Source organism: Accipiter gentilis, chromosome Z (assembly GCF_929443795.1).
Source record: "Accipiter gentilis chromosome Z, bAccGen1.1, whole genome shotgun sequence".
Taxonomy (NCBI): Eukaryota; Metazoa; Chordata; class Aves; order Accipitriformes; family Accipitridae; genus Astur; species Astur gentilis.
In genome coordinates, this window is record NC_064919.1 from 68,610,557 (window position 1) to 68,661,502 (window position 50,946).

General features: G+C 39.1%; 1 protein-coding gene across 3 annotated transcripts; it reads right to left on the minus strand.

Annotated features, from left to right (window-relative positions):
* Positions 1-12,555: 12,555 nt before the first annotated feature.
* Positions 12,556-50,392, minus strand: IL31RA (interleukin 31 receptor A). 3 transcript variants are annotated; one of them, XM_049796209.1, is made up of 16 exons: positions 49,943-50,392; positions 40,174-40,253; positions 37,813-38,109; positions 36,284-36,404; positions 33,941-34,122; positions 32,365-32,516; positions 29,253-29,418; positions 28,560-28,642; positions 27,777-27,984; positions 26,190-26,372; positions 23,746-23,847; positions 22,251-22,397; positions 19,533-19,673; positions 18,080-18,173; positions 16,465-16,543; positions 12,556-15,635 (listed from the first exon to the last, which is right to left on the minus strand). In XM_049796209.1, exons 2-16 carry the CDS (start codon positions 40,223-40,225, stop codon positions 15,036-15,038), a joined length of 2,607 nt encoding a protein of 868 aa, XP_049652166.1. In that variant the 5' UTR covers positions 40,226-40,253; positions 49,943-50,392; the 3' UTR covers positions 12,556-15,035. The 3 variants fall into 3 exon arrangements, with proteins under 3 accessions (XP_049652166.1, XP_049652164.1, XP_049652165.1); XM_049796207.1 differs by having other exon boundaries at positions 27,768-27,984; XM_049796208.1 differs by lacking the exon at positions 49,943-50,392 and adding an exon at positions 44,350-44,599 and having other exon boundaries at positions 27,768-27,984.
* Between the last annotated feature and the right edge of the window lie 554 nt (positions 50,393-50,946).

The following is a 50,946-nucleotide window of genomic DNA, read 5'->3' on the forward strand; positions in this document are numbered from 1 at the left end:
AAATAGCCCTCCCACCCCCTACAAATAGCTAGGAAATTCCCATCTCGGCCAGGGAGGCTCAGAGCACAAATGACCCAACCAGGAGGTACAGGACAAAATTCAGCGTCAGTAATCTGACTCCAGGCTCACCTGCAAAATAGAAACACACTGTGCACTGGTGTGCTATGCGTCACACTGGCTTTCCCTTTTACGCTAACATGTAATTCACACTGCCGGCTCAGGCGCTGAGCTGGGTCGGAGACCGGGGACAGCTCTGCAGGAGCCATCCACCCATACCCACCAGCGCTCAGCCAGTCCTCTGCGACTGCTGGCACTGCCTGTTAGCCTGGGCATGCAGCAGGTTCTGGGCACCAAAATCCCAAATAAAGCTCCTCAGAAAATGTTCTTCAGGGCTGGGAGTGCCTGGGGCACTCATTACCTCCAGGATGCAGCCAAGCAACAGACATACACCAACAAAGCTAACTGGGACCAGTGAGGGAGCATCCTGGGTCTGCGGGCAGGATGCCCGTGCATCATGTGGGGACCCAGAGTGCTACAGATCTGCTGCTCTCAGCAGCATAGCATGGCCCCGCTCCTGGCCTTCCAGGTGCGTTTCTGGGAGGTCCTGGGCAGCCCAGCCTAGCCCCAGCATGCCAGGGCCCGTTCAGCCCACCAGGGCCATGCCAGGAGATGGCAGCAGCATTTGTCACCTTTAACAGCCAGAGAGGCTGACTGCTCCAGCCCCAGCTCCTACCCGCTGCCAAAGTACTTACGTATTTTTTTAGTATTCCTTTTCCGACAGTTTAGCAAGTCCCCTTGGCTTCTCTCCCACTTCTCCCTTTTTCAGCAAAAGCTCTGATGCTTGTTTCGTGCTTCCATCAACCACAATCCTGAGTGGGACATTAAATCCAGACCCATAGGCAGGCTCAGTGCCCACCTGCTGCCAGGCAGGTCAGCATCCCAGTGCCCTCTGGCACACGTTCCTGTCGGTCAGGGCCACATAATAGCCGGTCCACACGAAACAGGCCCGAATTACAGGCTCCTTGTCCCTACGGGCTGACTAACATGCTGGGATTTGCTAATAGGAAGCCAGTTCTCATGCATTGCTACAGCCTGAATCACTGCACTGCACCATCCAGATAAGTAATCACCACTGACACGCATTTGTTACCAATGTACACGCCCATGCAGTTTAGGAACAAACACGGGGTTCTTGAAGACCATTTCTGGACCAGAACTGTGGCAGCAAAACTCTTCCTGCTTGAACGGATGCAGCTTTTTCCCCTGTTTTCAGAAGATTCAGCATCAGAGAAAGAGCATGCGTGCCTGCGTGTGCACCGAAGAGCCACGGGGACCACCACCCCACTGTGCACACAGCCTCTCTCCACCACCACTGCAGGACTCGGTTATGGATGAGGCAAGGGTGCTATTTTGGTATCAAGACAAATTTTCCTAGATGGGGGTACTGTAATAACCTTTAAAACATACTCTGACTGCCATTTATGGTGGATTACGTGAAGTTTACACTGTGTTGAGTCAGAGACACCTGAAGACACTCCCTCCTTCCTGCCCCATCTTCCTCTCCCAGACATTTGTCTAGACAAGTGCTTGCTGATAGCCCCAGAACAAAAGGAGATGCCCCCAGAGCCTGATCAGGGCACAGCTCTTTCAGCAAGTCCCTATTATGCTCCATTTGCTGCATGCATTTTTACTCACCTGTTTGCTGGGTATCTTCCTTCTTTAAGTGAAACTTTCAACATTCCTGTCTGTCTGTGTCAGAGAGCCTTTTCATTTTACTTCATTTTACTTTCATTTTACTTATTAATTAATTTAATTAATGCCATTTAGATAGATAATGCATAGATACACATCTGTAAATGAAAGCAAACTGAATCATTACGTAAATATGAAAAATGAAGAATTCATATCAGCCTTTAAAATTAGCCTGAATGCAATGCAGGAAAAAGGTCAGACTGTGAGAGTGCAACATGTGGAGTAATTTAAATAAAAATGTCAACATAGAAACAACAAAAATAAACAAACACTGCCAGAGCACAAACTCCTTTAAAGGCAGTGAAACTGAGACTCATCCACAAAAGCTGGAGTGAATAGAGATATCTCACGCAACATAAGTTTCTCTCTGGACAGAAACACGAGTTAGCCAGCTCCATCATTAAGGAAAAAATCAGTCCTTACAAGAGCAAACCTCAGTGGTGGAAGCAGAAAAACCACAAGCTGGAGAAAGTGCATCCAAGAATTTATCTGAGGACATGGCGACAAAAAACACTCACCACAAAGCAAGCAGGGGCATGTGAGGGATTTTCCCCACAGGCCTGCTCTTCTATCCCATATTACATGCAGCATTGCCAGCTCACTTTCACTGAGATGTGAGGTACCTTGCTCCTCAGGATTAGGAAACCTGGGCCACATCTACATACTAGCAGACCTAGTAGTAAATCCAAGGCTTAGCTAAATTTGCAGCAACTCGTTCAGTAGTTTTGCATTCAGACAGGCACACAAACCGATGGCACTGGGAAATTATATGTCGCTAGGGACATGGGGCTGGGGAATTTGAGATCAAGCATCTCCTCTCCCTACTACCCCACTATATCAGGAGACGTAGTGATGTCAGCTATAGAAAGTCCTGTTGTAGATTAGAAAATCCTGTTTTAAATTAAGTTAGTTAATCATTTTTAACTTCAAACAATTTTAATAATACCCAGAGAAGTAGCCAAGATCATTCTGATCATTCTATTCTTCCTGGTTGATGATGCATCCCTCTTGGCAGGAAAACCAACCATCGACCCGACACAGAGCAACTTAGCAGTCAAAGTGAGGAGATGATACCTCCCCAAATGACCACCCGAGACATCCCTGCATGCAGAGCAGGCATTTGACGTGTCATGGTTATATAACTCTATGCATATTCATTAGATAGTTTGAATATGTACTAGATAGGAGTAGTTTAGTAAATTATATGCAATTGTGAGTGTATTAAAGAGGCACACCTGATGAATCTGGTGAGCTTGATTTGTGGAAAGTCCACTGAGCACCCAGGCCTGAATAAAAAGTAGTATCCCTCCTGAGTGTGTGAGATCAGTCTATTGCACACCAGGTAATGAATCTGCTTTTAGGACAACAGTACTGCACAGCTTAGATCCAGGATCATCCTTTACTTTATAAAGACAGTACTTACAGAGAGAGAACCAGCCCTGTGTGCTGGAAGAAAGGTGAAAATTAGCACAATCTGAACTCCTGTGTGTCCATTTTCACCCAAAGTGATTCAACCCTCTCCTGCTTCCTTCCTCTCGCAGGTTAGACAGCATGAAATCTTGTTAGGCTCATAAACTGCAGATACGCTTCATCAGAAGTGTAAAAGCAATTAAGACCTTCTGAAAATAAAAGCAAAAGCAGAAGATGCAGTCCCTAAAGACAAGCAAAACTCAGGGCCTATTTATGAGCCAATCTCTAACACTGTAAAAAAATCGCTGGAGATGAAAGCAAATGCAGGGAGCATGTTTGAAGGAGCTGTAAGCTCATGGGAGAGAGAAGCAGACAGCAAAGGCAGCAAGCCATGACGGCAGCTGGATAGAAGCATTTCTGGGCAGTATGCTAGTTATGAAAAAGCTTCATGTTAAAAGCAAAGATACCATGCCCCACTGTTTAATTCTTCCTGTGTTCAGAGGATTTTTAAACACATTTTGTAAATACAAAATGTCTGTAGCTCATAAACGACTGATGCTCGCATAAATTCCTACTTCTAAAAGGGGGGGGAACAGGAAAAGGAAATAAAACCCCAAACCCCTCCCATGCGCGCCCCCCCCCCCCCAGCTAACTGCTTGAGGTAAAGAGAGTAACAGAAATATAACCTAAAGGCCATGCCCAGACTTAGCAGACACTGACTATGAGAAGATTCATTTCAGAAGCATGCTGTGCTTATTTGGTAGAATTACAGATAAGAAATTTCTTGCGTTCTCTTACATTAGGATGTAACTTGCCATAGTATCATTTTAGAAAGCCTTTCAAGCTCTTATTTTTACAGACTAAAGTGTTGATTTTAGTTCAGTGATGTTCTAAATGGGCATCCCAGAGCATTTATCCTGATTATAACCTTGTGCTCGTTGTTCCTGACATCCATGAATGCTATTGCGTAATCTTTCCATGATTATGAAACCTGTTTCTGCTTCATCAAACTCCATTAGACATACAGTTGCTTATGTAATAGTGAAAATTCTGCAGAAGTTACCTTGGCTAGGTCAGCACTGCACTCTGAGAACAGCAATGACAGACCCAGGAAATCTAAATAGGGCTGCTTTTCTGAGAAATAAGTACTCACTTCAAAACTTCAGTTCTATTGAGTCAGACACGGAAATCTAGATAATATAAAAGTTGGCTCAGCAGGCTTTCAGCAAGGATAAAGCACTTGTAGGTCATCCACGTGGGGCTGAGCAATGCCTGAAAATCAAGACAATCTAAGAGGTTGAGAAAAATGGTGGTGGCAAACATTTGAATTTGAAAGTGTTGACCTCATGACTCAATAGGACTAGTCAATGTGAAAACAGCACTTTTGAAATATAAACCACCATATTATAGCATAGTTTCTTTGAATGCTTGAATTGGGAAACACAAGCCTATTCCAGGCTTAGATGGACTATTCTGCTAATGACCCCCGCTGGGCTGCAGCAACTCTCCCAGAATCCTCATCCCACAGCAAATGAGCAGTGGGGTAACCCTCCACCCTCCTCCATGCTCCCAAAGCTCACCCAAATAACCTGAATAACTCAGGGCCCTGGGAACAGACATTAATCTCTCAGCAAACTTAGATACATGACTTGTTTGAAACTATTCCCCTTTCCATTTGGGGACAGCATTTTCTACAAATGCATTGTCTTTTAAGAGCTGAAGAAAGTAAAGCATAGGGATGGGCAGCATAAAATAATCACTCTGTGTTTACTTTTCAAGTATCCTGTTTTAAACACAGTTAAGAGAACAAATCTACACCTTACATATACATATCTGTTTCTGTTCATGTTTTGACATTCTATTAAAAAAATCTCATTTCACAGAAGAATATGTTAGTCAAACATCTGTTCCAACTTTTGGATTGTCACTCTTCATGTTCTGAGTTCAGAAGACCTAGATAAAATAATAGTTTGAATTAAATAACGAGGTGACAGTGAAATTATTATCTACTCTTGTAAAAAAGGGCAAACAAAATATTCATAGCCCAGGAAAAGACCAGACAAATTAATCCAAGTTCACTAGAATAATTACATTTTTGTCAAATACTGAAAATAGAATTTCTGCTAAGTAGGAAAACTATGAAGAAAACTGGAAGACATAAGGGGTTAAAAAGACAGTATTTTGCTTAGAACCTTCCACCCAAGTTACCAAACTGGTAAGCAAAACGTACACAAAAAGGGTACAGTCAGTATTTTGTAATAAATATGCCTAATAAACATTATGACTAAGAATAGTTTGTACTAAAAAAAGAATGCTTAATGTTTTTCTGTCAGGTCCATTTACAAATGTCATCCTTTGTATACAGGACAAAACAATTGCTTTAGGTATGATCTGATTTTCAGCCAATGTAGCATATTTTCTGACAAATAGCCCTACTACGAAGACACCATAAGATCACTGTGTATTTTACTCCTGTCTTGCCAGGAGGCAGAAGAGACTGCTATTAACAACTACCCAAACTTGCAATAAGTCCACATACTTATGGGCTTAAGATTTACCTACACTGAGAATGCGCCCTGCTTCCTGCTATCAATATGGCAAACATTAACAGAGGGAGCAGCAAAACAAGTCTTTCGCTATCTTTGCAGTAGATTTGAAACCAGAGCAAAGCCACTTGGAACACTAGCTCAAATTAATACACATTTCAGCTGTTTACAAGCAAGTTTTATATAGTCTCAAATCATTTCTGGCATAAAAGCTTTACGTGTTATTTCCAAGTAACCTTTGGCAGAGTATCTTACCTGAATATTTCAGAATAGCTGCTAGTAAAACAAAGCTATTAATTAAATATTCACAAACTACCTCTTATAATCCTAAGGAGCATGACATTTGTTACTAAAAACACTGTTTTGTGAGATTTGGAATTGCATTGTTTGTTACATAAACAACTTCCCAAAGGTTGTGCTGTTGAATCTTCAACACTTTCTATTTTGACATCTAGGTTAGCAAAGTTAGAATGTTACAACCTAATACATGAAATCTCTGTTACAACAAAGCCCTCTTACTCGAATCCATCAAGGGAGATTTCAAAGTTAAAATCTGAGATTTCCCTGAAATAGAGCTTCAGAGTTGATTCACTATCTTTTCTTGTAAAATTTCTAATCTCCAACAACGTAAGGCCAAAGGATTTGGTACCATTTAACCGCAAAAACTACCAGCTGAAACCTCACTTTCATGACCACATCACATTGTGTTCATCTGAGGCTGCAGATAGCATGGTCTCTGGCATTTGTTCACCCAGCCTTTCAGTGTCATTTTGACAGGTATGAAACACAGCCCAACATTAACACCCTAAGATCTTTGTGTCTGCAGAGATCTAATCAACTTACCCATGACAGTTGCCTTGCCTATTACAGCTGCAGTCACTAGGCATTTAAAGTTGCTATCTGACTATTGATCATAGTCTGTACCATGGGAGCACTGGAGGATACACCTACACTGTCACTGTAGTTCTGAACTTGAGCCTGCCCATGTCTCACTTCTTGATCAGCCAGATTGCTTAAGTGCTGGTTCGCACTGAACTGCGAATGGAAGGAGCCACCCACCTCCTCACATGGGAAACTCGGACATGAAGGCAATGCATATGCACTGAAACAAGGAGCATCAATCTAAAAGCACAGCAACAAATACAGTAAAAACATAGATTAGGATTTCTGCTCAAGGGCCAGGATCTTGTGGGCTTCTATGCTAGACTCCATGCATAACACAAAATAGAAGATCCCAGCAGTGAAGCAGCTTGCAGTCTCATCTACGCTGATGAATGAGACTAAGCAGCAATATAAATTACATAAACAACTTCCTTCTCTGCAGGTATTGCTGCACAAAACTAGATTAATTATGATACCTCACTGTGTCTGGGCTCAGGCACATGTGTACACAAACATATATAGATGTACACAAACACTTCAACAGACAGTTTCTCAAAGGAATCAAGATGATAGTTACATAGATGATACACATCTGCATAACTGCATCACTTCTGCTGAAGCTACACCAACTTGCAGCAGCAACAGGGCCACCTCTTCTTCTCCTCTTGAAAGTCTACATCCGAAGATATTCTGCCTGCACAAACTCTAGAGGCAAACAGTGAATATAACATTCAAACTTTCCTCACCTGTGAATGTCCAACATACTAGAAAAATACCGTGCACAGAAACAGCACAATACATTTTCCATTGCATATGTAATTTTGTTGTTTTCACAACAAGGATGCTTAAGTTTTCTCATACAGATGAAGAGAGGCATATATGCACAAGGTGTGGTAACTCGGAACACATCTTCATGTAAAGTCAACAACCATTAGGGAGACAATAAAAGGGCCAGGAGGGAGAAATCCAAATGCACATACAAATAATTTAAGACTAGCTGGCAATAAGCTCAGAATAAGCGAGACATGAGTGTGTCAAGTAGGTTAAAAAGCATTAAGATAATTCTGAAGTAATTTTTGTGTTGAGGAGTGGTATGCATGGGTGTACCTCCAAAAAGTCTGTAACACAATCAAATTTCAGATCTCATTAATTCTCAGCTCCTGTCTGCCTTAGGAAATAACCAACATCAACAGAGTGGATTATATCTAGAATGCACCCTATGGAATCATAGAACCATTTAGGTTGGAAAAGACCTGTAAGATCATCAAGTCCAACCTAGCACTGCCAAGTCCACCCTTAAACCATGTCCCTAAGTGCCATATTGTCATGGTTTAACCCTGGCCAGCAACTAAGCACCACACAGTGCTCACTTCCCCCCACCCAGTCGGATGGGGGAGGGAATCAGGAAAAATATAAAACTCATGGATTGAGATGAGAATGGTTTAAAATAGAACAGAAAAGAAGAAACTAATAACGATAACACTAATAAAATGACAATAATAATAATAAAAGGATTGGAATACGCAAGTGATGCACAATGGAATTGCTCACCACCCGCTGATCAACACCCAGCTAGTCCCTGAGCAGCAATCCCCCCACCCCCACTCCCCCCAGTGTATATACTAGAGGTGACTCTACACAGTATGGAATACCCCGTTGGCCACTTTGGGTCAGCTGCCCTGGCTGTGTCCCCTCTCAACTTCTTGTGCCCCTCCAGCCTTCTTGTTGGCTAGGCATCAGAAGCTGAAAAATCCTTGACTTGGTATAAACACTACTTAGCAACAAGTGAAAACATCAGTGTGTTATCAACATTATTCTCATACCAAACTCAAAAACATAGCACTGTACCAGCTACTAGAAAGACAATTAACTCTATCCCAGCTGAAACCAGGACACACACCTACACATTTTTTTAAGTACCTCCAGGGATGGTGACTCCACCACTTCCCTTGGCAGCCTGTTCCAATGCCTGACAACCCTTTCAGTACAGAAATTTTTCCTAATATCCAATCCAAACCTCCCCTGGCACAACTTGAGGCCATTTCCTCTCATCCCATCTCCAGCCACCTGACAGAAGAGACCAGAACCCACCTCACTACAACCCCCCTTCGGGCAGTTGTAGAGATCAATAAGGTCTCCCCTCAGCCTCCTCTTCTCCAGGCTAAACAGCCCCAGCTCCCTCAGCTGCTCCTCACAAGACTTGTGCTCCAGGCCCCTCACCAGCTCGGTTGCCCTTCTCTGGACACGCTCCGACACCTCAGTGTCTTTCCTGTAGCGAGGGGCCCAAAACTGAACACAGCGCTCGAGGTGCGGCCTCACCAGTGCCCAGTACAGGGGAACAACCACCTCCCTGCTCCTGCTGGCCACGCTATTTCTGATACAGGCCAGGATGCCGCGTTGGCCTTCTTGGCCACCTGGGCACACTGCTGGCTCGTATTCAGCTGGCTGTCGACCAGCACCCCCAGGTCCTTTTCCACCGGGCAGCTTTCCAGCCACTCTTCCCCAAGCCTGTAGCATTACATGGGTTCTTGTGGTTCTTGTGACCCAAGTGCAGGACCTGGCACTTGGCCTTGTTGAACCTCATACAATTGGCCTCGGCCCATCGATCCAGCCTGTCCAGATCCCTCTGTAGAGCCTTCCTACCCTTGAGCAGATCAACCCTCCCTCCCAACTTGATGTCTGTGAGAGACTGAAAGAGTTACTGTCTCCAACATTGTGGTGGGGCAAGTTCTGCTTAAAGACAAACCCTGCACAGCAAGGAACCCAGGTGAAAAGCCCATTAGCTCAGACACCAGCAACAGGAGGGGGAGGGCGTGCTGGAGGGTGCGCAGGTCCCTGCTCTGATGAGCTGTTCTGATACAAAGATCAAACAATGGCCCTGTCTGCAGGGAAGGAGAAGTTACTCCACAAATGACCCCCAAGCCCAAAGGCTCCGAAACTGCTTATTAACATGACGAGTTCGAGTGCCCACCCAAAAGAGGGACAAGGATGATAAAAGGACACACACTGAAGCCCTGGGTGCGCAACCCCACCGGGACTGGACCCCTCGGCTGACTGAACCAACGCTGGGCCCAGGACCAGTGAAACCTTTCTCTCTTCCTTTCTCTCTGTCTTATTCTCTTTTTCCTTTTCCTTTTCCACAATCCCTACACCTCATCCGTTTCAAGACATAAACCACTGACCATGTCTGAGACTAAGAGTGGATCCAGCTGCCCCTGGGCCCTTCTCTGAGGAGGAGTCTGGAAAGCGAGGGGGTCTGCTCTGAACCTCGTGACTCAACGGGAGGGATCTCCTTATTCCCTGAATTGTTGTATATGGTTACCCTGGGTTACACAGTTTACAGAAGTAGGCTTATGCCAATTCCCACTGTGAGAAACCCCGCCACCTACTACCATGCCTCCCCAGTTCAGTTTGCTTCTGTCATAAATGAAATTTTTAACTGATTGTTTGGTATCATTTCACTTTAATTTAGCCAGAGGGAATTTCAAATTAAACTCCCTGGGCTGTCCAGTCTGGGTCGTGACATTTTTATCTGCAAACTTACTGAGGGTGCACTCGATCCCCTCATCCAGATCACTGATAAAGATATTAAACAGAACTGGCCCCAGTACTGAGCCCTGGGGAACACCACTTGTGACTGATCACCAAACTGGATTTAACTCCATTCACCACCACTCTTTGGGCCCAGCCACCCAGCCAGTCTTTCACCCAGCAAAGAGTATACCCATCAAAGCCATGAGCAGCCAGGTTCTCCAGGAGAATGCTGTGGGAAATGGTGCCAAAGGCTTTACTAAAGTCTAGGTAAACAACATCCACAGCCTTTCCCTCATCCATTAATTGGGTCATCATGTCATAGAAGGAGATCAGGTCGGTCAAGCAGGACCTGCCTTTCATAAACCCATGCTGACTGGGCCTGATCCCTGGTTGTCCTGTACGTGCTGTGTGATGGCACTCAGGATGATCTGCTCCATAACCTTCCGCAGCACTGAGGTCAGGCTGACAGGCCTGTAGTTCCCCTGATCCTCCTTCAGGCCCTTCTTGTAGACGGGCATCACATTTGCTAACCTCCAGTCCACTGGGACCTCCCCGGTTAGCCAGGACTGCTGGTAAATGATGGAAAGTGTCTTGGTGAGCACTTCCACCAGCTCCCTCAGTGCCCTTGGGTGGATCCCATCCAGTCCCATAGACATCTGTGTGTCTAAGTGGTGTAGCAGTTCACCCACCATTTCCCCATGGATTATGGGGGTTTCATTCTGCTCCCTGTCTCTGTCTCCCAGCTCAGGGGGCTGGGTACTCTGAGAACAATTGGTCTGACTGTTAAAAACTGTGGCAAAGGTGGCAATAAGTACCTCAGCCTTTTCCTCATCCTTTGTCACCATGTTTCCTCCTGCATCCAATAAAGTATGGAGATTCTCCTTAGCCATCCTTTTGTTGCTTATGTATGTATAGAAACTTTTTCATTGTCTTTTACTGCAGTAGCTAAAGTTCTAGTTGAGCTTTGGCCCTACTAATTTTCTCCCTGCATAACCTCATGACATCTTTGTAGTCCTCCTGAGTTGCCTGCCCCTTCTTGCAAAGGTCATAAACTCTCTCCCCCCTGCCAAGTTTCAGCCAAAGCTCTCTGTTCAGCCAGGCTGGTCTTCTTCCCTGCCAGCTTGTCCTTCAGCACATGGGGTCAGCCTCCTCCTGCGCCTTCAAGATTTTCTTCTTGAAGAATGTCCAGACTTCCTGGACTCCTTTTCCCATCTTGCAGTGTAAAATCTCAAAGCAACATACAAACATGATGCTTATGGCATCACTGTGCAAAACTGGTAAAAAGGAATTGTAGCAGAGCTGTGCAAAGGTGACATGAACCCATTTGCTGAGCAAGAATAGAAACTGAGAGTCACACACACACACACACACGGTGCTCAGATTAGGGCTCTGTTGCATGCATTTACCTCTGTTACATGAGATACCAAACTTGGACTAGTGTTGCAACTCTTCTGAGTAAGTTCTCACTTGTGAACAGAAGTTGAAACATCTATCTTGAGAAGTCATCAACTATCTCAAAAAGAGATCTATTTCTAATAAATTAGTCTTCCAGGAATAGGAAAAGACAACACGTTATCTGTAATGAAATACATGCTGTGGCAAGATAAACACTAAATAGTACCAGCTAGGTCAGACCCCTTGCCAGTCCATCTACAGCAGCTGTTCAGCAATCACATCATCTCTGGAGAAGCATGCTAACTGGTGTAAGAAAGCTTTCTTCCCTTCACTGCATTAAACACTAACATACTTTTCCCCCTATTTGGGCAACTGTAAAGGGCACGAGGAACACAGAAATATCATAGGTTATGTAGCATGGAAAATTTGCCTAGTACAGATTACTCTGTTATATCAAAGAGTTTGTGGGATTCCTGGTCAAAGAATTCAAAATTCTGGGGAGTTAAAGGTAAACTCAGGTAGAAAAGACTGAACTTTTAAATTTAGCTAAAAGTTTGATAAGTGAAAAACATGACCTATTAATAATTTGGAGGGCATAAGCCTTAAGGTCAGAAAGGAATTATTTGTCTAATACACAGAATGACAACTGTGAAGATGCATCAGTATCCTCTTGAAATTACGCCGCAAGCTGGTCTCTATTAACCTTGCAAAGACCCATACACCTGAGAGATTAATTTTCTGCATTTTAAGGAGGGATAGAAATGGGCATTTTTCAGATCAGTGATGGTGAAGTGAAATCTAAGAAAACTGCTCTCTAGGAATAATGACATGAGGTGTTCTATAAAAAAATGTATCAAAAATGCTGAAGTATTGTAATGTCCAACCTGCCATTGCTACCGGACATTATAAAAACGGAATAACTATATACCCAATCTATTTGTGGATCCCTCTCAAAATAGGATCATACTTCTAAATGAATATGAAAATCTAAAATGTCTAAATGGTGTATTTAGTAAAAATTGATAAAAACTTTTCCATGTGCTCTCAGTTTATTTTTTTCATCGTTCACAGCATTAGTTTGAAAGACAAATTGTAAAAGGTCAGAAAGAGTACAAATCTGAATGCAAAACAAACCAAGTCCAAGAAGCTGGCATTCCAAAGCATGGGCAAAACGCAGCCCTAATTTCTGAGATGTACTAAGCACACTTATTACATTACTCCTTCTCAGACAAAATAATGGGCAAGAAAATCAGAAGTGAGGAGAGAAAAGCAGAATAGCAACAGAGAAGGAAATAAAATGGGATAGAAAAGCAGGTTATTACTTACCCTCCAGAAGCTAATAGATGTTACAGAGAGACCCTACACAAACCACCCAGCAAGAACGTCCCCTTTCTAAACGATCTCTTAAAGGTTTCATTACTTTTATTTTTTACCTAACTCAACCATGAAACTCAGAGAATGCAGCTTTCACATGGCTGCTAAACAATTCCTAGACAGGGCCCAAAATACATCTCTATCTGTTTATTTTCAAATAATCTTGTGATATTAAAACAAATACTGAGATTTAAGGGGAAAAAAACTGCTGTGTCTGAGTCAGTGACTTCTGAATGCTAGGAAATGGCAATGTAGCTGTGAGTGAGAAGTCTGGAAGCGAGTGAAGCAGGAGCATTGACCCAAGCAAAGCTGTGTCCCATGCTCATTTCAGAGCATGACTTAGATAAGTAAGCAATGGCTTTTAAGAACAAATATACATACATTTTGGCTTATAGCACTGTGGTTGGGAAAGTGATTTAACAAACTTGGGGGGGTGGAAATCAGCGTTGCTGTACAAGGAACATTTGCAGAAATTACTTTCTCATTCTTTCTTGGAAACTAAACAAACATTGCTATAAGTAAAAGCAGCTTCCAAACTATACATTAAAAGCCTACATGCAAGCTTTACCCTATTTTCCCCAACACAATGCAAGTAAGAGCCAGTACATCCAGGGTAAGGCTCAGCCTCCTCATTCATGCTGGACGATGTATTTTCCATTCTCCCACTCCTCTTCCTGCACAGAAAGGAAAGGCTTTCTATTCCTATTCACATTTGTCTCTCATTTTCTATCCCCATGACTCCTATATCTTTTTCACTCCTAAAGAAGTCTGTAGTTATGCACAAACAAGACTGATAATGTCAAGCCTTTAAATACTGTGAAAATAGTTCGAAGTCTTAAAATCACTATATGCCACATGTCATACTGAACACCCCTTTTCAATACATTTTACTTAGAGTTGACTCTCCTTCTCTTTTTTTTTAACATATCATTTAACAAGAGTATATATTTTGTTAAGAATTTTACAGTAATAGCCTCTTTCCTGCTGAAAAAAAAATAGTGTGATGGAGAGCTTCCTGCTTAATTGCTGCTGTATAAAATGGAAACTACAAGTAGTTTTATGACTTATCAAAATCATAAAACAAATTACGAAAGTTATAGCCTTCAGGTAGAAATCTCCAATCCTAAATCAGTTACCAGAGGATATGTGGAGATATTTTGTAAACTTGGGGGTTTTTTCAATACCTCCCAGAAAAATAATTTCCTAAATATAAACTCAATGTTTATTCCAGCACAAGATGCTATATTTAGTTGAATTTTTTTTTCAGTCCAAAATATCAAAACCTCAACTAGGAAACACAGTTTTAAACTGGGAGAAATTAGAGGCAAAGGAACAAGATAAGAAGATATCCTGCAGTAAACAGAGTTTTAAAAGGCAGTAAACAAAGAAGAGAGAACAGCAGCACAAAATGCAGAGGATGATTAAAAACATAAGAGAAAGGGAAGGAAGCAACAAAGCCAGCATAATCCTACCTGTTCCAAAATGCAGATAAGTCAATAGCATATACATAACAAATAACCTCTCAATAAAGACACAAAAACTATAAATGAAACCACTAATTCAAGAGTCAGGATGCAAAAAGACAATTACTGAAATCTACCAAGTATTTGCAGAGCAGGAGGAACACTATACATAAAATAAGATATAAAACAATCGAGGGAAATAAGAACAGGAAAGTAGGTCTACTCCACGTGACTTAAGGAAGGATTCAACAGATCCCAGCTCTGTTCAAGTCAGTCCCCAGTTCCCCAGCAATGCTGAGCCATGGGAACTGGTTGCCCAGCGGAAAATCGGTGAGCTGCTTGCACTGCTGGATGCTCTGGCAGTAAAGATCAGTTTGTTTCAGCAGACTGATATGGGAGAACTAAGAAGAAATAAGAAAAGCTACTTCCTTTGCCTCACTACTGGCACATCTATCTGGTAAAAAAAAACAAAAAGCAAAAAAACCCCCACCCCACACTGAAAGTGAACCCTGATGGGTATAAACACAGTGCAAAAAATTACTTCACAGCTGTTCAAAGGAAGAGGGTGTTTTCACCCAAATTAACTGAGATCTGCCAGGTTAGAACATATGAATACATATGAGCAGCAGTGCCAAGATACATATCACAGGGGGACTTTACAAAGGAAAGTTTTCTCACGCTAATGAGCTGTGGCCAGCCCAAACATGTCCAGTGTTATGTAAGACTGTCCTGCAACATTTTGCTGAAAAGGAGGTAAGACAGCTGACTGGCTTTTGGGTTCATTCTTACTGTGTTCTGGCAAGTTCTCAGAAACAAGAAATTCCCTTGTTTTAACAGAATTTTTAAGGTATGGATTGAACAGTGCTTTTTCACTGAAATCTTCCAGCTTTAAAACTTCTTCATTATCATCTTCTTCATTTTTAATTGAAGTCTGTTGGGATTCACATAAATCATCTTCCAGCATTTCTATAGGGTGGATCTCCTTCGCTGGTATCAAAGCTGAATGCGTTTGACTTCTGATATCTTGATTGGTAATTATATAAGGCATGGATGGTGAAAAACATTTTGCAACTTTATTTTCTTCATTATACAGTATCTTTTTATCTCCATTAATCATGCCTTTTGTATTAATATCAGTACATTCAGAAACATGGTTTTCACAATTCATTAGTAGTGATCCTTCCTGACTTTCTTCAGGGAAACAATGTTCCAAAACACTTATGTCTTCACAGTCTATGGTTTTAGCCTCAGGTGTCACTCCCTTCAAAAATGAATTATTCTGTCAGTACAAAGAGATAAATTGGAAAGTTACATAGGGATAGATAATGTATTAGTTTATTTTTTAATATATAAAATATTGCCATTTGAGCTCTGTTTGACTCTTAAGTTTTAAGATTGCATTAATAAAGAGTTCATGTGCATTTCAGCTGGGATTCAGTTATATGTGAACAAGTACTAAAAATGACAATGTTATTCTGCCCATTTGTTAAACAATTTCGTATTAGGTTTTCTGTGCTAACTAAAATAAGGAGTTTCAATGAAGACTTGGAATCAGGCTTGGACCGTTCCCATCTTCTCCACTCTAATGAGCCATTTTTCAGAAAAAAGTTTAAATCCCATTCTCCACAGATTACACTTTCTATGTAAACCTGACCGACACCACTTCATTCAAATAAACATCAAAACTTTAATAAGGAATAAATATCCAACAATAAAAAAGATGGAAATGTTAGTACAATAATATACACCAAATTTTACTATATGTTGCACTGCATTTTTTGGTGGAGAAGGGAGGAAATATCCAGCTGTGGGAATCTGACTCAGTAGACTCAATAATCCAAGCAAATGTAATTGACTTTATTTAATAAAACATGTTGACCAATCACTTTATAAATTCAAAACATTTCTCATTATCATATAAGAATTAAATGAATATACATTATAAAGATGCATCTATTAGTTTGAAATACAAGGAAAAGCATTTTACAGCACTTGAACAGAAGAATAAAACTCTACAGGTTTTTTTATTTAGTCATAAAATGACTGTCAGAGAAAGATTTCTCTCTCCATTTGATCCCTTCTTTAATACATGAAATTGCAATTTTTACCATGGATGTATCAAAAGGCCACTCCACTGCAACGCTCTCTGCAGGGTTGGGTATATCAGGCCAGCAAACTTTTTTAAACCTATCATTGAGAAAAGAATTTTAGTCAAATGATGAAAGAGATGGATTATTAAGAATAAAATGAACAAATCTCCAGAAAGCTCAAATATTGCTAAAATATCAAACTTTCACAAAAGAAGTCTTTCCTGTATTAACACAGTATTTTTAATTAAATTTGTCTTCCCTCACATTCATCTTTATTACAAAAGATCTCAACAAATAAAAATCTGGGGCTACAGAGAGGGTCACTGCAGAAAAATTACTAATGCACAAAAGTCTTTTTTTTTTATTACATAGTAGATCAAATATTATCATGCCAAATTAAGGCTGTACACAAAACCTGACATGATCATGTTTCAGGGTGGTTCTTCAGTGAAAAGCCACCTCACGTAAACTTTGCTCTAGGAAAGCATCCCTAGCACTATACCACACTAGAGCTATGCTGAACTCTTACAATAACAGCAGATAAATGATGCTAACTGACATTGTAGCTTATAACTGTCCAACGGAATAGTAAACAGGAAACAAAATGAATCACTCATTGATACTGGGTACACACGCAAGTGAATGAAAACTAGGCCATAGCTTGACTTTTCACATTGCAATTTGATCTACACTCAACTACATCTCAAAGTATTCTCCAGAATCAAAGTATAATTTCTTACTATTGTAAAAATTCAGAATACATGACACAGATGAAGATGTAAAGAGCTGGGAATTATACTTAACTACTTCAGCTATACTTATTACCTGATGCTTTGCATGACAACAATCCAATAGCTTAGAACACCCCAAAACAGTTAATAGTTAATAATTCTTATTAAGCTTCAGCCAAACAACCTAGTCACTTTTCATGCTAAAGAAAAGCACATTTTATAACCTTAAAAATCTTCAGTCATATTCCCATGCTCTGAGGAAGCAATTTAAAATTTAGCAGGGGACATATGTGATGGCAGATAAAAGGATTATGAATCATGTATAGATAGGGATCCATACTAATGAATCAGGCATCCAAATGCTTTCACATGATGCAGTTTCTAGTTTCTTCATGACTTCGTTATAGCTCAAGGGAAGTGTCACAAACTAACGAAATATTGAAGTAGCCAAGATAAGTGATAGGTGTTATATGAAACGTGTTCTAGTGATGTACTAGCAGATACATTAAAAGTGCCTGGGAAACTTTATTTTTGGCATTATTAACTTTCCAGTAACTGACTTAAAGTATGCTCTCCTCACTTGATTGACCATGGAACTGCAAATGGCATGTAGCATTTTCCATAAACTGATACAGGTGATAAGTAAATCTGTTTATCCTGTTTCTTTTGTTGCAATTTACTGCACTTTCTAAAATTAGTACTTTTTTTTGGACTGTAGCACATTAACTGCAGTTACAAGATAACCTGTATGCTTAGTTATTTGTTACTCCCAATTGCTTATTTTCTTGATTTGACATTGGTTTGGAACCCAACAAAAGCATTTATAAAATATATATAAATTTGCCTTTTACAAGTTAAAATTAACTGATTGCATTGTTTTAGAAAGTAGAAAATGTACTCACGCATGTTTTTTCAAAATGCATGTTATCCAAAGGCCTAACAGAAACAACATGCTTACTCCAACAGGTAGAGCAATGAAAATAATATCTTCTTTATCTTTAGAGGCAAAAAAAAAAAAAAAAAAAAAAAGAAACCACAGATATTTATTATTTCTTCATGGATTCGCTTAAGAGAGCTAATTTTTAACATCCAAGTCACCCAATTAGCACAATTCTAAAGCGCTCTGTCAAAACTAGCCAAAATTACTCAGACTACTGTATGGTACTCATTGTATGACGTGTCAAAAGACAGGTATTTTGAATCCAACAAGTCACAGTTACTGAGCCAGAAAAGCAGCTCATGATGAGACTTCTCAGGATCTCAGGCATAGGTGTATTGCATTTTAAAGTTTCCTTTAGTAATAGAATCGCACAATAATTCAGATTGGAGGGGACATCTATAGGTGACCTCGTCCAACTCTGAAATTAGAATCGTATTGCTTAGGGCCATACCAAGAAAACCTTTGAAAGTCACCCAGGATGAACAGTCTACCACCCCTCTGGGCACCTGTTGTTCTAGAGTAACCTAAAACTGCCATATAGTGCCACTTCTACCTGTAACTGCAAATTAAATAGTAAATTCAACACAGGAGATAGATTTTAAATACACAAAAAATACTCTGACTGAAACATTGCACAGATTTCTGAGCTAGTTTCCAAGTACCTGCCAGAGGTAGGTACTGACAGCAATAGACACCAGACCTCAGCATAGTCTAACTTAGCTTGCATTTGAGTAGCAAATGAGCAGATGAATTTACAGGCAAAAAATAAATCAGCTTCAAGTCCCATGACGAATTTAAGGATAGCTCATGCACTTCTTTATATTTCAGTTTGGCCACCACTACAACAATTTATGTATGTATTGAAAACACTCTTCCAGAAGCAGAAATGAGGAAGTGTCTGAACTTCTGACCTGCAGCCATCAGACCAAGCTCCTTGGTAAAATCTGGCTAAAACAAATAGTAAGAAATAGGAAAAGATACTTATACACACACACTGGCCACAACCTGTGTGCTCATTTATTAGTTAAGCTTATACAGCCGAAGAGATGCAACACAATGCACAACTATTCTAAATCTAGTATCTCATACGGAAGTATCTGCTTTTTAGTGTTAGGCACCCCATCCCATAATTGACAGCATACAAACTGTTGGTCCCACAAACATCCATAGTATTCCACAGCTTTATTGACAGGAAAATAAAGATTTGGGGGTTTGACTTCTAATCTTGAGGTTTTAGTCTGTGAGATGAACTGTGAAATCGAGTTAAATTCAGCTAGTGTTGGTAATTCTTCCTTGTTTTGTTTAACACTAATTGAGAAAAAAAAATTAACAAATACCTAAACAAAAATATCCTATATTTCTTACTCCCAAACCTGTTTTTAAAATAGTAATAATTAACCTGGAATATTACTTACTGAATTTCAAAGTCTTGAAGGTTTTTGGCTCTCCACTGGTTCCACCAGCTTCATTGCTTGCCATGATATAGACAGTATATTGTGTATTAGCCTGTAAGGACTTCAGTCTGTATTGCAGAACATCAGAGTTCACGGTTTCATCTTTTTAGGAGAAGATTTATGTCAATAAACACAAAAAATAGTGTTGTATCAGGGAACGGTACACTTACTTAGCATCTTTTACAATGATAGATCTCAAAGTATCTTAAACACAACTTGAAATACAAAGTGACCTTATCAGTCCTTTGAGAGGGAAAACTTAAGTTACTAAACAGTGTTTATCAATGCTACTTAAAAGTTTAGGGCAAAAAAATAAACCATTATGTATTTACTTTTAAAAATAAATACACTTTTTTTTTTTTTGCTTATATTAAATATAGACAAATTATGATCTCCTGTAGTTTATTTTATCATTGAAAACAGTGCTTTGAGAACTTTATCTCCCAGAACCTACGCTTGGAAATTAAGAACTTAAAATAGTTTCGCAGCTCATTAAATTTAACTATCTTTCTAGCACATGCAGTTAGACACTGATCATCCAAAAGGCTGCAATTGATCAGCACTGGGATATCACCCCAATAAAGTCAGAGGAAAGCCAAAATCAACAGGATTTTTTTTTCCAAGTTTAAAAACACTTTTCTGAGTAGAACTCAACATTTCCAATACCTTCTCCATTACTGGAATTAGTATGGTGCGCTTCACTTTTAAATTTTTTTAAGCAGGGCATATAAAACATTCTATGTCTACAAACAGCATTAAAAGCGTGTTCATATTATGAAACTAAAGTTACTAAAATATATTCTGGTGCATCAAGTCAAAGCCAACTCATGTCATCATTCAGTTCAGTCAAGAAACACTCAGGAAATAGATACACTGCAATATGCCCTGAGATTAAACCACCTGAGTTTCTCTTAAATCAAGGAGGGGAAGGTAAAGTTCTGGAGTTAAAAGGCCATCGGTGAAGTCAGAAACTTGGCACAAACTCCATGTTCTACTTTTATCAAAAAGATGTGACATCACAGAAGCCTCAAAAAACATCAGTACAGTAGGGTTTTGCCATTTAAATTGAACTCCCTTGAGTTGCTATTTAAAACTAAATTTCCTAAAGAAACGAACCTGAACCCTTAAATGGGCAAAGTCTGCTTTACGTCAGAAGTAATATGGAGATCTACAGCTCCATAACATGAGACTGCATGTCCTGAGGATGACCCCACACAAAGCAGTCAGCATTAAATTACTCAGAAACCAACACAGCAGGAAAAATTGCATGTAGACAACTGAATCTCACAGAAATAATCAGCTTCCTCTTTCTAATTTAAAAATTACCAAGAATGCTCTTGCCCTGGCTCCAAACTGGATATCCAGAAGCAACTGAAGACATCACAAGATTTCTAAGTTTGAGATCTTTTTTAAAAAAAGATTTTGTTAGGTGTCTGCTAACAGTGATGTCTAAAACAAAGAAGGAAAAAGAACCATTTCTGAAGCACTGAATGATACAACAGCATTCTTCATAAACTATACAGGAAGAACAAATTCAGGTCACCAAAACACTTCTCGTAAAAGATTCTGCTGAGATTTAGGCTAGAGAAGTTCTGGATAGATAGGATTATACTGACACCTTGTATGAATAGTACTCTTTGAGGTAGGAGATTACAAATATGCTCAAAAAGTCACGCTGTCAGCCTCCACAGTAGAAAAACAGTACCAAACACAGAAAATCAAGCACATTTGAAGAAATTAACCTAAAAACTATGTCCAAATAAACTATTTCTTGGCAACTTATTTTAGCTTCTTGGCTATAGTTTGCTATTTTGCTTTTATTATAAAACTGACTGTAAAAACATTTTTACCAGAAAATTTCCACCATACTGTTCCAGAAGCTGAGGGCTTGGGAAAGGAATCCTTCCAAGGACATGCATGGAACTTAGAAATTCACTGAATCCTCACAAGGTTCAAATTAATGAATTTGCACTAGATCTATGACTCTCCAATATATTTTAGCTCCACTTTAGCTCCTCTACTTCTGCCATTACTTCTTCCATTGGCTTCAGAGGTGTGTCACAATGGAAGAGAGATTTGAAGATGGAAGGAGACTAGTACATACGTAAAAGAGGAAACCAGCAAGTATCTGACAAATAGGACTCTCTCATTTGGCATAATCCTGCAAATTTGATTTTTTTACTGCTAACAGAGAACAATCTGCAAAATGTCTCTCATATATCAGTTTCCATCCTGGTCTGGAAAGGGAAGAGGAATGATAGTGCTGCCGTACACTGACTATATTTATCACCTGGAGATCAATCAGATTTGCATCTGAGAAGCAGAAAGGACTATGTGGTCAACAGTCATGGCTGTACTACCATGGGTAGTACAAAACTAATAGTAAAAAAGATTAACTGAGAGCAAGCAGTGCTGTGCAAAATAAGTTCAGAACAAAGAAACTGAGCAAGAATACATGTGTAGTATTAAAGCAGGGACTATTGACTAGAATACCCCATCATTTCAATTAAACCTAAAAATTTTTTTAATCATTATGTAAGCCACATTTTAGTACCAGTATTGTCAGACATATTTATAACATACAATAACAAAGTGTGCAAATAACTATGAAAATAACTATCTTCAGACATCAGATTGTCATAACCCTGTTGAAAGCGTTAAAGTTTAATCTATACTTACTCAATTCTTTTCCATCTTCAGGTTTATAAAATATTGTATAGTTACGGATAAATCCATTTCTTTTTTCCTTTGAAATCTCTTTCCATTTTATTGTAACTTCATTTTTCCCTGGAATGCCTGTGTCAGCCACAGGTCCTTCTGATGGCTCTACACAGAAGTATTATAAATTAGAAAAAGTAGTAAAACAGTCTAAAGTACCACAATGTTATCCATCTGTGTTATTTCACACCTACCAGTAACATCAGGGCAACAAACGTACAAGTAAGTCATCTTAGTGCTCTGATACAGCCCTTAACTTTTCTCACCCTCTTTAATGTGTGATTTCTTCTGATTAATACTCCCCCTCATCTATTCTGGAATTTGCATAGTTTTCAATGTTACTGCATCCAAATACCTCAAGATCGTTAAAAGGCTCTATCCTCACTACATTAGAGAGAGATCAAGAGGTAAAACATCCTTATGCACTCTCGGGGGAACTCCAGTGCAAGGTCACCATGTATGCAGGATGTCTCTGGCTGAACTGAGATTCAACTGGGGTCTCCAGCACACCCAGTCTTTGCCCATCGCATTAGACAAAGTCTTTCTACTTATGCAAGACAAACTCATGTGCATTGCTCCTAACTTTGAGGCAAGAGTTCTCTGTGCTTCAGTTTTAAAACATGTATCTTCCTTCCCATCCTGTGACAACCATTAATTTGGTCACAGCTCCCTTTAAATAGGAAAGCACTTGAAATGAAGTTGTAACTGTGCTAGTTAAGTATTACTCAAACATACAATACTCCCTTACCTCCTCCTAGTAATTAATGTTGTTTAGTAGTGCATTGTACTATGAATGTGTGCATGCACACTTGCGCAGACCTACATACTCACACACACAAACTGACATTTGCACCTGAAATCTTAAAATTACCAGTAAACTACATTCTTACAGCTGGCTGAATAGAACACTGAATTCACACTTAACTTCTACAAATAAAGAAACACTCCTCCCATCCCCACCCGAAACGCTACTTCATCCACAGTTTCTATGCAATCACAAACATCACGGCTTCTTACCATTTTTTATGTGCAGGGCTGCAAACATTTTGTTACATTATAAATTTTAACAAAAAGCAAGCTTTTCAAACCATCCATTTAATTCTGTGAGTAGAATTTCCTCATATATTAGGACTGGTAAGCACAGACAAGCATTAAAATCAAGTCTAATTATATATCTAAACAAGCTGTACCATTTCAGAGATACCCAGTTTAAAAAACTGTTTCATGTTTGTAGCTATACTCTAAGTGCTTTGTATACAGTATGTAAACTTTACAACAAATGAGTGGATTCAAGCACCAATGTACCTTTATTACAAGATTCAATTTTCTTTACTGAACAATTCAGGAGCTGATCTATGAACAGAATAACCCCAGTACCAGATCACTCAAAGATAATACACGCTGAGAGACAGACTACAACACACCTTTCACAACATCATTAGTTTAAAATACGTACTTTTTTCTTGAACATAAGTTTGTACTGAATATGGAGCTGCTACTTTATATCCATAAACAGGGTACACTGAGATGTTATAGCATATAAATGGTTCAAAGTTTTCTGTAAAGGAAAAAAAGGAATATTTACATACAATTCTCTATGTAAAATTAATACGATGAAAGTAGAATAAATCACAGTGTAGGTCTAAACATACTGTTACAGACCTCTATTTTCTTCAACTTTTTAGCAAGCACAATTTATATTTACTGCCTCAAATACTCATTACTGCCCTTAATGCAATGAATTTTATGTAGTAGTATTCATAAGAACACTTGGTTTCTGACTCATTTTTCATGAGAAATACTTTGAATGAGTAATTATACTTCAGCTTTATACAGCTTCTCTATTACTCATCTCATGACAGTTTAAGGTTTTGGAGAAAGTTTTTATTTTCAAATAACCAGTATAAAATGATACTTTCAGGAATATTTGTAATTTCACATATCTTTAGGTTTACTGCTTTGCAGAAGAGAGTTTTGTCTCATGTAAACAGCTTCAAAGGCATAATGGAGCCCCAGCTCTTAACTCGACATTAATGTTCAAGTTATGCCAACTGCAGATCTGCTTCTAACCAGCTTGACTCAAAAGTACAATTGTACAAGTGAAATCTCTGCAGTAGAATTTTATGTGTTTCAAGACATAGTTCAGGCTTCTGGAAACAAAGTTTTGAGCTCTGAACAATCCAGCAGCCAAATAATCAATAGGGTGCATGCCCTACTTACAAGCAAGTCTCATCAACTCTCGGAGGACACATATGTGGCTTTACACCGTGCAGGATGAAACTCGTGTAAAGGGTTTCCTAGACCATTCCTCCTCAAGCTCTGCAGCTTGTTCAGCAAGAATAATGGCTATTGACAAATCCCTGCATTGTATCAGCTCTGCTGCTTTTTCAGTCCCTTACACCTACTGCAAGCAGAAGTTATGATGGCCCACATATCGTCCTTAAAATAATTCCACAAAAGAATGCTAGAATCAGGCCTGAATAACAATGTCTGAATTTGCCTTGACATTTCTAATGTGACTTGTGCTTAGGGTAAACAAAGATCTCCTAATAATGCTGAGCAGGAAAGCTGTTTTTTTTCAATACACTGAGAACAGCTGTAAATAGCATTTATTACTCACAGCAAATTGCTGAAACAGTGCAATTTTCAGCAGACTCACCCATCGCAGTTCAATGTGTAATAAACTGCTCTTGAATTTTACTTCAAGCAGATTTTGTTTAATTTGGTTTACTGTAGCACAGAAACAGTATTTAAATAACTCTTGTCTAGGCCAGTAAGACAAATTTCATGGGCAAGCTAGCTACATTCATCATTAACAAACCGAATGTTCCTTTTCACTTCAGAAAATGCAGGGTACTTGTTTTCTGAAAACTTTGGAGATTCTTCTTCCTTGGTGTAGCATTCAGAAAGATCCATATATGAACAAGAAATGCTTTCAAATTTGATAAATTTAATTTCACTAGTGGAGAACCAAAGAGCTAATAATCCAAAACGCACTTATCACATACATTACATATATTAGATTAAACATTTTCACTATTATTCCCATGTTTGTAAAAAAAACCCAAACAACCAAACAAAAACAAACCCCCAAAACAAAACCCAAATGTATAAAGAAAAGCAAATGCATTTCCTTAACTAAAGGTAATGTGCATGGGATATTTACATCAACATCAGTATTCCCAGTTTTGCCTTTGCACATACCTCTTGAGCTCTGCACATTGTTTGTTTTTGAGTTGAAACTACACAGACATAGCCAAACTAAGAAAGATTACCTGTTAAAAAAATGTCAGCCTCTAAAACAAAAAAGTAAGCAGATCCTCACCTATTTGTCAGTGCATCATAAAGCCACTGAAACCTCCTAGAAATGCCGTAGGTCATAATACAAATGTGATTATGTGATATTTAACATGCCAGATTGACCAATCACTCCACTTGCTTATTTTAAAGTAGAATTCTCCTTCAAATCCCCTTTCAGGTTTCTTGCTGTCTCTCTAACCCACATGAAGGCACATGACCGTTTCCAATCTTCAAATTCATTTTTTTGGTTCTAGGTTTCTCTGCTTAAGTAGTGTATATCTGTCATAAGCCTCCCAGCTGGAATATTCATGGCATAAGACCAAGACACAGAAGTTCTTTAATATGAAAACTCTAGCCTAATCTTACATGGGACCAAACACCATCTTGCATGTTGCATGAAAATTTGAGTTAAAATTGCTATGAAATTACATGAAGAGATTTCAATAAAGCATGTCATAATGCTGTTATTTTTTAAAATGGTCTGAGGAAAGCTGGATGAGTTAATTCTTGTTTGTTCTTTCCAGTCTACCTATAAATAAATATACATAAATACATATGTATCTGTACATTGTTACAGCTGTAACTGATAAACAAACATACTTTTGTTAGTTTTCCAGTTTGTAGAATTTGATACATATTGCCATGATCTACTAAACGGATCTGTCTCCAATTCCTCATACCACTCAACCACATATTCGGTTACTTCTGGTTCGGAGGTTATCCATTCCACAACCACTTCTTCATTTGTTGTAAAGGTCCTCACTGTTTCAATAATCTGAGAAGCTAAAAATTTAAACAGAAAATGTCAGCAATTCTATCGTCATAAAAACTGCAGCAAGAAAACAACTCAAGTACAGCAAGCTGAGATTGCTTCTTTAGAAGAGTATGGGACTTAGTCATAGTTAAAAACAAAGTTTTAAAAGTTGCTTTATACCTATGTTCACGTGCATGTACTCAAAATACTTTAAAATGAAGCATGTAAGAATTGTTAAAATGAAAACGGGCAGGGGGATTGAGGAGATGATACTCAAGGAGATTTATACATACAGAATCAAAGACCTCTCTTTTAGGATCTGAATTTTACAAACCAATTTACTATCAGTTTTACAGGTAGCACAGATAAGCAAGTTTTGATTGAGATGACAAAGGCAATAGGAAAACAGTTAAATCAAGTCAGCAAGGTCATGAATGACAAGTGAAGCAAAAGTGAACCATCAACCTGCAGAACAGAGGTAACAAAAATCTGAGTGAAAATCCAACCTGGCAAAGCAGAAGGAGAGAAGATGTGGCGAAGCAGAGGGAAAAGAGATTGTATGTAGGGCAAAAAAAGCATGTCACAGCACGGAAAAATCAGAAGAACATTTACTGTGGGATACAGAAGGGGACAGAGAGGTAGTCAGCAGCCTCCAGGACAAGGTAACATCATGTCTACATAACCAGTTTTCTGATTAGACTGGAATTTGACTGAGCAATTCCAGGGGGACAACTGCACTTATTTCATGAGCAACTGATGTAGAAGTGATTCAAGTGTGTCATACGCAACCTCTCTTCAGATCATAGGTAGGCAGCACCTTGTTGTAATACAAGGCTCACAGAAATATGAGAAATAAATGGAAGAGCCAAAGAACACAACTGTTGTGCTAGAGCTGACCAGCTCCCTGAACCTGGAAGTGGGTGGGATGCATATGAAATGAGAATAAACACAATGTTTCTCTCTCTGCTTCCATTGATGCATCTTAGGGACTATTAAACATGTCTTTAAATGTTGTTGTTAAATGCACTGCAATAATGCCCTGTGGTAACCAATTTTATGACCTAGTAGAGCGATGAGACAGAATTGCATGGGACTATAAATTTATTTGGGAGGTCCAAGGTTAAAAAAACAAAACCAAAAAAACCTCAGAAAGTAATAAAATAGAAATTCTAATAGGACATCAGAAAGTGTTGATATCTTTAACAAATATATCACAAAACAAAAACCCCAACAATAATAGTCTATAACAAAACATGGTATGTGACAGCAAAACAGACAACCAGATTATATTGTTCTAGTAAAAAGTAATGGACTACACAGCTTTGTAAATAATACAGTTCTATACGTATAGAACTTAAACAGATGTCAGGAAGATAATTTTTTTGTTAATGAGAAAAACATAACACAATATTGAGAAAAAGTACTTTTTTCACCAGTGGATGGAATCCGCAAAATAGCTTCAGGAGAATTTCCAGCAGAGTTATAGGCAGTAATAGATACATTATATGCCTCTTCATTTAAACGTAAATTGAACTTCTCATCGGTAGTGCTGTTTGTCATTTTAAGTGCAGGATGGTTTTCCGGAAAATACTGTATTTTGTAGCCTAGAATTCTCCCAGAAGGTGGAAAGCTGTTTAACGGCTATTAAAAAAAATATGCAGTAGTAAGTGTTTCACAGTGTTATTTGTATAATCAAAAGTATATACTGTATTAAAGAGTCCAAACCACATTACCAAATGATTATACTGTATTTAGAAAAGCGAGGTACTTTCTTCAAGTCCCATCTTCAGGACAGTCAGCTGCAACAATTTTATTGAAGGAAAGGTTCAAAAGTCAAATACTGAGATTTGAAACAGAGTTTCTGGTCACTGTACCAGAAGATTAAAGTAAATTTAAACACAGCTTTAGTAAGCTGTATTATTTGAGAGCAGTTGTAAGGGCTTTCAATCAGATTTTCCAGTGTTCTGTACACAATTAAACCCTTCCCTTCTGCACAGATTACAAAACTCTGTTTGTCTACCATTCAGTAAATAAAAGCCTTTTCAATTCTGCTTTAGTTTAGTGAGGGTTTTTTTCTGATGACAGTAAAACCCACTGGCAGTTATATGTCCTTGTGGTGGAGCATTTCACAACAGCCCTACGACACTAAAATACTTCAATGCAACATCAGCTGCAGGATACCAATATGATTATCAGTTCACAAAAACAGTATATACCTTCCACATAAGATATACAGATCTAATTCCAGCTGAGCGTGACGACTCCATTACCCTCCACAAATCCACTTTTTCGGAAGGAGCTGAAGACACAAAAATATCTTTAAATTTGGTGTTATATTAAAAAGATAGTATAATATCATAAAAACAATCAAAAGGTTTCAAAAATACAGTCTGAGAACAACTTATTAAAAAGAAGTTTTCCTTTGTGTAACATTGTGCCTTTTTTCGCTAATTAGTACAGCTTCTCTCTTTCCATAAGTTTGTTTCTGCTTTCTTTTATTTGTTAAGTTCTAGAGGAGATTTTCTAGTCTTGCTTTAAAAACTGGCAATTTAATTTCCCTACTTATAATTTGTTTTATCGGACACACTTGCTACACCACATTTCTGCTACTATCCTGCTTAACAATGTTCAGTCTCCATCTACACTCTTAATTTTTCCTCTCTTCACTGCTATTCACCCATTTTCTTCCTTAGCGCTATGTTGTTTGTATCACCTTTCAGATCTCCTCCACTCCTTTGCTCGTTTTCCCTCTTCTGTATTTAAACAAAATACACGTGTTCTGTTTAAACAACAGAATTCTAAATTCAATAGACTGATAATATGCTGAAAATACAGGTTTCCATTATTAAATCCTAATGCCCCAAAGTATAAACAAGGAAAAAAAAAAAATCACTAAATAGTTAGCCTACCTTTCTCTTCTGTGCTTGCTGTTTTCTCCCTACTCCACTCACTCCAGAATAATGACTCAACACTCCTACACTGAATGGCAACTGAATATTCTGTGGAGTCCCACAGACCTGTGAGATTAAAGGATCCTGTTTTCTCTGCAGAATTCTGTGGGACAGGGACAATTTCCTGAAAGTAAATACATAAACAAAAATTATTTACTACAAAATCGCATGCAGACATATTACTTTAGTTTTCAAAAAAACACAAAGGATTCAGTTTTCATGTTTCCCACCTCACTCCTCATTTTTCTCTGTAGCATCTTCATTCTTCCTGTAAAACTCCAGGGTTTGAAAAACTTGAGCCAAAACTACGTCTGTACTGACTGACCTGTGGCTTGAACTGCGTGCAGCTCACATGCAATTCTAGAGGAGCTGTGCTGGTGCAGGAGATGCTGGATGACTGATGGGAAGCAACTGGGTAGTGCTGAAGCCAGTATCACCGTAATGTCCTGGATACAGCTCCACCTCACAGCAGAAGCATCCCTGGGGAAGCAGTAGTCATCTGCAACTTGTGAGCCAGCTGGGTACTTGTTTCTTTTCTTGGTTTTGTTTTCTGAGTTACAGGGTCTTCCAGCTCTTAGCCATATAATATAATAGTGTGGTGCTAGGCCACCCCCAAGATTATCAGCATATGATTAAAATTAAAAGACCAATGAAAACACAAAAAAATTTTGGTACCAAAAGAAAAAAAGAACATGGAGCCTTTAAGTGGCGAATGAAGACAAGAGTATGAGAAATAACTGATGCAGTATCTTCTTGGAAAAGTAATGACAAAGTGAGTAATTTCCTTGTCTTAAAAGGAGCCCACTCACATCTCACTGACGGAAGTCAGAAGCTAGATTGTTGTTTCAAAACAAAAGGTGAAAGAAGACATGAAAACCAGGAACTGGAGTTGATGCATCAACTCAACTGGACTGACAATGGGAAGCAGAAGAAAACAACACAAACTGTAGAAAGATGTAACCCTTCTCTTAATCAGTAACTAACAACTCTCATCCTCTCAAGTTTCGGATGACTGAAACAGAAAGACGCTAAGATAAATGTCAAAGCTAGCTAAATTCTTAGAAGGTCAGCAAAGGTAAGTTTTAGAATAAGGAAGGCTCCCTCTTGGGAGCCAAATTAAAGTAGTAACGTCATGTAGATTTACAACAACAGGGCCAAAAACCCATGAAGAAATCCTTGTCTTCCACCAGTTGAACCTTCCAATGAAAAGTGAATCAAACTCTAACAATACAAAATGCAGACACCCACTCCTTTGAACATCATAATGGGAAGTGCACTGCCTAATGAAACTGAAAATTTTAGTCCATTCTGATCTCAAGAAACTTGATGTCAAAAATAGAAAACTGCTTCTATGAGAATGAATTCAGGGATCTAAAAACGACTGCTAGGTGACAGACTTTTTAGCCAACATGCAATAAAAAGGGCTTCAAAAATATTATCAACCTCATGCAGAACCTGACATAGAATTGCAGACACCCCAGACTAGCTTTTAGTTACTTGCCAAAAGGCTATTAACAATATTCAATTATAATTGGAAACTTAGCATATGCAAGTAGAAAAATAGGTCATCTGTTTTAACTCAGTAAAAACAGTTCACAGCAATTGTTTTAGATTGTTTTGGTTAATTGTTTAGATTGTTTTGGTAGAAAGGCTTAAAAGGTCAAGAAAATACCTGTCGTGATCAAACTTTTTTTTCTTTTTTTTTTTTTTTTTTCCCATTTTGCATGTATGTGCTGACAGACAGAAAACTGTACCTAACTCCTGTACCTAACTGATGGTTTGATGCTGTCTTTGTTGGCCATTGCCATTGGATTGGCTAGACAGACTATGAATAATGCCTGTCCAAGATCCTACAGAACTAAACTCACTGGATTTTTGTCTTTACTGATCATGGCTACTATTTTTTTCTCTAGAATGTCTGTGGAAAAATGCAGGTAAGTTCTGAGGAAGAAAATGGATGTAGACTGTATTTGATAGCGAAAAAGTAAACTGGTGATTTCTTACGCAGGTGCTGACAAATAGACAAAATACATAATAATGCAGTTACTTCACAAAAATGTGAATGTCTTCAACATTTGGGAAGGATCTCATATGCATGTAATCATCACAAGGACAGCAGTGTCTTGACTCCAAAGGGATAAACATCTTGAACAGGTCATTTAAATAAGTATAAGTTCAGTTTCTAATATCCCAGGTGGACCTGAGCCATCCTGTCCATCACATCATCCCAAATATATCCTGAATCCAACAACTAATATGTCATATCTACAGTGAAGATGCTTGCCATGAAAGTGTGACGAGGATGCTACTTAGAAACATATTTAGTATCAGGAACTTTTTTAAAGCTCTGAGGACTACTATTAGTTATCCCAACTAATTCTTCTCTGCCAGAATTACACATTTAATGTACAAAATGGTAAGGTCAAGGCAGACATCTCAGTTTGATGAACTTAAAAAGAAAAGCCAAGCAACCTGGCCCATTCTAAAATTTGGAAGAGGAAACACTAAGACTGCAAACAGAATTGCTTCCATAATGAGGAGCACTGGAATAGGCCATCTGAAAGAAGCAAAAGACTAAATACTGGTTTTTTCTATAAGAGTTCCATTTAAGTGTCAGAAAGACAAACTCAGAAAACTAACTTCTCTTATTTTCCACTTTGTAAAATTTATACTTTAATTCTTGAAATACTTGAAAATTAATGTATCATTAGTCCATCTTAATCTGATTCAACTGTTGTGGTTGGGAGGAAATGCTGTTTTCAACATCAGAATGCAAGAGGAAAATAAAATATTTTGACTGAATGTGTGTGTAATCCCTTAGCCTTTTACAGAAATATATTCAGAAGTATAGTATGTACCAAAACAGACATTGACCAAAAGGAAGAGAACAACTAATCCTAGACAACAAAACAATGATCATGCATACCTAATTATGCTCCACTAAAATAACAAGGTTTTAATCATTATTTCCAACTACTTGTTGCCTTTTTTTTTTCTATTTAGCCTTTTATAACATGAAGAAATTAGTCACAAAGAAGCTAACATTCATAAGAAAATTTATGTAGCTTACCGAAGAGTTTGAATACAAGTTTCTGTATTGAACCTGGCATATTAAATCTTGTGAAGGGATAATCTTCTCAGGCATTTTCCAGGTTACTGTAAGCAACTGCTTTACACCAGTGATTTTTTTAACTGAAAGTATTTCAGGAGGTTCAAATTTCTCTAGAATGGAGAAACAAAAACAGTAGCAGGGGAAAATGCTTTTATAAAAGTTCAGAATTGCTCCGTCTATGTGTGTTACAAGAAGTTTAATTATTATCCCAATAATGTACATCCTCTCAGGTATTCATGATGGTCTATTTTATAGACATAACTCTACAAATGGGAAGTTACCTGTAAGAGAGATTGTACACATAACTGATTTAATGCTGACAAACCTGCTCTCAAACAGATGTGCAGATTTCTTTCATCTGTATCAGCACTGAAGAATACTCCTCAGAGACAACAGCAGGGAAAAGAAACGAAGCGGAGCTGGGATGCCAAAGTCAAGTCCAAACTGCAGATGAGGGAAGAATTTAGTTGAAAAGGATTTGAGCGGGAGAGAAGTGTGAAGGAGGTGATGGGAAAAGAATGGATTAGCAGTAAGAAAAGAGATGGTTGGTACAGAGGATGTGGTAAGTAATGAGGAGCCACAGCAGGTCTGAACACAGGGAGTAAAGGAACATATGGCTGGAGAGCTCATGGAATGCTGCAGCAAATGAACAAACCTTTTAACTGAGTATTTTAACTACACCAAAACGAACAGAGGAAAATGCAGCACAGCGCAGAGGGAGAAGAGATAGGCAAAATATTATTGTTGCTCCTGGGAATCACAGAACAGGTGGTTTTTTAACATTCCTAACCAGAAAGTAGAATAGCAGAGTAAATGATGGGTAGACCTGGCTGGAGAAATGATAATACCGCTATTCATTTACAGCTAGATATTGCACTGACATCTAGTACCACTCAAAAATAGAAAAATTAGTCTGAGCATGACTTAGTTTTACCAAAGTTTTAGTATATAGCCTTTACTTGTTAGTAATTAAAAACTTAGTCATTTATAATGGATATGTTAGACATTAGCTTAAAAAAAATATTGTTGTAGTTAGACGTTTCATAGTATAAATACAGCACACTATAATTTTTCACCACCTCTTGGTAAGACCAAGAAATTGCTGAAAATTGCTGCTGCACCACCAACCAGTCTGAAGAATTTTACCTGGAAACACCATCAGTTAAAACATAACAAGAGAATTGGAAGCATCCAAATTTTGATGAAAAAAATTGGGAAGTATGAAACATATTATTAAAGCCTAAATGTAATGTCAGAGATGTCATAATTTTAGCTAACAATTAAAATCGGATGTTATTTCAAAACTGAGACCAATTTAAAACCAAATGAAACCCAAATAATGGTTTCAAAAAATATTATATTGAAAAATTATTTTTTTATTTTCTTCTATGTAAACCAACTTTGATACACAACTGGTTTCAGAGTTCTCTAACCTGTATGCTACAGGGAAGTCAAAAGAATTGGGGAGGGTACCGTCAGCTCAAGATACACTGCTTTATCTAACTCTTTTTTTTTCTTTTTTTTTTTTAATTACCTATTTTTTCCATAGGTATAGGAACACAATCTGATGAGGCTTCACCCAAAACGTTTTCAGCTTTCACCTGAAAACAAAAAGAACTACTAAATGGAGTATCTGGATAGACAAACGAGCATGACTCCGTTTTGCTTTTGCAGGGGCGCACGGTATTTGGAAGAGTCACCCCTCCTTCTGTCATCCTAAAAAATAAAACAGAAAAATTAAAGGAGTTAGAAATTAGAGGATTTTCTTAGAATAACTCTCACTGATTATTACTATTTAATTATTATTTAGGTGTTTTTGAGGTTGCAGGCCATTTTTACCAGTGAATATCTCATTCAATGATATGTTAGTGCAAACAAATACTCTTTCCTAATTGCTCCGCTCCTGCAAATGCATAAAAGTAGCCTACACAGACCCAATTAGTTTTAATCGCAATTAGTAAGACAACTTTCCAGGAGCAGTAAGGAAGAGTAAGAATGCCTTAATGGGAGATCCACATGCTATTATTTTAGATTAAAATCTCAAAGAGAAGTGAAATCATGTAACTTCAGGCAAGACCTCCTTTAAAAATATAGTTAAGATAGAGCTAGTAACACATGCCACATGGAACTATGTAATAACAAGCTCTTATTCATATTTTAAATACAGAAAAAAGAAAAGCCAAACTGTACCACTGCCAAGCTATTAAAAGGTAACAGAATTTGTCAGGTTTTCTGGAAAGAAAACACTGATAACATGCTGTCTTCATAGCATATACTTTCATTATAAGTAGTGCGGGATGCAAAGCTAACAACATCTGTTTCATGTTACCGACCCACAAAGAAATTTTTCAACAAATAAAAACTCATATATGGGGCCTGTATTCCATATTATGCAGTAAGCAAGCACATCATTCAGGTAACTCAGAAAATAGTTTGAGGCTGGTACTTCAAGAACCTTTTTTAAACTACTGTAAGCCTGCAATGCTCCAAAAGGAAGCAGTCCTACCTTCCCTAACATGCAGAGCTGTTTGTTTCCATCCACAGCTCTCTGCCCCCTTGTACCAGTGCTTTTGTAGTCATATGGTCAACTCAGCTGGGGAGTTATCTGGATTAAAATTAACTGTTAGGTTTTACTCAAAATAGTTCTGCAATCCAATTCACTGTGTGGTTAAAGAAGAATTTGTGCTGGTATAGGAAGAAACAATATTGAAACTTACTTTCAATGGCTGTTCTAGTTTATGGTTTCACAAACTCAGCTAAGTTATAAACTGTAGAAACACTAGAAGGAGTAACAAAAGTTCCACCTAATGAAGATGGAAGCCTAAAATGTCAAGCCTAAAACAGAGGTAAAACTAAAGATTTTTTCCTGCCCTACCATTTAAATAAAAAAGATACCATACGCTAGCATAACTTACAATACAAAAATGTCTCCTTTGGAGTCTGAATGCCTTCCAGTTCTCAAGAATAACTTTAGGCATTTTTGAAAACTCTTCATGAAATCACATTACCTAGAGTCTTGATTAGACAGAAGAAGAGCACTACAAGCAGCTCTGTTATGAAGAACAGATTGACAAGTATATTTGGGACAAAATCTGTGCTATCACCTTCAAAATTGTATCCGAGATCTGCCTTGGAACAATGCTGATTTCACCATTTTCACAGTCACTTATGAAAAAGTAAGCTCCTAAACAATATTTGAAATTTAATGGAAACTGAAACTATCAAGTATTTATGCTTCTATAATGGGGTCACAAAAACACTAGAAAGCATGAGACTACATAATTTGTATTTGTAAACACAAATCCCCAGATGCGAGCAATCCAAAAAGGACAACTAACTCGGGATTCTTTCACTGAAACCTTATGACTCCAAAGGTCCCTAGGTTAACTGCTACTGTGTCAAGCAGAGTAACAGGGGCTTTACTAGTTTTAAATGGGAACTGATTAAAGTGGAGGAGGAAGTAATCTTTTTTTTACCCATCCAAAATAACGATAATTGGTTACACAGAAAGTTTCTGGGTAACACTCCCACGAAGTGCCTCCATTCTCCATTTGTACCTGGGCTTACTCAGCTTTTCATCTAATTAGTAATGTTACTTAAAGGAAACAAGTGAATATCAATTCTGATGTAAACATTTGTCTACTGAACATTGGGTTGAGAATGCTAATTTCCTTTATGCAGCATACTAAAGAGGTATCAGATTTTAACTTTTTTCAAGAGTTATCAACCCCCAATTAATTGAATTTACTGAGGAAATGCCATGACTCTGAACTCCGCAATGTTTCCAGGTTTTCTTTAAAGAGAAGTCAGGATATGAGGGGAAGGGAGCTGGTGGTCTCTCCCCAGCAACCCAATTCCCAATACATCCTATACTTACACTTTTCGGTAAAGAGTATAGTTTGTCGTAAGATGTGTTTCTCTTCCTGAAGTCCAGGTGCAGGTAAGTTCAGCATCAAAGTAATAAATGCAGGAAATATTTCCTGGTGTTTCTGGTGGAACTACAATGACAAAGGTAAAAAAAAAAAAAAAAAAAAAAAAAAACAAACCAAAAAAAAAAAAACAGTAAAAATAAGTAAGTCTAATGTACAACCGATTTTGTTGGATCAAAAAGCAGATTATAGCAACTTCACCAAGAGTCTTGCATAGCACTTCATTTTATAATTTCTTACTGCCCTCAAAAATCCTCACAAAGCCAAAATCAAAACCACTCTTTCTTCCCCTGGGGAGACAGGGACATTTTCTCCAACTACTTCTCAGAAATACTTAATTAAGTGGGCCTGAAGGTAGTTTTGCAGTAACTCATTAACTATCTTATATCAAACCACTACACACATTTCCTGAACCTCTAAGTACACCCTCTGCGCCTATAGCTCAAGGCCAGTCCAGAGACTAAGAGGAAAACAAAGAAACAGCACAAAAGTTCAGGAAAAGGCATTCTTTCAAAGATAAAACTCCCCTCACTTCCTTCCCAGAATGTCTAACCACATACCCTATGAAAAACCCCTAATCTGAGGAGCCTGCACGACCTTAACACGCAGAAGACAGCTTCCTGGGAAATGTATCTATATGGCCTGGAAGAGATCGCTAGTCCTGAACTCTATCTTATAAGCAAGACAGGGCAAAGGAAACCATCCTCTGCAATCTCTACAGTCTGAAGTCATCCATAAATACGTAACACCCTCAAAGACTTCTTTGTTAAAGCCAGACTTCTTCACTTGATAGAAGAAATTGGAGTTGAAAGGAAGAGAACTGCACCCAGTGAAATAAATTGGTTGAAAAAGCCCTCTTCCCCAAACAGTGCTTTTCTGTCCCACCTAATAAACACTGGAAAGATCTTTGTTTTATTTACAAGCTTATGGCACACTAAACTTTGCAGACAGGAAATACCTTCTGCTGGTTTTTATTCCACAGATGTATTTTTCTGCATTTATTGCTTCTTTATTAGAATGGGACCCCCAGGCATACGTTAGTACAATCTGGACTTAATCTGTTCAATAAATCAGAGAATTTGTGTACATATTTATCCTGTAACCTTCTCCATATGAGATTGTAATTATAATTTCTTTGGAACAGAGGTTCTCCCTCGGGAAAGCTAAAGTTGGCTAGGCTACACAAAAGACATTAACCAAAGGAACCGACCCAGTACCCTCTGAACTCAACAGAAAACCTCCACTCACTTCATCTGGCCAAAAGTCAGGGTCAGAGAGGTTATGGACCAGTGTCAGTAAGGAATGCCTGCAATTTCATGCTTTATTTTAAGAAAAAAAAAAAGGAGCTAGAGGTGTCTTACAATGCCACAAGCTAAAAAAAAAAAAAAAAAAAAAAAAAAAGTTGTTGTTTTAAAAGTAAAATTTTTACATTGTTATTTAATAATGTTAAAATTAATTTTTCTGCATTTCTACTTACAGCCAGTTTTAACTTCAGTGTGAACCAAAAGTTGTTCCTTGCCCAAGTACTTAGTGAAACATTTCACATGAGCTTTGCTGTAAGTGAAATTATGGATGGTTATACTAGATACAGTCTCGTTCACAACGTCATAGTCTTCCCAAGGAACTAATTCATGATTCAATTTCCAGATGATGTGGCTTGCATTTCTGTGAGGTGTGTAGCGTTTTCCAAGAACACAAAACAGTTTCAGGGTGGATCCTCTTTCAATTTCAGGAGATGAAGGAAAAATGTCAGCATCTCTGATAGAGTTTTCATCTGAAAACAAAATCAAAGATATCACAGAACCTAATTCCTTTTAAAAATCAGTGGAAAAATGATAACTTATTTTCTTGTCTACAGATCATTTAGATTTTTTTCATATGGAGTTGAAATAAACTGCTGAGTTAGTCACTCAAATCAGATATTGCTGTCTGGAAACTCAGTTTACATTAATTTAATTACTGTATTACCATAGGGATTATGTAAGAATGATGTTTCTAAACTTTCCCGGAAAAAATGGAGACACTTCAATTCAAATGTTTTTTAATAGCTGAAAATGAAGAAAAGAGACCGTCTTTTAAATCTGTTTTTTTAAAAATATTCCTATATGTAAAAGATACACATACCATTTAGATGTTATTACGAATAACTATATCAGAAAATACATCAAACTGGTAAGTTTAAAATTTACAACTAAGCTGCAATATATTTCAGTTTCTCAGTAGTACTTTCACCCCTCATAGAATTTATATTCCCAGATACAGTGCAGGAATTGTATACAAAATGCATGTAAAAGGGAAACACAGAAGCAGGCTGAATGAATGAATTCAGCAACAAAGTTATCAAACAGTGCAAGAATCACCCATTAGAGTCCTGCAAGGAGCTAGCTATTTATTTTTTTGCTGCTTATTTCTTGAAGACAAATTTCATAAATAAATCTGTTAAATAAAACAAAAATACCCCAAACTTTTACAGACAGAATTTCTTTGCTAGAATGTAGGTATGAAAGGGAATCAAATATTAAACTTTCTTCCTTGTTTTCTGGTAATTCTCTCCTTTTTTTGTGTGTATTAACTATAAATTGCTTTCTATGTTTCTTTTTGTGACCTTTTTGTTTCAAAGTAATCTATGTGTCAAAGTCATACTAATAGCTACTTTACACTACTGCACAAATTTTACTGTATATCAGTTGTAAGCAATTACCTGCACTGTTTCATGTATTGTTCAAGCTTCTACAAACATATGCATCCCTCTTCCATGTAATCCCCAAACAATTCAAGACACAAATACCATTATATAATTACCGTTGTGTGCTAAGTTGTCTGTGATAAATTGCACATGAACTTTCAATTATTGTCACAAAGTCATTATCCCTGTCCTTATGATTTCCTATTCTAACCTATACTAGTCAACTTAACCAGTTTAAAGTGGCACTGTTGTCACAAGCATTTTTAATCCTCAACCACTCACTCACTGCTGTTATCCCCCTTTGTGTGTCAGAAGTGCCTGCGTAATGAACCAAAAGGAAACCAATACATGTGAAAAATAAAAGTTCGGCAAAAAATAACATCGTCCTCCATCCAGATCAGATTCCTCACCACTTCACGACTAGCCACACAAACATGCACTCTAGTGGAAGAAGAGGGAGATGAGAGGTGGATGGAGTGCAGAACTACGTGCTCTTCCAACTGCAGTGGTTACCTGTACTAGCTTAAACTGACTGTGGAACTACCACGTTAAAAAAAAAAAAAAAAAAAAAAAAAAAAAATTGAAAAAAATCAATAGTCACACATTGTCAGGTGACTTTTAAAAATAGGAATGAGAACATTAGTAGGCATTGCATGAATCTCTGAATAGGTAATATTTGACTTAAAACAGTCCAAAACCAGTAGATGTTAACTGCATTTTAAGTGTTCATGTTAGAGAAACATCAGTTTGTTCCATCAGCAGATCTCCAAAGTTACCAGCCTTCACAATCCAACAAGAATTGAACTCTGCTATGACTTCCAGATACAGATTCTCCTTCTATACGCTGTGCAACAGGGGAACGGTAAGTTTTAAAATACCTTTTTTTTTTTTTTTTTTTTTTTTAATACTTTAAATACAAAAGAAAACAAATCCAGGCTGTGATGATGACAATTAACATTCCACAAGAGGACATCAAGAGTGCCATAATTTTTTCTCTCTACACTGTACACTAGTTAGTCAATCACCTACTAACTTCTATTTTTAAAATACACTTTCTTCATTTTCAAAACTCTTCAAAATTTCATTTGGAGAAGGTCACCTTTTGGAAAACTTTCTTATGGCAAGACAGGTGTTAATAATCAAGAAACGTACCTGCTATACAGCTGCAAAGCAGGACAAAGATCCAAATCAAACAGTCGAACATTTCTTTTTCACTATCTGGGCAGGCAATGCTGTCATAAAATAAAAATAACAATAATATACTTCAAGTAAAGATGCCCCTGTAATACTCTGTAAGCGTTTTAGTATAAGAGTTAATAATGCTATTCAGCATTTCCCACTGGCATTCAAGCTAAGTAGTGCTTTGTCCAAGTGTTACTTTCCTGCACGATGGGAGAAATTCGATGCAGTCCTCCTAAGATAAGTGTATACTTTTCCTATAAAGAAGAGAGAGGTAAGTGCACCTGAAATCCTTCTGAGGGCAATCCAATCCACCTAAGCAATTTACTTTCCAAGGACCGTGTAAAGAATTGGTAAGAAATATATCTACATCCACTTGAAATCCAGCCTGCCTAGCCCTATCTTCTGAGCAGATTCACCAAGCAGAGTGGATTCCTTTGAAAAGGAAGGCTGTTGCAGGAGAAGGAACGATCCCGCATCTCTTGCGCATCACCACCTAATAAAACAACCATTCAGGAAGCCGGCAACAGTCCCAGGTCATCATCCACCCGAAAGAGGGTGAACTCACGCTGTTTTTATCCCAGCCAAGTGTCCCAGACACCACACCTGAAGACAACTCTGCAAAGCGCCTGGCTCATGTTCTACCTGGCGTCCACCAGGACCCCCAGGGCCTTTTCTGCCGAGCTTGTGCTGCCTTCCAGCTGGCCAGCCCTCTGTCTGTACTGGTGTCTGGGGTTGTTCTTCCCCAGGTGCAGGACTTTGCTCTTCTCCTTGTTGAACCGCAGGAGGTTCCTGGCAGCCCTTTTCTCCAGCTTGCCGAGGTCCCTCTGGATGGCAGCACGACCCTCTGGCGTATCAGCCACTCCTCCCATTTTGCGTCATCAGCAAACTTGCTGGGGGTACGCTCTGCCCCATCACCCAGATCATTAATGAAGAGGATCACCAGGACTGGACGCAGTATTGACCCCCGGGGTACATCGCTAGTCACTGGCCTCCAACTAGACTTTGTGCCACTGACCATCACCCTCCGGGCCCATTTGTTCTGCCAGTTTTCAATCCACTTCACTGTCTGCTCATCCAGCCCACGCTTCATCAGCTTGTCGGTAACGGTCTGTAAAGCGGCCCAACTCCAACATCAAGGGCAGAGTTATGTTGCAACCCAGACTACACCTTTGGCTAGTAAGTAGGAGATCTGCCTGTAGAAAACAGAGGGTTCAGACCTCCTTCAGCAGATGAAAGCCTAGGGCGTGATGTTCCTACTTACTGGACAAGTGGCTCTAGCTACTATGTTCATAAGCAAAAGGTGGGTATTACTACTGCTGCAGTTAAGAGTCCCTGTTTCGCATTAGGTTTTCAGATTTATCTGAGGAGTTGCTGGAATTCCCGCTCTCCAAGCAAACCTATATCTCAGGAGTGGTCCAGGTGGGAGGCAAGTGCTCTCTCCCTAGAACAGGTACACCAGCAGCTTTCAGACCAAAGGCAGCATCTCCTCCTCCCACGGGTTCGGACAATGCTAGGAAGCAGGTGTGCGCCAGGTCACGGTATGGGACAGAGATCTATGGGTGGGATATAGGCAGAAAGGGGTTCTGCCCTATGTTTTAGTCCCTTCCACAAAAACCTTCTTGGTTTTGCTACAAAATAAAGTTTTACAGTAATCTAGAAGAGAAAACCATAGTAAAAAAAAAAAAAAAATGCTTTTTGTGTTCAGTTTCTGCCAGAACTAATCTTAAGCATTATTTTCAGTCTGTCTCAGGAAGCATTTATAAACTTTGAGGCTATGGCAGTGCAAAACAGGACAAAAAAAAGTGAAAAGGGCACATGGGGTAAGAAGAGAAATGAGGGAGGCGTTAGCCTAGTGACACACTCCTAAAACACAGCTGTAGCAAGATGTGTATCAACAAGAAACAAAGCAATTACAAAACGAGAATCTATTACTACTTTCATTACCTAGTGTGTAAGTTCTTGTTCTCAAAACAGTAAAGACAAATTACACTACTGATGGCAATAAAAACAAAGAACCTTAAGCAACTGTTCCATGTATTTGGCACCAGTAGGTACAGAACTAAAAAACAGATGCAGATGTAGAAATATTTAGATAGTTATTTTTAAATTTTAGAATTAACATAGTCCATAGCAATGTTGATGAGATACTGGAAGTTCTACTCTGTTAAAGCTAAGAATGTATTTTGTAACCACTAAAGTGTGTGTTTATTCTGATTTTATTTTTTAAAGTTTAAAAAGGATACCAATGTAAAAAATCAGTCCCCAAGTTATGGCTACAGGAAAACTACATTCCGTTCAAAAATAAAGAAAAATCATAATGATGACTCTAAAAAAGGCTTTGCCAACTTCACAGGGCCACACACCAATGACTGCTATACAGCTGTGGTAAACAGTGGTAGTGGTAGTCAGTACTTCATCAGCTAGGAGACTAGTAGTCGCAGCAAACCAACACGCTTCAAAGATTATTATTAACATCAACAAAACCAAGCAAAATAACCAAGAGCACTACAAGATGATGTGCCCAATCAAAACTACCTGACGGAGGAGGGAGGAATGGTAAGCCAAAGACAAATCGAGTTACAGATGCTACAAGGGCATAAGTATTTTTTTATAAACTTTAAAAAGTAAATAATTTTATTAGTCAAATAAAATGTTTTTGCAACAGCTCTACAAATATGGCTTTAATCTTGGGGGACGTACTTGTTCATGAGAACACCAAATCCTCCGCGTGGCATGTGAAGATAAGCATACATATAATTGTTTACAGGAAAGATCTTAAGGCACTTGATATAAATAATAAGGTTCTATTCTTCCTTTTCTGTAGACTAAACTGCTACCAACATGTAATAAAAGCTCAATGTGTATTCTGTATTGTAAAGACTACTTGAAATAAAACCAATAGTTCAAAACACAGGCTTTCCACTTACCTGCATCAACCATTACATATTATGGCCGTGACTAATTAAAGAATTTCCCTTAGTGATTGAATTCTTCCTTAGATTCACTAAACATAACTACACAGTAACAAAGAACAGTAAAAGCTGCCTTAAGATTAGATAACAGTATGTAGAGAAACAACTGCTTCCCAATCATATAGGCAGCAGCACCATGTCAAATATATGCAACTATAAAAGAATTGAGCAAAAAGAGAGAAAAGCAATGTCACCACAGAGCAGCTGTCAATACTGAACTTGATTACACTGCTCTAAGTGAAAAGGGCTAATAGGTTTTCCTACTTTGTGGACTACTCAGAGAAAAAAAAAAAAAATAAAAAAAAAATAAAATCAGCTAATACCAAGACCAAAACGAAGATGATGGTTCTCCCCAGGCAGGATACGCAAAGTCCCTTCCAGCCTAAGAAAGAATCAATTTACAAAATGTTTCTAATAAAATTAACAGTCCATTTCAATAGAAGATCTGGCGCAAAAAAAGTAACCATGAGTTGACATGGACACTGACTTTATCTGGGAGCAGCTACCCTTCTTCTGGAAATTAAATTATTTTGTTGGTGTTTGCTGAGAATTTGTGAGAAAAATGAAAAGACAGTATGAGTGGAACCATGGCCTTGGTTAAAGCATAAAACACTTGAAAGGGTGCAAAAACTCTAGCAGGGAGATGAAGAACAATCTGCTAGATAAAGAAGAAAAAAGAAAAAAGGGAATAAAATATTAAATTTATCAAACACTTCCCACTGTCTTTGCTTACAACTTGGCAAAGCTCTAAAGGTTTCTGCTGATATTCTACATATGGTGGTTCACTGTTTTTGAGGGGACACGAGACAGAAGAGGCTGCATTTCAGCCAAAATAGTTCAGCTATTTCCAAGAATAAGGAAAACATATTTTTTTTATCATATTCCTTTGACTAGCTCCAGCAATCCCACACTTTTTTTAGGAAGGAATTGGAATTGAAAATCATTGGGAAATCATAAAAACATTTTTTAATTATGCTTGTGCCAAGAATACCACATACCACCACATATTCCACCACAGTGGAGCACAATGCTAAAAGATGAGGCATGGCAAATCTGGCCCCGATGACAAGTTACAAGCCTTTGAAAAATTCTAGTTCTACACGCTCACCAGAAAGCTTAAACAAAGATCGCACCCACACTCAGTAAGCGGTCCTCATCCTGCACCCATACCTACCTTTTCCCCCTCTCCCAGTGCTCTTCTAGCGTTCATCACACAGTAAGTCGCATCCACTTGCTAAAATAGCAGAAAACTAAGCAAAAAATGTATTTGTGCTGCATTAGCAAATGTAAGCAACTTGCTACATGATTTGACAGGCATCTGAGTTGGTGAAATAGAGAACTGGGGAGAGAGACCTCCATGACACTTCTTCCCAGCTGTGAGCTGTTGATTTGGTTCCGTCCTGATGCTATGCTGTACCTCCTTCCACTTTCTCCAGTACCAATTAGCAGCCAGTTATTTGACATGCCAGCTGCTAGTTACTACATGTCAGAGACCAGGGTAGTGACTCAGCAGGTTAAAACCCTGCTCATGTCTTACATGGCTGTCACTGTACTGATATGTGACTAAATAGCTCCTTGGCTGTTTAGTTAAGAGATCACATATGTAAAGGTGGTGAAAGAACTTTCCTCAGTAAAAGTCACATCATAAATTCAGAAGTGCTTCACTTAAAGATACCTGTAAAAGCGGAATTCTGATGCCTAAACAAAGAGCATGAACAGAACTGTCTTCCTCAACTATTTAAAAAACTGATTCACCAAAGCCAGATTTCTTGCAGGAAGGGGCAATCTCAATGAAGGTCTCATTAAATACATAAAAAATTGTGTAACATTGTTGATGAAACAAGGCTTTCTCAATACCAGAACCTCTGGTTTTCCATTTTAATTTTGAAATTCAAGTTGCTTGGAAGAGCTATGGTTTAAAAGTTTAAAGGAGTCAGAGGAACAATTACCCGAAGTAACTTTTCCCCATACTCTACTTAGGACTACTTCTTAACCACCCTTCTCCCCTATTTTGGGACAGGAAAGCTTTTTCCATTCAGATCCAATTCAAAGATTATTTTTAACTGCACAAACACATACTTCGCATGCAGTGCAGCTGTTACACCGTGAATAAAGAACATGGTACGTCTCTAAATGGAAAGGCAGTATGCTTTAGCCTATATAAAACATGCCCAGTCATCTTCAAGAATTTCTCACATCTTTGCTGTAATCTGGCAGGGCATCCTTTCCTATTAAGTCTGATGCTCTCCTAACAACTAGAAAGAAGCTGAATAGCCACTGCTGTCTTTTATTTAGTCTTTAGCAGCAATTGCTACAGCTCTGCCATGCCCGCTACCATACGGAGAGACATGCCTTGCCCCACACAAAACCAGCCAATGCTGAATGCCAGAAGCCTGAGGCTGCACGTGGCCCCACTGGGCCACCTGAGTGTGATGTAACACAGAGATGCAATTGGAAAAGCCATAACCATCAGTTTTCAGAACTCCACGATTCAAATCCATCAGCATTTACACAAATCCTAGAGGGAAAGAGAACACTTCAGGCAAACGATCCAAATACGAACTTCAGACTCCTTCCTAGATAACAGGGTGTAGAAGCATCAGCTTCCAGGATTTGTCAGGACTCCATCAAGGATGAGTACCAGTGAGCATCAGAAGAGGAAACCAGAGATTTCTCTACATCGGTCAGAGAAAAGAATGACATGTAAACATACTGGAGGAAGCAGTAAATGTAAGGGACAGCTAATGGCTTTTCCCAAATCCCTATAAATCATGCACTGACAAGCTCATCCATGGGAAAGTTAAAGATCATGATGCAGTGAAAGATCCTGAGCACACTGGTTCCATGACCCACAGTCCTTAACTCAGCTAAAAATAGTCAGCTGAACCTCAGACCAGGAAGAATAAGATATTCAACATTTAAATAGAATTTGATTTAAACAGGACTTAGGTGCATTTTCTTTCGAAAAATAAACCTATTTAAATTTGAAATTATGACAGCTTACCTTACAATAGAATGCTGCCATAACCTACTAAAATCACATAAATTAAATAAATTCAAACAATACATACTTGTTGAGAAAACAGAAACCACTAAGCTTATAGACACATCCAAAGGAGCCGCATGGAGCAAAGCCCCTTGAAATGCTGTGCCAACTTTTGACCACAGAAACTTGTTTTTAAAATGGCACCGGGGGGGGGGGGGAGGGGGGGGGGGCAGAAACAAAGGCTGTATTCACCAAGTTCAATGACTTGTTAATTTAAAAGCTGCAAATCAGATGGGAACTGAAAAAGCAGGAAAGCAGTTTTCCTCTTTCAGTCTCTAAATTAAAAAAATAGGCACCGAAGGATAAGATACTGTTGTTCTAAAATCCTGAAGGACCCAGTGACCCAGAAAGGTCAGTTCAGGTAATAACTGCTGATAACAGTTATTTTGTTTAGTATAGACTAGAGTTACAGATTCAAAACATGCTTTGATAAACCCTGTCATTATAGAATAATATTTAACAGCATACTGAATATGTTTTAATATAAAACACTGTACATTGGAATTTAAATACAGTTTTTACCTAAATGCAGCTTGACACTAGCACAGAAAAATAATTAACCTATATCTAGTAAATATAATGTACTATTCTCTGAACAAGCGTAAGAAATTAGCTTCTAAGTAATCTTAAGGTATAAAATGCTCAGCTAGATACAAAGGCTGCAAAACAAATATTTGTTTGCTAATTAATATGCCCCATCACAAAAACTTAATTTTGGGGGAAAAAACAAACACAAAACAAGATTTAATTTCTTCATTTTTACATATTGGTCACTTTTTTCATTTTAACTACATGGTTATATCTGGTCTTATAATGCTCATTAAAAGAAAGGCCAGGCCATCAATACCACTAGAACTGAGTATTGGTGATACTACCAGAGAGAACTGTAGCTCTCATAGCAGCATTATCATTCCTTGTTCTTTTTTTGACTGAGAATGAAAAAACAGCCAAGCTAGGACTTAAACAGGCTTCGTGTACAGGTCTGGTCTTGGAGCTTTCTTCTTCAGCTCAGTGTTTGAGGGACTACAAATTCTGTTTTGGATACAAGGGTCTACTTTGAGAGATGGTTTTGTGTCAGATGTTTTCAGTTAGGAAGACATTATTAGGTAGGATGGTTATTAGGTAGGATGGTTGACTTTGTGCCCCTTCCTTGAGCACAGTCACTCAAACAAAGGTGGAGAACAAGATGCCACTGCCATGATAAGCAACTAGGTGAGAAAAATGGATGGGCAGGACAGGAAAATCCATGCATTGAGCTTTAAAGAAACACAGAATTCTCATCAAGAGAGGGTAGCCATATCCAAATCTCTTACAGTTGCCAGATTTGGGTGGTTTTAACCTGAAGTTAGTACAGCATACAAATCTGTCAGACAAACAGAAGGAAGATTTTCTGTACTTCTTCAGAGCATTAGCTCACCTTGTCCAGCCTTGCCTCTTAAACTAAGACCAAATCCAGAGTAAAACACACGTCGACTTGAATAACGTTAGCAAACTGTGTTTCACAAGAAGGCAAATAAAAACTTCCCTGGACTGTTCAGAGAATCAGCTACAGCCCCAAACCCAGTACGTAATTATAATACCTGTCCTACTGCAGTGCTTCAAGTCTTACAGGAATGCAGAGAACAATGCAGGTAATCCTGTGCTCTCACAGACGCAAGAAGAAATGAGAACAAAATGAGTGCAAACCCTCACTTTCTTACTTTAGCACTCAGAAAAGATGACCGTGACCCTGCAGCTTACCTGTATGCATAATATACCATTCTGAAAAAGACTTAATCATATATTCTAGAAAACATTAGACACTCAGACTCATTACAAGCTCAGCTGACAGTGAGTTTTGCACTTATACAACTATTGCATCACTTATTCTTGTTTTTAGGAGTTATTTTGGACTATAGACAATACCTACACAGCATTTCATCTCGTGTCTTTTTTCACAGTGATTAAGAAGCTTGCTTACACTCCACTATCAAATATCCTTCTCCATATTCATCGCAACCTTATATAAACATAGAGCATACATTAAGTCCTCCTTAAAAGGTTTGTTTTCCATTTCCGTTGGTTGTTACCTTTTTATATTCTCTTTTGAAGGTTCCCCAGTATCTCACACCCTTCCTGAAGTGCAGACACAATATCTAAATAGCGAGAGCTAGATTTACTAAAGTGAGCTACAGTCTCCATGGCATTAATGCAGTGAATGTACAACATAACAGGGAAGCCTCTGTACAGCTAACCTTCACCCACTCCTTACAACCTTTCACTGCTGGGTGCTAAATACCTCATGTACCTTGTTATAGGAACATAAGATCACTACCAGCCACTTATCTGCTATTCCTATTACTGTACATCTAAGCAGAATGTTAGCCCTCTCCTACCACCAACAGAGGACACAGTCATCTAAAATAATGGTCTTTACCGTTAGTACTTTGCGAGAGTTTTTGTCCTGTTGAGCATCCTCTGTATTGTTTGATAGCAAATGTATTTAACTTGCTGTTGACCTGCATAGACAATTGCTGTATCACCCTGTTAATAAGATTAAATATCCTGTTTTTCTTTTGTTTACTACCCATACTGTAAACTTTACTAACAATATTTTTACATTGTTAAAATTTTATATAGTTAAAACTGCTAGCTGAAACATGGCATGGTGGCGTGCAACCAGGCTCCATGGAACCTACTAAAACCAGCTATATTTTGAGATCTCCCAGTACAGCATTTTCTAATTGAAAGTGTTCCTTACAAGCACCAAATAATGCAAAAAATTACCAGACTTACATGATTATTACAGCAAAGTCAAGATCTTTAACATTCAATACTGCAACCTCTCTGATACAAACCTAAAGCATTTTTCCCTTTTATCCCTTGAGACCTGTTTTGTTACTGATTAGTCTCTATCTGACAGAAAAATCTGAACTGACCATTCCTTCTTTTGCCCAATACGTGAAGTTTTCTTCAAGCACAAAAACATTTTCTTGCCCAGTGTCTTAGTTCACAGATAAAGGCTAGCTGGACTTCAACTATTTTAGACAATCATCTTCAAAAGGCAACACGCAGTCTGTTACAGATGAGAAGTTCAGTCCAGCTTCCCCAATTTAAGCATGAGTGTGTGTAGGTGATACTCATGATGCACGTGTGCACAAACACAATACAAAATTATTTTTTCCCAGGAGGCAGAAACTGCGCAAGCACAGAAGCAGCATGGGGCCGATATATTTAAATCTGATATACCACTCTGAAAAAATTTGAGCAAATACAAACGATTTAAGCAGCCAGCAGCTCGGAAAGCACTTTTACTGCCTTTGAGGACTCCATATACTGCAAAAGTTTTGAGAACTAACTCTTGTCATTGCACAAAGAAAACCACAGCCACGCGTCTGTATCATATTCTTCCCAAAAAGAGACAAAGGCGATCAGCTAAATGGGAAGTTTCAATTCTTACTGTCTCATGGACTTGAAAGAAAGAATCCGAAAGCGAGATGCTTGGCCCGGAGAGACACAGAAGCATGCACTGCCTGGAGCCTAGGAAGAACATCTGGAGGGATGGGAATGCAAGCACGCATCACCGCTGGTGAAGATCCACCCCACTAACGCTCGGGGAAGAGTTTCACACTTTCCCACGCTCCACGTTAACAAAAAACGAGCAGAGAGACCTCTGCTAAGAGAAGAAAAAATAAAAGAAAATATAATAAAAAAAAAAGAACCCCTCAAACTTTTCGCTTACCGGAGCTGCCGAACGGCCGTTTCGCCTAACGGTGACCTCTGCCTCGCCGCGACTGCGATGGGATGTAATGAAATAGGAAGTTACCGGCCTCAGCGCAAGCAAGGCTTTTTCCCGTAATTCCGAGAGACAGACGCCACCGCCCCGGCGCCCGGGACTCGCGGGGGAGCGCCGTCAGACTCCGCCCGGCTCCAGCTGCCTCCGCACCGGCGCTGAGCCCCGTCGCCCGCGGGAAAGGCCGCCCGGGGACGGCGATGCCGCCGCGGCGCCTGCCGAGGGCGGATACCCGGCCTCCCCCCGCCTGCTGGGGGCAAAAAAAAAAAAAAAAAAAGGGGCCGGGGGAGCGCGGCAGCACCCGCCCGGCTGAGCCGCCGCCTCGGGGACCCGCGCGGGACCGAGGGGCGAAGCCTCCAACGTGCCGCCGAGCCGAGCCGAGCCGAGCCGAGCCGAGCCGAGCCGCCGGCCCCCTTAGCGCTCGCCTCCCGCCCTGCCCGGCGCCGCGGGGGGCTGAGGCGCGGCCGCGGGGCCGCCTCCCTCCCTCCCTCCCTCCCCGCCCACCGCCGTCCCGCTCCGTCCGGGAGGAGCGGGGGGCGCGGGGCGGAGCGGGGCAGCGGGGGGCGCGTCGGGTGGGTGCCGTCCCCCGCAAAGGGACAGCCCGCACCGCCCGGACTCCCCCGCCGCGGTACCTTCAAGGAGCGCGGAGCAGCCGGCCGTGGAGCGACGGACACGGCGGCATTTTGACGGCGAAGAGTCTCTTCGGCGATGCCTTTAAATCGCAGAAACGTGCACAGAGAAGCGAGCGGACGGGGCTAACAGCCGCCACCGAGGAGCGCTCACACATACGCACCTCATGCGTTATTGAGGGCATCGGCTCGGCGAGGGAAACGGCTGAAGTTGCCGCCCCTTTTAAAGCTAACAAATGCATCCCAGTTAATGGCCTGGCTGCGGTCTTCCTCTACCAGCAACATGCAGAGGAAGAAAAGGAATGAGAATTAGGAGGAGTACTG

Coding starts and splice junctions, on each gene's coding strand:
- IL31RA (XM_049796207.1), bottom strand. CDS start 40,225: ATGTTCGACTGTTTGATTTGGATCTTTGTCCTGCTTTGCAGCTGTATA. Junction 26,373..27,767: donor TCCATCCACTGGTGAAAAAA/GTACTTTTTCTC, acceptor TTAAATTTTTAG/CTTCTCAGATTATTGAAACA. Junction 16,544..18,079: donor TGCATTTTGAAAAAACATGC/GTGAGTACATTT, acceptor TCTCAATGATAG/GTTTAAAAAAGTTTGCTGGC.